Genomic DNA, 72,089 nt, shown 5'->3' with positions numbered 1-72,089 from the left:
GGAAGGGAAAGAAGAACGGCAATGGCAAGGGCCCTCAGCATAACCCGGCAAACCAGGGAGGTAACAAGCATAAGGCTGATGGCAGTATGGAGTTTGTGGCCAACGCCAATTCACAGGGTAACAACCACCGACGTAAGGGGAGACCACCTCCCCGAGCCGGCGGGTCAGGCCCGACGCTTGAGCAGTTGTTGAATGAGCCTTGTCCAAGGCATGGCTCTAGGGAGAAGCCGGCCACTCATCTATGGAAGGACTGCGCAATCATGAAGGCCTTCAAAAATTCCAATGCTTTTAATGGCAACAATGGCCCGGGCAGCGGCTCAGGCGCCGGCGGTTTTCATGGCCCGGGCGGCGGCTCAAATCCCAATTCTCAGAATTTCCAAGGGGGTTTTAATCAGCAATCTGGCCAGGGTAATCAGCAGCAGCAGCAGGGGGGTACCAGACCAATCCAAAGCAGCTCAATGGTGGACAGTATCATGTGTTCACTACCAGCCTGTGCAAGCGAGATCAGAAGCTTCATAAGAGGGCTGTAAATGCTGTTGAGCCGGCGATTCCCCGCTATTTAAGATGGTCTGAGCAGCCTATCATATGGAGTAGGGAAGATCACCCTCCCCGGATCGATAATCCGGGTCACCTGGCCTTGGTGGTGGCCCCTCAGGTTGGGGGATATAAATTCACTAAGGTGCTCATGGACGGAGGCAGCAGCATCAACATCCTCTATTATGAGACCTTCCGTCGTATGGGATTAACTGATAAGAACCTCAGCCAGTCCAATACTGTTTTCCATGGGGTGGTGCCCGGTAAATCGGCGTATCCAGTCGGTAAGATTGAGCTGGAACTAGCCTTTGGAGATGAGTACAACTACAGGGCGGAAAAACTAACCTTTGAGGTGGTTAAGATAAGAAGTCCGTACCATGCTTTATTTGGGCGGCCGGCTTACGCCAAGTTCATGGCACAGCCGTGTTACGTGTATTTGCAGCTCAAGATGCCGGGTCACAATGGGACCATTACGGTTCATAGCAGCCGAAAGATAGCCTTGGAGTGTGAGGAAGGTGACGCGGCTTACGCTGAATCTGTTTGTGCAACAGAGGAGTTGAAGTTTTACAAGGACAATGTTGACCCGGCAGATATGACGTCTTTGAAAAAGCCAACCACGGAGTATGAGCCGGTAATGAAATTTAAGTCAGCTGATGAGACTAAACTTGTTGACTTTGTTCCAGGTGACTCATCTCAGCAGTTCAGCATCAGTGCCAATCTGGATCCGAAATAGGAAGGCGCGCTCATCGAGTTCATCCGTGAGAACAGGGACATCTTTGCATGGAAACCTTCTGACATGCCGGGTGTACCTAGAGAACTCGCTGAGCACACTCTCAATATTGATCCGAAATTTAAACCAGTCAGGCAATTCCTCCGGCGGTTTAATGAGGAGAGGCGGAAAGCCATTGGTGAGGAAGTAGCTCGGCTCTTGGCGGCCAGGTTTATTGTTGAAGTTTTTCATCCAGAATGGTTAGCTAACCCGATGCTCGAGCTCAAGAAGAACGGCACCTGGCGGATGTGTGTGGACTATACGGATTTAAACAAAGCTTGTCCGGCTGATCCTTTTGCTCTCCCCCGTATTGATCAAATTATTGATGCTACGGCGGGTTGTGAGCGTTTAAGCTTTTTGGATGCTTACTCTGGATACCATCAGATCAAAATGGCAGTTAAGGACCAGGAGAAGACAGCGTTCATCACTCCCTTTGGAGCCTTCTGTTATGTGTCTATGCCTTTCGGGCTCAAGAGTGCACAGGCGACTTACCAACGTTGCGTGCAGAATTGTCTTCATAACCAGATTGGGCGCAACGTTCATCCCTATGTGGATGATATCGTGGTTAAATCCAGGGAGGAGACCTTGATAGATAATCTGAGAGAGACCTTTGATAATCTCCGGGTCTACAAGATGATGCTTAACCCGGCCAAGTGTGTTTTTGGTGTTCCCGCAGGCAAGCTCTTGGGTTTTCTGGTTTCTCACAGAGGCATTGAAGCTAACCCGGAAAAGATCAAGGCAATCACCTCTCTGGCTAAGCCGGCGTGCATAAACGACGTCCAGCGTCTGGCGGGTCGCATCACTGCTTTGAGCCGGTTTATAAGCCGGTTGGGTGAAAAGGCCATGCCACTGTACCAGATGATGAAGAAAACAGATGACTTTATCTGGAATGATGCTGCTAATGCTGCTTTTGAGGATTGAAAAGACAGCTAGCTGAGCCAGCAGTCCTTGCTGCTCCTGTTGACAAGGAGCCTTTATTGCTGTATGTAGCCGCTAACACACGTTCCGTCAGTGTGGCTGTGGTGGTGGAGCATAAGGAAGCGGGTAAGGAGTATCCGGTTCAGCGGCCGGTTTACTACGTCAGCGAAGTACTCATTGAGTCCAAACAACGGTATCCACATTGGCAGAAGCTTGTTTATGGGGTATTCATGGCAAGCCGGAAGCTTAAGCATTATTTTCAGGGTCACCCTATCACTGTGGTTAGTTCTGCTCCCCTAGGAGATATCATCCAAAACAGAGAAGCCACAGGAAGGGTTGCTAAGTGGGCTATAGAACTTGGGCCTCATGGTCTAAAATACGTGCCGCGCACTGCTATCAAATCTCAAGCATTGGTGGATTTCATCAACGATTGGACAGAGCTGCAGGTGCCTGAAGAGAAGCCGGATAATACATACTGGACTATTCACTTCGACGGGTCCAGGCAATTGGAGGGCTCGGGGGCTGGAGTTGTATTAGCTTCCCCTCGAGGTGACAAGTTTTGCTATGTGCTACGGTTGATGTTTCCCTGTACTAACAATGCGGCTGAGTACGAGGCCTTGCTCCATGGTCTTTGGATGGCTAAGGAGATGAGCTTAAGCCGGGTAAGGTGCTTTGGCGACTCAGATTTAGTAGCCCAACAAGTGTCTGGCAAGTGGGATTCCAAGGACCCCCTCATGGCGGCTTATCGCCGCGAAGTTGATGCCATTGCTGGACATTTTCAGGGTTACCGAGTAGAGCACATCGATCGCAGGAAGAACGAGGCGGCTGATGCATTAAGCCGGCTGGGCTCTCAGCGAAAGCCGGTGCCGCCTAATACTTTCTTGGACATTTTGCATAACCCTTCTGTTAAGTTGCCTACAGAGGAAGACTTGGCTGTTCCTGACCCGGAAGCACAGTTGGTGGCGGCTCTCCACATTATCCCAGATTGGACAGTACCATACTTGGCTTACATGACCCGGGGAGAATTGCCTGAGGATGAAACTTTGGCCAGACAAATAACCCGGCGGTCTAAGTCAATGATAATTATCAATGGCGAGCTGCATCGTCGCAGTGTCACTGGAACTTTCCAGCGTTGTGTTTCCCCTGAGGAAGGTCAAGAAATTTTACATGAGATTCACGAGGGGGATTGTGGCCATCATGCCGGCTCAAAATCCCTTGTGGCCAAGGCTTTTCGTCATGGTTTTTATTGGCTGACGGCTCATGCTGATGCAGAGGACTTGGTCAGTAAATGTGACGGTTGTCAGAGGTTCTCACGACGGGCTCATGTGCCGGCTCAAGAGTTGAGGATGATTCCAATCACTTGGCCATTTGCGGTCTGGGGGCTTGATATGGTTGGGCCTTTTAAAAGGTCCAAGGATAAGAAGACCCACCTCTTGGTGGCGGTCGACAAGTTCACAAAGTGGGTTGAGGCAGAGCCAGTTAGTAAGTGTGACGCAGCCACAGCGGTTCAGTTCATGAAAAGGGTGATATTTCGCTTTGGTTTTCCACACAACATTATAACTGACAATGGCACCAATCTGTCTAAAGGCGCCATGGAGGAATTTTGTCAGCGAGAGCATATTCGGCTCGATGTTTCATCAGTGGCTCACCCTCAATCCAATGGTCAGGCTGAGAGAGCCAATCAGGAGATCTTGAAGGGCATCAAGCCCCGGCTTTTGGTCCCTTTGCAACGGACGCCTGGTTGTTGGGTAGAGGAGTTACCTTCCGTGTTATGGAGCATCAATACTACTCCTAACAGGTCTACGGGTTACACACCTTTCTTAATGGTTTACGGGTCCTCCCTAGCGACGTCCGTCATGACTCGCCTCGAGTGGCGGCTTATGTCGAGGCAGATAATGAGCAGGCGCGTCAATAAGCTCTTGACTTGTTGGATGAACAACGTGACGTAGCAGCAGCTCGCTCGGCGATTTACCAACAAGACCTGCGCCGCTATCACAGCCGCCGGGTTAAGTCCCGGGTCTTTCAGGAAGGTGATTTGGTGCTCCGGCTCATCCAGGATCAAACAGATGCGCACAAGTTATCCCCACCTTGGGAAGGGCCCTTTTGTTGGAAATATGCCCTAGAGGCAATAATAAAATGGTTATTATTGTATTTCCTTGTTCATGATAATTGTCTGTTGTTCATGCTATAATTGTATTAACTGGAAACCGTAATACATGTGTGAATACATAGACCACAACATGTCCCTAGTAAGCCTCTAGTTGACTAGCTCGTTGATCAATAGATGGTTATGGTTTCCTGACCATGGACATTGGATGTCATTGATAATGGGATCACATCATTAGGAGAATGATGTGATGGACAAGACCCAATCCTAAGCATAGCACAAGATCGTGTAGTTCGTTTGCTAGAGCTTTTCTAATGTCAAGTATCATTTCCTTAGACCATGAGATTGTGCAACTCCCGGATACCGTAGGAATGCTTTGGGTGTACCAAACGTCACAACGTAACTGGGTGGCTATAAAGGTGCACTACAGGTATCTCCGAAAGTGTCTGTTGGGTTGGCACGAATCGAGACTGGGATTTGTCACTCTGTATGACGGAGAGGTATCTCTGGGCCCACTCGGTAATGCATCATCATAATGAGCTCAATGTGACTAAGGAGTTAGCCACAGGATCATGCGTTACAGTACGAGTAAAGTGACTTGCCGGTAACGAGATTGAACAAGGTATTGGGATACCGACGATCGAATCTCGGGCAAGTAACGTACCGATTGACAAAGGGAATTGTATACGGGATTGATTGAATCCTCGACATCGTGGTTCATCCGATGAGATCATCGTGGAACATGTGGGAGCCAACATGGGTATCCAGATACCGCTGTTGGTTATTGACCGGAGAGTCGTCTTGGTCATGTCTGCATGTCTCCCGAACCCGTAGGGTCTACACACTTAAGGTTCGGTGACGCTAGAGTTGTAGAGATATTAGTATGCGGTTCACCGAAAGTTGTTCGGAGTCCCGGATGAGATCCCGGACATCACGAGGAGTTCCGGAATGGTCCGGAGGTAAAGATTTATATATGGGAAGTCCTATTTTGGCCACCGAAAAATGTTCGGGATTTTTCGGTATTGTACCGGGAAGGTTCTAGAAGGTTCCGAAGTGGGGCCCACCTGCATGGGGGACCCACATGAACGTGGGTAGTGGGGGCAAGGCCCCACACCCCTGGTCAAGGCGCACCAAGATCCCACCTTAGAAGGAATAAGATCATATCCCGAAGGGATAAGATCAAGATCCCTAAAAAAGGGGATAACAATCGGTGGGGAAGGGAAATGATGGGATTTCTTTCCCCCACCTATGCCAACGCCCCAATGGACTTGGAGGGCAAGAAACCAGCCCCCTCCACCCCTATATATAGTGGGGAGGCGCACGGGAGCAGCACCCCAAGCCCTGGCGCCTCCCTCCCTCCCGTGACACCTCTTCCTCCCCGCTTGCGCTTGGCGAAGCCCTGCCGGGATCCCGCTACTTCCACCACCACGCCGTCGTGCTGCTGGATCTCCATCAACTTCTCCTCCCCCTTGCTGGATCAAGAAGGAGGAGACGTCCCCGCTCCGTACGTGTGTTGAACGCGGATGTGCCGTCCGTTCGGCGCTAGGATCATCGGTGATTTGGATCACGACGAGTACGACTCCATCAACCCCGTTCTCTTGAACGCTTCCGCGCGCGATCTACAAGGGTATGTAGATGCACTCCCCTCTCTCTCGTTGCTAGATGACTCCATAGATTGATTTTGGTGATACGTAGAAAATTTTAAATTTCTGCTACGTTCCCCAACAGTGGCATCATGAGCCAGGTTTATGCGTAGTTTCTATGCACGAGTAGAACACAAAGTAGTTGTGGGCGACGATTTGTTCAATTTTCTTACCGTTACTAGTCTTATCTTGATTCGGCGGCATTGTGGGATGAAGCGGCCCAGACCGACCTTACACGTACTCTTACGTGAGACAGGTTCCACCGACTGACATGCACTTGATGCATAAGGTGGCTAGCGGGTGTCTGTCTCTCCCACTTTAGTCGGATCGGATTCGATGAAAAGGGTCCTTATGAAGGGTAAATAGCAATTGGCATATCACCGTTGTGGCTTTTGCGTAGGTAAGAAACGTTCTTGCTAGAAACCCATAGCAGCCACGTAAAACATGCAACAACAATTAGAGGACGTCTAACTTGTTTTTGCAGGGTATGCTATGTGATGTGATATGGCCAAAAGGATGTGATGTATGAGATTGATCATGTTCTTGTAATAGGAATCACAACTTGCATGTCGATGAGTATGACAACCGGCAGGAGCCATAGGAGTTGTCTTAATTTATTGTATGACCTGCGTGTCAATGAAAAACGCCATGTAATTACTTTACTTTATTGCTAACCGTTAGCCATAGTAGTAGAAGTAGTAGTTGGCGAGACAACTTCATGAAGACACGATGATGGAGATCATGGTGTCATGCCGGTGACGAAGGTGATCATGCCGCGCCTCGAGGATGGAGATCAAAAGGCGCAAGATGATATTGGCCATATCATGTCACTTTATGATTTGCATGTGATGTTTGTCATGTTTACATCTTATTTGCTTAGAACGACGGTAGCATAAATAAGATGATCCCTCACTAAAATTTCAAGAGATGTGTTCCCCCTAACTGTGCACCGTTGCGAAGGTTCGTTGTTTCGAAGCACCACGTGATGATCGGGTGTGATAGATTCTAACGTTCGCATACAACGGGTGTTGACGAGCCTAGCATGTACAGACATGGCCTCGGAACACAAGCAAAACACTTAGGTTGACTTGACGAGCCTAGCATGTACAGACATGGCCTCGGAACACAAGAGACCGAAAGGTCGAACATGAGTCGTATAGTAGATACGATCAACATGGAGATGTTCACCGATGATGACTAGTCTGTCTCACGTGATGACCGGACACGGCCTAGTCGATTCGGATCATGTATCACTTAGATGACTAGAGGGATGTCTATCTAAGTGGGAGTTCATTAAATAATCAGATGAACTTAATTATCATGAACATAGTCAAAAGGTCTTTGCAAATAATGTCGTAGCTTACGCTTTAGTTCTACTAAGATATGTTCCTAGAGAAAATTTAGTTGAAAGTTGATAGTAGCAATTATGCGGACTGGGTCCGTAAACTGAGGATTGTCCTCATTGCTGCACAGAAGGCTTATGTCCTTAATGCACCGCTCGGTGTGCTGAACCTCGAGCGTTGTCTGTAGATGTTACGAAACATCTGACATACACGTTTTGATGACTACGTGATAGTTCAGTGTGTGATGCTAACGGTTTAAAATTGTGGCACCAAAGACGGTTTTGAAACGTCGCAGAACATATGAGATGTTCCAAAGACTGAAATTGGGATTTCAGACTAATGCACACGTCAAGAGGTATGAGACCTCTGACAAGTTTCTTAGGCCTGCAAACTAAGGGAGAAAAGCTCAATCGTTGAGCATGTGCTCAAATTGTCTGAGTACTACAATCACTTGAATCGAGTGGGAGTTAATCTTCCAGATGAGATAGTGATGGTTCTCCATAGTCACTGCCACCAAGCTATTAGAGCTTCATGATGAACTATAACATATCAGGGATAGACATGATGATCCTTGAGCAACTCGCGATGTTTGACACCGCGGAAGTAGAAATCAAGAAGGAGCATCAATTGTTGATGGTTAGTAAAACCACTAGTTTCTAGAAGGGCAAGGGCAAGAAGGGATACTTCATGAAACGGCAAATCAGTTGCTGCTCTAGTGAAGAAACCCAAGGTTGAACCCAAACCCGAGACTAAGTGCTTCTGAAATGAGGGGAACGGTCACAGAAGCAAAACTACCCTAGATACTTCGTAGATGAGAAGGCTGTAGGGGAACGCAGCAGAAAACAAAAAAAATCCGACCTACGCACCAGCCCAGGACCACTATGGAGACTGCATACATGGTTTGATCTTTTTCGTTACCGACTCGTAGCGCAGCGGGAAGTAGAGTCGATGACGATCGGCGGTGCAGATCCCCGCAGCTAGGATTTACAACCTCCCAACCACGAGGATGTATACCCTCATCTGCTCCTTAGACAGCCCTCCGGGAGGCGGTCGAACAGCCCCCCGGACGGTGTCGCGGACAGCCCTTCGGGAGGACCTTCGAAACTCGAACGGTCACTCGGACAGCCCTTCGAGAGGACCTTCGAAACTCGACGGTCACACGGACAGCCCTTCGGGAGGCACTCATGAACTAAGACCGAAACTACGACCTCTCTACAGAGTTGCACGCATACGGTGTCATCTATCCGGCAGGGCTTCGCCGTCCAGAACTAGTTCCTGCCGGAACCCAGACAGCCTTACGGCTCTACGAAACTCTTTTCGTGGGAGGGAGAGAAGAAGCCAGATAATGCATGGCATGTGTATGAGAGCAAGGGATGAGTGTGGAGGGCTGCCCCTCCACCTCTATTTATAGGAAATCCCAAGGGGGTAGGGTAGTTTCACAAAAAACCCAAAATGCACATGAATGAAGTCCTTCCACAAGGACCTAGGAGTGAAACCAAGGAACAAGAGGGTCCCCAAGGGGGGATACCCCATGTGGCCGGCCACACCCCCATGAGGGGCCCAAAAAATGGCACCTATCCATCCATGTCATCCCCAAGAACTTTTGGAGCAAAGCCCCAAAAGGTGGCTTTCCATAAAGTAACCATAAAGCTGATTTTCACTATTCACGACGACATTTTTCAGCGTCTGATCGAACTGAAAATATTTATGTGGGCTAAGAACATTTCCAGTACCCACTAAAATGATTTTCAACGCGTTCCGAAACAATTCCGGTTTTAGTGATTTTCATCTGCGAAACGCATCTGAAGTGGCTCCGGCAGCTCCGGAACATTTCCGATTTTTATCTCAGAAAATTCCAAAAAGCTTCCAGAATGATTCTGGCATCCTCCAAGAATTATCAGGCATGTGCCGAAACCAATTTGACTTAATGGTGTATCCCGAAACAACTTTTCGGTATCATCGAAACTTATCCGATGACCTCTCTCTGCGGTACGATTCCGCTGTCCGAAACTTTTCGGTGTCCGAAACTTTTTCGGTGATTTTCTCTCAGACTCCCTGTCTAGTATTCAGCAAATAGATGACCCTTAAGCGTGTGACCCTATAGGTTCGGTGAAGTATAGACATGACCCGGAACCCCTTCCGATCAATGATCAACATCGGAGCCGTGGACACCCATATTGACCCCTATACCCACACGAATAAATATTCGAGTGAACCTCCAGTTGCCGTGTGCTATTCCTGTTGCTTCGCGATATGTTACAAATACCCGAGGTGAGACATGTTGGCATTCCCGTGGATCAACAACTTGTCCACTATGCTAGTTACCTCGTTACTGGTATTGTTCTCTTTTCTCGTTATCATGTTCCGGCATCCCCGTGATCAAATCACAAAGTGTCTGGCCAGACGATGATGGATACCGTAACACCGAGAGGGCCCAGAGATATCTCTCCATCGTCGGAGGAGCAAATCCCAATCTTGAGCTATCAAGTTACTTGACACACTTTTCCATGAACCCGTAAGCCGCCGTAATAGCCACCCATTTACGGATGACGTTTAACAAACCCCAAAGTTCATGAAGCAAGCATGAAGAAACTCGATACTCTCATGGTCTAAGGAATCATGCAAATGTTAACCATCTCTGTGTTATGTACCAATAAACTTGTGACGAATGAATCTCATAGCATAACATCAATCCGGGTCGATTCAACACAAATGTTCTCTTAACATTGTGCCCTCAAAGTTGCTGGCATAGACATGCCCATGACCAGGAAAACAGAATCATCATGCAACACTTGAGCTAGTCTTAGAGGCCAGACTAGGTATACTTCTTACCGTTTATTATTCCACACGTGCATATGAGTCTTCCTCCGAGCCTCGTGGATATTGCAGACTCGAGAATCATTGCAGTTATAGCATGGAACATAAACATAATTATGAACTCGGAGATAAATAATATCATTTATTATTGCCTCTAGGGCATATCTCCTACAGACTCCCACTTGCACTAGAGTCAATAATCTAGCTTATGCTAATGCACTTCACACCTGTGGCACACCGGTGTAAATATGCTTCACTTGTGGTATAGCCTGATGTCCAACGGATCTGAAGACTTCAGTTCCGTGTGTATCTTTGAATGTCCTCGCGTTTTCACGTTTTCACAAAACTCATATTTTGTGTGGACTTGGCTTTGTATGTATGTGAATCACAGGTCGAACCTGGATTCCTCAGACTGAGTTATGGAGCAACTACCTGCAGTAGTGTCCCATTGTCAAAAGCCATCTTGGAACTATACTAAGTTCATGAATGAACTATATGATTCAACATCTTCTTTGTCGCTTCTAAAGCGTCAACATACTTAGCCCTTGTTATAGAATTCGCCACAATAACTAGTTTGAACAAATTCCAACTAACTGTGCCACCACATTGTGTGTTACACAAAACCCTTAATTTAAATCGAAAATCGCATGGAGAAAAGATGAAGACTCTATCGATGTAACATTTTACAACGAACTCTTCATGATCTCTGCTTGCGAGAAAACCATGTCATCAGTACTTACTCTAGTACTCTGTGACATCTTTCACTGTTGTCCCATGATTAGTAATTTGATCACTTTGGTATCCATACTCGCAACACCTTGGGAGTATCGGACATATCTGGTTGTTTTACATACCATGGAATACATGATTAATCCAAACACAAAAGTGTGTGGAATCATGTATTTTACTCATCAGTGTTTTGGGACACCGAGTCTTGCAAAAACTCTTTCCATGTGACTTTGGCAAGAATCACTCCTTGGCGTTTTAAATGCTAAAAGGTTTTAGCATCTTGTCAATATGTATTCATTGCTTAGCCCCATTAGGTAAATCTATCTCCATAGATCATCATGCCTAATATTGAGGCTATTTAGCCTAAGCACTTCATCGAAAAACTATTTTCAAATGAAGTCCTAATTTGCGTCAAGAAATTTATTTCCAATTACCAATGTGCCAAGCACATAAGGTTTTTAGAAATATTATTACGCTCCCACTTACTTTCTTGAATTACAAGCATCTTCGTTACCCATTGATGAAGTCAAAACCCCTTTGACCATTTCATCAAAACACGAAGATTCCAACTCCATTTTGCTCTCTTCTGTCCATTGCTGGAACTCTGAAGTTTGCATACCTACTAGCATCCTCTGGATCGACAAATTACTTTGGACTGTATCATATACAAGTCCTAGCTTTCATTTCCATCAGATGGAAATCCTTTTATCATCCATGTTTCATATCTCATGATTGAAATATGTATTAATTGCTAGTTCAACCCGAACCGACTTTAAGCATCGCTACAATGAAAACAACCTTGTCGTAGTCAACTCTTGAACTTGTTATTTCAACAAGTCGAGCTTTATGGATAAAACATTTTATCCGTGTCAGTTTTAAGTTCCATAAATATTCGTTAGACTCTAAGTCTTCCGAAAGGTGTATCAAGGTTTTAATCTTGAATCACTTATATGGAAACTAACTCGGGTTGTATTGGCATTTAGCCAATTCCGGAGTCAGGGCCCATCAACGCTTCCTTGTGTATCGTAGGTATAATGTTGTCTAACAACAATATCTCGTTTGCGCACCTGAGAGGTTTGCACGAGCCTTGCCTACGTGGTTCAGCTGCAAGTTCGACCGAAGTTCATACATTTTATTGTAGAGACTTCTGTATCAGTCGCAGTAGGAAACTCTGGAATTTCTTCCAAGGTCTCTTTCCTTTGATCTGATGAAGATACTATTTATCTCGTCGAGTTGCACTATTCTCCCACTCACCTTTTATAAAGAACCATTCTCTTTAAAAGCACACCGTTTCGCGGCAAAACTATTTGCCTCGGTATAGTGAGGGAGGAATGCCCAACATTTTGGTATAACCTACAAAGTAGCACTTGTCTGATTTGGAATAGGTTTGTAACCTTTTACACAAGCCCCATATTCCAAATGTTAAGAAAAGATATAACATGGTTGGGCGTACCATACCATGGCTTCATTTCAACAGATCCGATGTAGCTCTTTTCAGTGTAAAAGCCGCAGTCTCTAAAGCATCACTTTAAAAGGGATAATGGCAAATTTATTTATGTCATCTTTGACCTTACCATGTCATAAATGGTTTGATTACATCTCCACGGACTTTCCACTTGCAGTGGTGTTCTGGGAGGTGCAAGTTTATGAAACCCCTTTCACAACTCATCAGACATTCGCTAAACATGTAACTCAAATATTCCTTTGTGCAATCAAATTGCAGAAACATAATTTTCTTGTTACAATAACTTCTACTTCATTTTTGAGAACCTTTCGAATGATTTCAAAAGATCCAGACTTACGTCTCATCAAATAAATATCCATATATCTACTTGAGTCATTTCTGAAGATAAATAAATCCACCACTAACAACACTTATCGGACTACACACATCAAATGTATGATCACTAATAAGTTTGTTGTTCGTTCCTTATGGCCTGTGAACGGTATTTTAGTCACTTCACTTTTCGGAGGAAAGTTGCAAGTGTCAGATGATTCAAAATCAAAAAGACTTCAAAATCCATCATAATGGAATTTTCCATGCGGGTTTCTCCAATGTGACCAAATGTAGTGCCACACTTGTGTGGTATTCTTTTAGTCTTGCGACATTTAGCGTCAGTGTTATGGATGTATCATATTACCCTCAATATTCATAACATACGTCCCATCGATGATGGAAGTATGGCCCTTATGTTATTCATAATACTTAACAACAATTGTTGTTTTTATGAACAACTCTTTTGCAACAAACATTGTGCAATGGGCTAGAGTGTATGAAACTCTAAAATGAATTATGAAAAGTAAACCTAGAGGTATTGTATTATTATCAATATTCATAACATACATCTCATTCATAATGAAAGTATGGCCCTTGTGTTATTCATAACATCGAACATAAAAAGTTCTCTTATGAACAACCTTCTTGCAAGATGCCTTATGCAATGGGATAGAGTTTGTAAAACTCTAAATGAATTATGAAAATAAATACAGACGGCAATACACCGATGGAAGGTATAGTAACATTTACTATGTTCCCTGTGTATACCTTAACCTCATTTCTAGCTAGTCTTTCAGGCCATAGTAGTTCTTACATCGAGTTGCAACAGAATGCAATCGAGCGGGCATTTTTGTGATGAACTCACAATACCCAAGAATTAGTGATTAACATGTTTAACCATAATTCGCAAGAACTATATCTTTGACCAGCCTTCTATACATAAAAAACTTGTATGACATTCATACATGAGCTGGATATTCCAGTCTTCTTTCCTTTTGCCTTTATACTTCTAGCAGTTTAACTTTTAGTATTTCTCCTACTCTCAGAAGAAGCACCCAACTTAAGAGTGGCATTAGCCCCGGACTTCCTAGGCGTGTAAGTCATACTAACACCCTTTGGACACTTCCTTTCTCTTTAAGTTGTTGTTTTATTCACCTTTCATTATATGACAGGCGTTCTTCTGGATCCCTTTCCCAACAGTCAAATGCATAGTAAACACTTTTACTAATACTTGCAAACAAACATTGCTTTGTTTGTATCTGAAAATAATTTTCAGTTCCATGAATATCATATAACTATCCCAACTTTCGAAGTTTGGGTTTCATGGAAGCAAACATATTCCACTTGACCGTAACAGAATTCTAGCTTTTGGATCAAAGGACGAGAGTCACATGATCCATAGCATTAGCGGGAGGATACGGAAAGCATGCGATAAGACAAAGTCCTTCTCGGCACTTTTGAGGAAAATCCTCATATTACGTTACCAATCGTAAAGTTTTAACCAGATATTTAACAGCTATTCAATTTTAACAGGGAAAGTGGAATCGCGAGCCATTATTCTACAACTATTATGCAAGAAACACTTAGACAGTGTTCATAATTAATTGCACTGAGAATTAAACATGTTAATTCAACAGTGCGCTCCCACTCAAATCAATATCTCTCATAATTGATTTAGAGTGATTCAAGATCCATATTTCTATTCGATGCCATTGACGGGTTCATCACTGATGACACGAATTTCTCGGTAGGCCAACTTGCCGATCACATCTCTATGTGATTCTTGTTCATCTTTCGATGGGCGTGTTCCGAGCTCAGGACTCTCCTGCCTGAACGTCAAAGACAACCAAGTGATCTTGCTGCGAGGTCTGACCTCACCCGCCTCATTCCTCTCGATTCGTTCGTGCTCATGTGTACATGGCGCACCCCGAAAAGATACGAATTTCAGACGGTGCTACACTTGGGTGAACACTAACTACTTTGATATTTTAAGTGAGAGATCACCCTAATAAAAAGCGACTACCGCGCAATCAAGAAGGGTGCATCATAAGGGATAAACATCTCAGGCAATTCATAATAGCATGATATGGTATAGCCCTTTCTGACGGAGAAGTATTTCATTTCTTCGTCTTCGGCATTCGCGTCGGTGTTCACCTTCGCGAAGATTGCCACCACCTTGTCGATGCACCAGATAATATTGCTATCTCTATAGCTAAAAAAATAATGCATTACAACAAGGTTGACACGCAGGTCATTAAAGTGCAATCATATGGCTCCAGCCATCATGCCGAATCATGACACGCAGGTCATGATAATCAAATTACATCATATAGTCATCTCATACATAATCGAATTAGTATGAGCACTGCTATACCACATCACATGCACATCCTGCAAAACCAAGTTAGACGCCTCTAATCGGTTTATGCAAAATTTATTTTACGTGGCTTCTAAGGTTTTGACTTAAACCGCAGCTACCAACATTTTATCATCAAGTATGATTATTCAGGTTGCTAGATTAACATCTCGGGGTGTATGAAACACGGGATAATTAAATCTCGAGCCCCATACTAAACTTCGTCATACACATGACCCCCGTGCAGATCATATCTGCAATGCCCTTTCATCTGCGAATTTCATCTTTCTTTTGACTACGGCAGAACCCAAAGAACTGATAGCACTTCCATGATCAATCAGGATCACGGATTGCCAGAACTTTGTCAAATTCCACCATGCTGTCTCGAGATTGAGCAAATGCAAATTCTATGGAAGCAACAAGAACCTCGGGTAACAGATTTCATCTGTCAACCGCATAAATAATTTTCAGCAATAGATCTCATCTACTACCTAATTATATTATGCAATACCCATACATCTCCATGTATTCTAGATCAAAACCTGCATCTACGCATAGCCGGCTCTTGAAGCCACTGTAGGGGAACGCAACAGAAAACAAAAAATTTCCGACCTACGCACCAGCCCAGGACCACTATGGAGACTGCATACATGGTTTGATCTTTTTCGTTACCGACTCGTAGCGCAGTGGGAAGTAGAGTCGATGACGATCGGCGGTGCAGATCCCCGCAGCTAGGATTTACAACCTCCCAACCGCGAGGATGTATACCCTCATCTGCTCCTCAGACAGCCCTCCGGGAGGCGGTCGAACAGCCCCCCGGACGGTGTCGCGGACAGCCCTTCGGGAGGACCTTCGAAACTCGAACGGTCACTCGGACAGCCCTTCGGGAGGACCTTCGAAACTCGGACGGTCACAAGGACAACCCTTCGGGAGGCACTCACGAACTAAGACCGAAACTACGATCTCTCTACAGAGTTGCACACATACGGTGTCATCTATCCGGCAGGGCTTCGCCGTCCAGAACTAGTTCCTGCCGGAACCCAGACAGCCTTACGGCTCTACGAAACTCTTTTCGTGGGAGGGAGAGAAGAAGCCAGATAATGCATGGCATGTGTATGAGAGCAAGGGATGAGTGTGGAGGGCTGCCCCTCCACCTCTATTTATAGGAAATCCCAAGGGGGTAGGGTAGTTTCACAAAAAACCCAAAATGCACATGAATGAAGTCCTTCCACAAGGACCTAGGAGTGAAACCAAGGAACAAGAGGGTCCCCAAGGGGGGATAACCCATGTGGCCGGCCACACCCCCATGAGGGGCCCAAAAAATGGCTCCTATCCATCCATGTCATCCCCAAGAACTTTTGGAGCAAAGCCCCAAAAGGTGGCTTTCCATAAAGTAACCATAAAGCTGATTTTCACTATTCACGACGACATTTTTCAGCGTCTGATCAAACTGAAAATATTTATGTGGGCTAAGAACATTTCCAGTACCCACTAAAATGATTTTCAACGCGTTCCGAAACAATTCCGGTTTTAGTGATTTTCATCTGCGAAACGCATCTGAAGTGGCTCCGGCAGCTCCGGAACATTTCCGATTTTTATCTCAGAAAATTCCAAAAAGCTTCCAGAATGATTCTGGCATCCTCCAAGAATTATCAGGCATGTGCCAAAACCAATTTGACTTAATGGTGTATCCCGAAACAACTTTTCGGTATCATCGAAACTTATCCGATGACCTCTCTCTGCGGTACGATTCCGCTGTCCGAAACTTTTCGGTGTCCGAAACTTTTTCGGTGATTTTCTCTCAGACTCCCTGTCTAGTATTCAGCAGATAGATGACCCTTAAGCGTGTGACCCTATAGGTTCGGTGAAGTATAGACATGACCCGGAACCCCTTCCGATCAATGATCAACATCGGAGCCGTGGACACCCATATTGACCCCTATACCCACACGAATAAATATTCGAGTGAACCTCCAGTTGCCGTGTGCTATTCCTGTTGCTTCGCGATATGTTACAAATACCCGAGGTGAGACATGTTGGCATTCCCGTGGATCAACAACTTGTCCACTATGCTAGTTACCTCGTTACTGGTATTGTTCTCTTTTCTCGTTATCGTGTTCCGGCATCCCCGTGATCAAATCACAAAGTGTCTGGCCAGACGATGATGGATACCGTAACACCGAGAGGGCCCAGAGATATCTCTCCATCGTCGGAGGAGCAAATCCCAATCTTGAGCTATCAAGTTACTTGACACACTTTTCCATGAACCCGTAAGCCGCCGTAATAGCCACCCATTTACGGATGATGTTTAACAAACCCCAAAGTTCATGAAGCAAGCATGAAGAAACTCGATACTCTCATGGTCTAAGGAATCATGCAAACGTTAACCATCTCCGTGTTATGTACCAATAAACTTGTGACGAATGAATCTCATAGCATAACATCAATCCGGGTCGATTCAACACAAATGTTCTCTTAATATTGTGCCCTCAAAGTTGCTGGCATAGACATGCCCATGACCAGGAAAACAGAATCATCATGCAACACTTGAGCTAGTCTTAGAGGCCAGACTAGGAATACTTCTTACCGTTTATTATTCCACACGTGCATATGAGTCTTCCTCCGAGCCTCATGGATATTGCAGACTCGAGAATCATTGCAGTTATAGCATGGAACATAAACATAATTATGAACTCGGAGATAAATAATATCATTTATTATTGCCTCTAGGGCATATCTCCTACAAAGGCTGGCAAGGTCGACAGAAGTATATTGGATATACATTATATTAATGTGTACTTTACTAGTACTCCTAGTAGCATCAGGGTATTAGATACCGGTTCGGTTGCTAAGTGTTAGTGACTCGAAATAAAAGCTGCGGAATAAACGGAGACTGGCTAAAGGTGAGATGACGATATGTGTTGGAAGTCTTTCCAAGGTTGATGTGATCAAGCATCGCATGCTCCCTCTACCATCGAGATTGGGGTTAAACCTGAATAGTTATTATTTGGTGTTTGCATTGAGCATAGACATGATTGGATTATGTTTATCGCAATACGGTTATTCATTAAAGGAGAATAATGGTTACTCTGTCTATTTGAATAATACCTTCAATGGTCTTGCACCTAAAATGAATGGTTTATTGAATCTCGATCGTAGTGATACACATGTTCATGCCAAAAGATATAAGATAGTAATGATAGTACCACATACTTGTGGCACTGCCACTTGAGTCATATTGGTATAAAACGCATGAAGAAGCTCCATGTTGATGGATCTTTGGACTCACTCGTTTTTGAAAAGATTGAGACATGCGAACCATGTCTATTAGTATATATGCATGAAGAAAGTCCATACAGATGGATCATTTGGACTCACTTGATTTTGAATCACTTGAGACATGCAAATCATACCACATGGGCAAGATGACTGAAAGGCCTCGTTTTCAGTAAGATGGAACAAGAGAGCAACTTGTTGGAAGTAATACATTTGATGTGTGCAGTCCAATGAGTGCTGACGCACGCAGTGGATATCGTTATGTTCTTACTTCACAGATGATTTGAGTAGATGCTGAGAATATTTACTTGATGAAACACAAGTCTAAATTATTGAAAGGTTCAAGTAATTTCAGAGTGAAGTTGAAGATCGTCGTGACAAGAGGATAAAATGTCTGTGATATGATCATAGAGATGAATATCTGAGTTACGAGTTTGGCACACAATTAAGAAATTGTGGAAATTGTTTCACGACTAATACCGCCTGGAACACCATATTGTGATGGTGTGTCCGAACATCATAACTGCACCCTATTGGATATGGTGCATACCATGATGTCTCTTATCGAATTACAACTATCGTTTATGAGTTAGGCATTAGAGACAACCGCATTCACTTTAAATAGGGCACCACGCAATTCCGTTGAGACGACACCATATGAACTATGGTTTAGAGAAACCTAAGCTGTCGTTTCTTAAAAGTTTGGGGCCGCGACGCTTATGTGAAAAAGTTTCAGGCTGATAAGCTCGAACCCAAAGCGGATAAATGCATCTTCATAGAATACCCAAAACAGTTGGGTATACCTCCTATTTCAGATCTGGAAGCAAAAGTGATTGTTTCTAGAAACGGGTCCTTTCTCGAGGAAAAGTTTCTCTCGAAAGAATTGAGTGGGAGGATGGTGGAGACTTGATGAGGTCATTGAACCGTCACTTCAACTAATGTGTAGCAGGGCACAGGAAGTTGTTCCTGTGGCACCTACACCAATTGAAGTGGAAGCTTATGATAGTGATCATGAAACTTCAGGTCAAGTCACTACCAAACCTCATAGGACGACAAGGATGCGTACTACTTCAGAGTGGTACGTAATCCTGTCTTGGAAGTCATGTTGCTAGACAACAATGAACCTACGAGCTATGGAGAAGCGATGGTGGGCCCGGATTCCGATGAATGGCTCGAGGCCATAAAATCCGAGAGGATCCATGTATGAAAACAAAGTATAGACTTTGAAAGAACTACTTGATGGTCGTAAAGCTGTTGGGTACAGATGGATTTTAAAGGGAAGACAGACAATGATGGTAAGTGTCACCATTAAGAAAGATCGACTTGTCGTTAAGATGTTTTCCGGCAAGTTCAAGGAGTTGACTGCGATGAGACTTTCTCACTTGTAGCGATGCTAAGAGTCTGTTAGAATTATATTAGCAGTTACTGCATTATTTATGAAATCTTGCAGATAGGATGTCAAAACATTGTTTCCTCGACGATTTTCTTGAGGAAAGGTTGTATGTGATACAACCAGAAGGTTTTGTCAATCCTAAAAGATGCTAACAAGTATGCAAAGCTCCAGCAATCCTTCTAAGGATTGGAGTAAGCATCTCGGAGTTGGAATGAACGCTTTGATGAGATGATCAAAGATTTTGGGTTTATACAAAGTTCATGAAAAATTTGTATTTCCAAAGAAGTGAGTAGGAGCACTATAGAATTTTTGATGAGTATATGTTGTTAACATATTGTTGATCAGAAATGATGTAGAATTTCTGGAAAGCATCCAGGGTTATTTGAAAAGTGTTTTTAATGGAAAACCTGGATTAAGCTACTTGAACATTGAGCATCAAGATCTATAAGGATAGATCAAAAACGCTTAATAGTACTTTCAAATGAATACATACCGTGACAAGATTTTGAAGGAGTTCAAAATAGATCAGCAAAGAAGGAGTTCTTGGCTGTGTTACAAGGTGTGAGTATTGAGTAAGACTCAAGACCTGACCACGGCAGAAGAAAGAGAAAGGACGAAGGTCGTCCCCTATGCTTTAGACGTAGGCTCTACAATATGCTATGATGTGTACCGCACCTGAAGTGTGCCTTGCCATGAGTTAGTCAAGGGGTACAATAGTGATCCAGGAAGGGATCACATGACAGCGGTCGAACTCATCCTTAGTATCTAGTGGACTAAGGAATTTTCTCGATTATGGAGGTGGAAAGGGGGTTCGTCGTAAAGGGTTACGTCGATGCAAACTTTGACACTAATTCGGATGACTCTGAGTAGTGAACCGGATTCGTATAGTAGAGTAGTTATTTGGAATAGCTCCAAGTAGCGCGTGGTAGCTGCATCTACAAGATGACATAGAGATTTGTAAAGCACACACGGATCTGAATGTTGCAGACCCGTTGACTAAAACCTCTCTCGTAAGCATAACATGATCAAACCCTAGAACTCATTGAGTGTTAATCACATGGTGATGTGAACTAGATTATTGACTCTAGTAAACTCTTGGGTATTAGTCACATGGCGATGTGAACTTTGAGTGTTAATCACATGGTGATGTGAACTAGATTATTGACTCTAGTGCAAGTGGGAGACTGTTGGAAATATGCCCTAGAAGCAATAATAAAATGATTATTATTGTATTTCCTTGTTCATGATAATTGTCTGTTGTTCATGCTATAATTGTATTAACTGGAAACCGTAATACATGTGTGAATACATAGACCACAACATGTCCCTAGTAAGCCTCTAGTTGACTAGCTCGTTGATCAATAGATGGTTATGGTTTCCTGACCATGGACATTGGATGTCATTGATAATGGGATCACATCATTAGGAGAATGATGTGATGGACAAGACCCAATCCTAAGCATAGCACAAGATCGTGTAGTTCGTTTGCTAGAGCTTTTCTAATGTCAAGTATCATTTCCTTAGACCATGAGATTGTGCAACTCCCGGATACCGTAGGAATGCTTTGGGTGTACCAAACGTCACAACGTAACTGGGTGGCTATAAAGGTGCACTACAGGTATCTCCGAAAGTGTCTGTTGGGTTGGCACGAATCGAGACTGGGATTTGTCACTCCGTATGACGGAGAGGTATCTCTGGGCCCACTCGGTAATGCATCATCATAATGAGCTCAATGTGACTAAGGAGTTAGCCACAGGATCATGCGTTACGGTACGAGTAAAGTGACTTGCCGGTAACGAGATTGAACAAGGTATTGGGATACCGACGATCGAATCTCGGGCAAGTAACGTACCGATTGACAAAGGGAATTGTATACAGGATTGATTGAATCCTCGACATCGTGGTTCATCCGATGAGATCATCGTGGAACATGTGGGAGCCAACATGGGTATCCAGATACCGCTGTTGGTTATTGACCGGAGAGTCGTCTTGGTCATGTCTGCATGTCTCCCGAACCCGTAGGGTCTACACACTTAAGGTTCGGTGACGCTAGAGTTGTAGAGATATTAGTATGCGGTTCACCGAAAGTTGTTCGGAGTCCCGGATGAGATTCCGGACATCACGAGGAGTTCCGGAATGGTCCAGAGGTAAAGATTTATATATGGGAAGTCCTATTTTGGCCACCGAAAAATGTTCGGGATTTTTCGGTATTGTACCGGGAAGGTTCTAGAAGGTTCCGAAGTGGGGCCCACCTGCATGGGGGGACCCACATGAACGTGGGTAGTGGGGGCAAGGCCCCACACCCCTGGTCAAGGCGCACCAAGATCCCACCTTAGAAGGAATAAGATCATATCCCGAAGGGATAAGATCAAGATCCCTAAAAAAGGGGATAACAATCGGTGGGGAAGGGAAATGATGGGATTTCTTTCCCCCACCTATGCCAACGCCCCAATGGACTTGGAGGGCAAGAAACCAGCCCCCTCCACCCCTATATATAGTGGGGAGGCGCATGGGAGCAGCACCCCAAGCCCTGGCGCCTCCCTCCCTCCCGTGACACCTCTTCCTCCCCGCTTGCGCTTGGCGAAGCCCTGCCGGGATCCCGCTACTTCCACCACCATGCCGTCGTGCTGCTGGATCTCCATCAACTTCTCCTCCCCCTTGCTGGATCAAGAAGGAGGAGACGTCCCCGCTCCGTACGTGTGTTGAACGCGGAGGTGCCGTCCGTTCGGCGCTAGGATCATCGGTGATTTGGATCACGACGAGTACGACTCCATCAACCCCGTTCTCTTGAACGCTTCCGCGCGCGATCTACAAGGGTATGTAGATGAACTCCCCTCTCTCTCATTGCTAGATGACTCCATAGATTGATCTTGGTGATACGTAGAAAGTTTTAAATTTCTGCTACGTTCCCCAACACCTTTGTGGTCAGCAAGAACTTGCACAACGGGTCATACTACCTTATTGATGTTCGGGAGCACAAAGATTCACGTAAGTAGGAGGAGGAGACCCGCCGGCCGTGGAACATAGCTCAGCTTCGGCCTTATTACACTTGAGCCACCGGCTCTCATAATGTACATATTTCTATAGCCATGTATATATTGTATAAATAATAAAGCAGGACCTCTGTCCTTTTTTCCTCCAAAAGGTAAATGTATTATTGTTATTTCCATTACAACTTTACATGGTCACTTGGAGGTTGATCCGGCTTATGATCGTATTCGAATCTAGCCGTTAATAATATGATCACTTGGGGGCTTCCTGTTCAAACATAGGTCATATTCGAACCAAAGAGAACATAGCTGTCGATACCCACTTGATTGGCATATTGCCGAGCTCATTGGGGAGTTTTTCTTGATCATATTTGAATCATAGCTCAACCCCCTTTGGGAACCAACGTGGATCGTATTCGAATCAGCGTCGTTAAACAACTCTCAAGGTCATTTGGGGGCTTCCTGTTCAAACATAGGTCGTATTCGAACCAAATAGAACATAGCTGTCGGTACCCTCTTGATCGGCAACGCCAAAGCCACTGGGGGCTATATGATCGTATTCGAATCTTAGCTTAACCCCTTTGGGACGGTTCTCTGGTCGTATTCGAATCAGAAGCCTCCAAATTTTTGACATCTTTTTGTTGCAAACAAGTTCTTTTGATCATATCGGAAGTATTCAAGGGTGGTTATACTTCCACCGGCTTAACCTTGATTAATAATGTTAATGGCATATAATCAGCATTATAAGTGCTGGTGAGCCGGAGTTCTCCACCTTATTATTCGGGTTATATAAACCGGAGGTATATTTGAAGGCTCGCAAGTATGCTATTATGGTATCTCGGAGATATAATTGAGAGCCGGTTTATTATGACTTTGATTCATATTCCGGGTCATATGACTCTCCGTGCGGTAGGCCTCCTAGAGACTTGTGACTTGTTTTCCATGCAGGACAATTAAAGACAGCTCTTTAAGCTTAAGGAAAGAAAATGATCAAACATAACCCGGAGGAATATAAAAGAGCAGCCTAAACAGAGTTGAGCGCTGCACACGTGCACGATGGCACAACAAAAATAAGTGTTTGTCCTACTCTATTACAGGACTCCCCGAGTCCAAAAGGTGAGGCATTGTTTTTAAGGCATAACCATGAGCCGCCTACGAAATTAAAGTGCTTGTTGGGTTGAAGCTTCCGGCTCATCCCTCTCCGCTCCTCCGGTTGTTTCCATGACCTGGAAGGTTGATGATTTCCAGTCAATGCCGCTCAAAGCTTCAAATTGAGCCTCATCATCAATTAACCTGGCCGGGTCAACTTCAGGGGTGAAGGTATGCTTACGAGTTGGCGGAATCAGGCTGACTGCCTCATAGCGTGGTGTTGGGATTCTCTGATTCTCCGCGTCATAGCCCGGCTAATATTTGGTAAGATATGTGTCATTGCCAATCAAAGTGGCCACAGGGCGTACGCTCTTCACACAGGCGGCGAAGTCCTTCTGGTCAAAGGGGGTGCCGTCTTCCTTCAAGTTGGGATACCCAAGGGCGATGTCGGCCGGGTCTAGCTCCGGTAGAAACGCCTTGGCCCAGCTCAGAGCGGCTATGGCTCCGGCTCTTGCAGAAGCCCGTCTCAGCTCTTGGAAGCGCTGAGGAAGTACGGCAAGCCGCCTGAGTACACATCTGCCAGGTGAGTAGGAACTTCATTGGACAGAGCCACAACGGCTAAAGCACGTTGTGACCCGGTGTAAAGTTGCTCCACCAAGGTGTAAACCGCCTTCAGCTTAGTCAGCACGCTCTGGTTGAGATTGGAACTCCTGGGACCTGCATTACAAAGTCAAGTGAGCTGTTGGCAATTGAGATGTTTATGGGAACTAAACGATGTAAACTGATTAGAAATTTACCAAAGATTGCGGAGACCATCTGAGAGACATGGCGTCTTAAGCCGGATAGCTCGGCGGTTCTTTCAGTAAGAGTGGCCTCCATTTGTTCGGCCCGGCTGAGCAAAGCGGCTTTTTCATCTGCCCAGGCTTTCCTTTCTGCTTCAAACTTTTTCTTCAGTTTCTCTTGTGCGGATACACTGAGTTCAAATTTGGAGTTAGCTTTTTGGGTTTCACTTTCCTGGGTCTTCAGGCGGCTCTTCAGATCAGAGATTTCTGATTCAAATTTCTTACAGGCGGCCTGTACAAATTCCGGGTTACAGTTAAGATGATTATAATGCAATATTAAGTCCCAAGCACTTTACAGGCAAAGGTACTCGGCACTTGGGGGCTAATGTGTAAAGTTGCTCAACTACTTGATTAACATAAGGTAAAGACCGGTTCAATTATGTTGTTTAATCCGGCCCGTGAGTGTTACCAGGTAAGCCGGTTTTCTTGCAGTAATTATTAAGCCGGTATTAAGTCTACAACGTATTCCGTCATAAGTAATAGACTTGGGGGCTGGCATGGTAAGGATGACTATGGAGTAAGCAAGGGAGTCGTACCTCAGATTTTTGCTGTATTTGCTTCACCATGTCAATCTCCAGGTCCCGGCTGTTGTGCACTTGACCAATATAGCCAGCGACAATATCTCCAATGCTCAGATTGGCATAGTTAGTAATGTCCAGCCTGGCTCTGTGGCGTTCCAGAAGTTCCTCCTTGGCAGAGCACCTAGCCAGCACGGTGGGTCTTCCCGGTTCAACGAATTCGGTCCGGGTAATCACCACGGCCGGGTCATCTGGATGAGCCGGGCTGGGGATCTCCGGGTTATCAGAACCCTCCGTAACTTGCTCATCAGATGGGGCAGTGGTGGTTTCCGGAGCTGGTGCAGACGGCGGCTCAGGGGCAGAGGCATCAGGTTCAGTCAAGACCGGCTCTTCGGCCGGCTTACTTTTCTTCGCCCTCTTGCTGGGCTTTACTTGTACACTGAAAGTCAAAGAGTTAGTGCAAAACCATGAGTAAGGTAAGCACAAAGTAAGCTGATCATCATTACCCGGGGGCGGTCTTGAAGGCCGGCAAGCTAGACTGCATTGAGTCGCCGGAGGAAGGTGAAGTTCCCTGGTAGTTTGAGTCAGAAGAATTGAGTGGTTGACGAGTGACGCCCGCCAAAGGATGAAAAGGATATAAGTCGGAGATAACCTCGGTCCGGCGCTTCCTTGATGCTTCGGGTAAGCCGGAGGAGAGGTCTGCGTCCTTGCTAGTCCGAGTCTGCCTCCGACTCTCATGAATCTGTCGCTTCAAAAGAAATTGAGGATCTTGATAAGCTAAAGGATGTGAAAATCTTACTTTCCGGGTTACTCTTCGGACTTTCAGTCTTGGCAAGGGCTCCGAGTCGGAGGAAAGTATAGTTACCTCTTCAATCACCGGGTTACTCGCTCCGGTATCCTCCTGCTGATAATCAGTGTCAATAAGACGGTTAAAAAAGGAGCCTAAAGAATCAAGGGCTACCTCTGACTCGGAGGTGTCTTCCAGGTGAAGCAGGTCCGAGGCGCTAGGCTTACTCCCCTTCTTGCGGGGAGCGGCTCTCCTGGCGGCTTTTTTAACCTTCCTGGCTTTCTTAGCAGCTTCATGGTCATACCTGACCTTCCAGAATTTATCATTAGCCTGTAAAATACAACAAAGATTAGTAAGCTAAGACAAAATCGTTAAAATGAAAGGAGAAGCATTCAGGTCAATGGTTTACCGCAGGAGCCGGGTTAGTCTTGCAGAAAGGGCTTAAGCCCACTCTCCCGCAATCTGCCAGGCTCTCGTTCAGAAGCGACTTGGTTGTATCGTCAATAACGTCCTCAGGTAAGTCGTCTGGACTGTGTCGTAGAGGATCATCTTTCCGGCATGTGTACTCACACATCAAGCCGGGGCGGCGGCTTAAAGGAATCACCCGCCAAGCAATCCAGACCCGGACCAGATCAACGCCGTTTAGGCCGTTTCCCAGAAGAGCTTTGATTTTGTTGATGGTGGGAATAAGCGGTTGACGCTCAGCTTGAGATAATTTGTCTGGCAGGGGGTGATTTGACTCCAGACGCAGGGCGCGAAAGCCGGGCAGAGGGTTCTCATCAGCCGGCGAAGTATCTTGGCAGTAGAACCATGTCTGGTTCCAGTCCTTCGGGTGGCTTGGCGGCTCAGCATAAGGAAAGAGACAATCTCTCCGTCGTTGGATTGAGATTCCACCAAGTTCCAAGCTAGGCCCGTTAGCACATTCGTTCTGGCGGTTCAGGTAAAATAACTCCCTAAAGAGTAGCAGGCTGGGTTCTTCTCCAAGGTATACCTCACAGAACACTTGAAGGTTACAAATGTTCGACACGGAGTTGGGTCCAATGTCTTGAGGTCGCAGATCGAAAAAGTGCAGAACATCTCTGAAGAATTTTGAGCCAGGAGGAGCAAAGCCCCGGCTCATGTGGTCAGCAAATATGACAACCTCTTCGTCCTTTGGTTGAGGTCTCTCTTCGGACGGGTCATGAGCTCGGTAGGACATGACCTCCTTCTTAGGCAGGTAACCCGTCTTTACGAAGTCATCTAAGGTGCTATCAGTAACGTTGGATCTCACCCAGTTGCACGTAATGGGCGCTTTGGGAGCCTTGGGCGGCATTGTGGAAAATGGAAGCCTATGACAAAAGAGAATTCCCGGTTCAAATTTAAGCCGGAGGAAGATTTCAGTTCAGTATTCAAGATGGCAGTTTATGAAGGGGCCTAATGATATATGATTAACGGTGTCAGGTTATCTAAGCCGCCGTGGATATCTTAAGCAATTTAAGTTATTTAACTCTATTGTGAGTGAGCCGTAAATTTCACAAAGCAGGGTCTCTTTTAAGCCGGCGATATGAGCCGCCATGGCTAACAGATGCAGTTTTTTGTCTAAGTGTTGCACAAACAAGTTTCACAGATTGCATGGATTACTTTGGATCAAACGATCGTCCAGAAAGGAAAAATTTCTAGACCTAAAAAACTGATACAGAGGAGTTCATAAGCTCTAAATGAGGTCTTTTTGGGCAAAAGGGATCTACTAGTATAAAAATGGGTGAGAAACTACTACCGCATGGAGTCTGTACCGTTTTCGGATCAAAAGGAGCCTCGGTGGAGGAACTGTGAAGAAATCGAGATGAAACTACGAAGAACAAGGAAGAAGCATGGAGCCCTAATGCGAATCTACTGTACGGAGTAGCAAGGACTTACTGGTGCCGATGAGCAGCGGAGGTCGCCGCCGTTTCTCTGGACCGGTTCAGGATGATGCAGCGGCCGAGGCTGAGGAAGACGAGGGGCGCGGCGGCGGCGGCGGAGCTCGAGCTCTGGGGCGTCAGAGGAGGAAGACGATGGATCGAGAAGAGTGACGAAAGGCTTATGGGCTGGGCCTATTTATAAGGGACGGCTGGTAAATGGGCGCGAGAAACGAGGAGGCTGAAGACATGATTATCTTGCCGCAGAAATGCCTCGATTCTCGGGATGGTCATTAAGATAAGATCCGTTGGGATGTGACAGAATAAAAAATGAATTTAATGGAAGATGACGTCATGGCGGGTTACCAAGAATCCAGAAGATGACGTCACGGTGGGTTATAACCTTCGCACGAGAAGAAGCCGGAAGATTTTCTCTTAAAGGTATTGAAGATTGACATGAACCGGTTCAAATCAATCTGGGGCCTAATGTTGAGGATATAACCATTAGAGTCACCCGCCCAGGAGGGGACGGGTTATGTCATAATGATCATCACGTGAAGCCCAGTACCAAGCTTGAGGATGGCGGTTCAGTAATGGGCTTAAGACCCGGAAGCGGCTTAAGGCCCGTAGTGATAAACCGCCGTTATGGCAAGACTTGTAGTGTAAGGCAAGAATAGTTAAGAGTCCGAGCCGGACACTGTTATAAGCCGGCTGGGACTCTGAGAGCCGCTGGGCGTCAACCTCTCTATATAAAGGGACGACCCGGCGGCGGTTCAGGACAAGTAAGATCAAATCGATAGCCAAGCAGAGCGGTTTAGCTCCTGGTCATCAAAACCCTAAGTAATACCACCTCAACTGGACGTAGGCTTTTACCTTCAACGTAAGGGGCCGAACCAGTATAATCTCCGTGTCCTTTGTCCCGTTTAATCCCTTTAAGCTTCCTAGCGGCGATGGCTCCACGACTAAGTCCTTGCACGAGGACATCTGCCGTGACAATTCCACGACACCACCGATGTAGCATCTATGGAAGCAGCCGCGGTTCTCGAGGGGCTGCGTCTTGGGGATGAGCTAGGATCTCAACCCTGTCTGTATAATATGATTCACAAGAAATTGTCCAAGCTATTCTGGATCCATCAAATTACGGTGCTTCGGGGGCTGTAGTGACAGATGGCTGCCAGCAGATTATGACTCTTCGGCAGGGCAACCATAGAGCATTGTGACCGGAAAGGCAATGGCGCAAGTGAACGCGCTAGCTTGAGCAAGTTTTTTTTAGAAAAGGAGGATGACCCCCGGCCTCTGCATCTGGGCGATGCATACGGCCACTTTATTAATTATTCTCACAAGACCTTACAAAGCCATACAACAACAAGACTAAAGCCACCGTCTAAGCAACAACTGTCTTACACCTATTCAATTGATGAAGGGGCGCAGATAGTCTGGGCCTAATACCAAACAGACATCGCAGCCAAACCTAAACATTTAAGACCTGAGGTCCAAACCAGGACAACTTGTCCTTAATGTCGATGCTTCATTCACAGAGGGCGATTATGCAGGGTCTTGTGGTGCTGTCATCCGTGATCACCGGGGATCTTTCATGTCGGCGTCCACGGCGAGATTAGAACATGTAGCTGATGTGTTCACGGCAGAAGCGGCAGCTCTGCTTGAAGGACTGAAGCTAGCAAGAGATACAGGATGCAGTAACTTGGTGGTGAGATCGGATAATATCACGGTGGTGGATGCACTTAAATTCAATGAAGGTTACTCTATGGTGGCAGCGCCGGTTCTTGATGAATGTCGTAGTTATCTAGTAGATTTCGGGAGGTTTACTATTGAGCATTGTATTAGAGAGTCAAATTATGTAGCTCATGAGCTGGCTAGATGGGGACGTGCTAATAATCCATCTCGTTGGATTGATGCCCCGCCCGATTTCATTGTGAGTCTACTAGCACACGATATATCCGTCCTTTGATTAATAAAGTAAGCTTTCCCGTAAAAAAAAGTCCCAACCCGGACGCCTGCCGGGTATGGGGCACCTACCAGTCCGGCGCACTTCTCAACCAGGACGCCTGCCGGGTATGAGGTCGCCGCAGCCACCTACCACCAATCCATCTTCAGAGCTGTATTGTTGCATGTACCGTGCCAGGTCTCTCTGCCATCGACGCCACCACGACGCCCGACAGCGTCGTCCTCCTGCGTGAGTCCATCCTCCCACAGCGAACTCCGAATCTGCATTGCGCCACGCCGTCAAGATCCATCGCCATCAGTATGTAGGATGAAGCACCGCTCCACCAAAGAATCCGTCCTCTGGTCCCTCGATCACGTGTGTACCTCCAAGAATGACGCCCCCAAGGGAAGAACGACACCAGAGCGCCGCCGTCATCCGATCATCCGATCTAGGGTTTCCCCCGGAGGTAGCAGAGAGTGACCTTGAACTTCTCCACGGCGATGCCTTCAAGAAGGGAACGACGCAGATAGCGCCGCCACCGCCGGCCTTAGCAGAAGCCGAAGGCAAGTTTTCACCCAGATCAGTTCGAAGGGATCCAACTCTCGTGCACGGCCCGCCGCCACCACCAGCACCACCAGGCAGACCCTGGAATACCGGTAGATCAGCGAACCACCGGCACCACCGCATCCAGATCGCCGGCCACGCTGGGCCGCCGCCATCCCCCGCGCCGTCCGGGTCAGAGACGGAGCCGCTGACCGTGCACAGGGACCGCCGCCGCCTGCACACGCCGGAGCGCCGTCGATAGCCCAGCGCCCACCACCGCTTGCCGAAGCCAACCGCCGCCCGAGCACTGGCGCCACCGTGGAGCCATCAGATCAGGGAGGAAGACGTCGCGCGCCGACCACCCTCGTGGACCCCGCCGCACGCCCGAGCGCCGGCGCCACCGCGGCGCCATCAGATCGGGAGGAGGAGGAGCCCGCACCTCGCCGCCCCGCGCAGACCACGCCGCCGCCAGCGCCACCAAGCAGGGGAGCCCCGCCCAGATCCGCCGGCGGCCCGACCTGCTGCCGAGCCGAGCGCCGCCGCGGGGGCCGGCCGTCCCGCGCCGTCCAGGAGCCTCGCGAGGAGGGAGAGAGCCCCGCCGCCGCCGACGCACGCGTGGGCTTTGCCCGGCGGCGTCCCCTGGCGGCGGCGAGGGAGAAGGAAGGCGAGAAAGGGGAGCGGCGGCGGCGATCTAGGGTTCCGTCCGGGCCGCTCGCGGGAGCGGCACGGGGGACGGGGGACGGGTGATCCGATCCCTGGACGTAGTATATCGTACATAAGGAAATCCTCGGATGTGTGGCGAGAGAAACCTCCTGATTTTCTTATTCCTTCACTTGTAATAGATATGATCATCGTTAGTAAAGGTTGCCAAAGTTCCAAAATAAAAAACATGAGCCATTCTATACCTGGTCATCAACACCCTGTGTAGGATTATAGGGCATAATTCGTGTGATGCCAAATATTGGCTAGTGCTTGGTTGGTTACCATGTTTACTTGCCAACCTCACAAGAAGTTGTCAATTTTTGGCAACTTTTGATATTGCCAATTGTTGGCTTGCCAAGTATTGGCAATGCCAAATGTTGGCATCAAACCAATTATCCTCGTATACTACGCTGCCATGCAGCTTGGTCAGCAACACCAGACCCCAGCCACTTCTGGCACATTGGTGCCATGGACATCGATTGAACGCGCCCTCCACTTTGCTAAGTCGCCATCGCCACAGCTTGTCCAGTCGCGGATGTCGGCTCCGGTCACGTACGTCAGACGTCGATCAACTGGGTGCCCACTCTCTGTTCGTCGGTATGCCTCGATTGGAGGCGACGCCGACGGATGATGGAAAGATGTTGGACATCACCCACGCCGGAGATGGCTTTGAGGACAAACAAGTGAATGATTCTCAGATAGAGTTGCATACCGAGCAGCCGGGCAAGTACACCTAGCAGTCTGATCAAGCAGACGGGCCTTGATCCGGACGATTGGCTGGCAGTGCCGACCCAAAGAAGAAGGGGTGGGGAGAAAGTTTCAATTTTAGGGAGGACAAATTGTTGTGTGATGTTTGGTTGGCCACGGGTGTTGAGCCATTTCAAGGCATGGAGCAAAGATGCCCAACCGTTTGGTCCAATGTTCATACTTGGTTCCATGAGCACTAGAACTCCGATACCTACCGCACAGAAGCGATCTGAGATCATACGCCAAAGTGCTCACCTATCGAAGGTACACCATCCAAGAGCTGTGAGCAATTATTGTGGCCATCTCAATATACTCAAAAACCGGTGCCAAGTGGTGCGCAAATTCCGAGCAAGTAAATTGTTCCATGTGTTGGTCATTTGGCCACGTATGCAACTTGTTGACCATGTCCTATTTTGCAGCCCTTCCATGCGGTCACATTGTGCTTGAAGGTGGAAAGAAACTTCATCCTCATGCATTGTTGGTTAAAGTTGAATGGGCAACCAAAGTGACTCATATCCATTGCCCATAGCATCAAGACTACTGCGGGCATCAACAATGAAGATGAAGATGGTGATCCAACCAATCGAACAAAAGGAGAGCCAGGCAAGAAGGTCAAAAGGGGGATCCGAAGGAGGAAGTATGAGAAGGAGAAGCGAGAAGGGACGGCGACCAAGATGATAGAGAAGTGGAGAAGCGAGAAGGGACGGCGACCAAGATGATAGAGAAGTTCAAGGACATCATGGTGAAGGAGGCATGTGTAATCGCTATGACATCAAGGAGGAAAAGAAAGCAGGGAGGTTTGACATCTTCATGGCGGCAACGGAGAAGAAGATTAACCTCGGAAAAGAAGAAGACCGAGCTCGATGTGAAGAAAACCAAGCTTGAAGAGAGGAGGGTTGAGCTTGCGACCGTTTCGAAGAAAACCAAAATGTTGACCATGAAGATGGACGATTTAGATCCTGATGCGGCGAAGATTGTGCTAAGCCATCTATGCAAGGATGTTGAAGCACTCGACGGCAGAGATGCAAGAGGCGGGCGAGTTGCAAACGGCAAAGTGATAAGGAAGGAGGCACGGACAACCAGTCTGGGAATATCCATTGTTTATTAATTGTGAAGATTGCATACATATGCACTTTGATTTCCTCGTCAAATTGCTATTATGATCAACATTTGCACTTTAAATTAATGTATCCGGATGAGGCCGGACGATTTGCACTTTGAATGTATCCGAACGATTTTGGATTTGCACTTCAAATATATCCGGATGAGGCCGGACGTTTTGGGCATGCAGTTGAAGGCCGACTCTTGTATCTGTTCCTGCTGATGGATAATGAGTCCATGTGAAGATAATTGTACTCGTGTGATAAATGTGACAGTGACCACTGGAGGTAAAATGCTATTGATAGTAGTACGAAGATAATTGAATGCTCCAGTTTTGATTGCCATTGATTTTTAAGTGGATTTTGACACAATCCTGCATAAATGCGCTCCCAGGGTGTTCAACATGTTCACTTAAGCATCAAACAGAAAAACGTTCCACAAGTCAACTATGGTAGGATTCACCAAACAGGACTACACAACGAGATAATGAAAACAATATCTTTGTCGAGTATCATCATTAGTTCATATATGCAAATTACCACTACGAGCATATTTAACAGGATAAGTGAGCAACAACCATGGCACTACTGCAGCACAGCTCACAAAAGCATAGCATCACCCAAATGGGCCGCAGTCGAAAAGAGACCAGGCAACCGTGACTTTCATCTTACAGGAGCCGACGTTGAGGATACCATGGCTTCTACTGGCCTTCCTTGGTGTAAAAACTTTTGACATCAGCCAAAGTCTCATCTTCACACTGTGCCTCAGCGGAGACTCTTAGTTCACCAGCAAGCTCGACAGAAGCAACACGGCGTGAAAGTTGAACATTGCCATCAGCGGCAACAGGCAATCCGTCGCCTTCGAAATCGAGCAACGTGACTTTCATGTGATCTATGCTGGCGGTACTGGCAGTAAATAAACTTCGAGAACACTCTGGCCATGATCCACTGATAACCCTCACGCTGATCGTGGCCTCCACAGAGTCGACGATGAAGCCAAGTGTCAACTTGAGTGTGGTGAGCCTGCTAGTCTCAAGCTTCTCAACCAAGCGTGAGTGAGTGGGTCTGGAATAGCAATTGTAGGGAATAGATACACAGCTTAAATATTCATCCTCGGATTCACTAGCGCCCTTCACTTTCAGCTTAACCTCAAAGTCCGCACGATCCGACACCACAACAGCACGTGTAGGGCCTGTGAGTTCTAGATAGGGACTCTGCACGAAACAATTAATTAAATGGGCAACAATGTACAGTTCATGGGTATAAAAACAAGCACATTATATACTTGTAAATCACATAATGGCAAACTGAAGTTAACTAATTATGTTAACATAGTAAACCTATCGGTGGGAGCAGAATGTGTGAAGGCACCCAGCTTAATGAGAAACAAATTACAAAATCCTCTTACTGAACCCAAAGCACATAAATGATGTGTGATATGAGGTGCATTACAAGCACGATGGGAGAATAGTCAGGGTAGCATATTTGTGCCATAAGATCTAGCAAGCTTATAATCTTGAAAATCACATTCTGTTCTTGTGGGTGGGGACTGAAATCCCTGATTAAATCGTATACTATTAATCACATTTAAATCAGCTTAATGGAGGTCTAGTGGTGCTCAGTGAAAGCATAGAAGAACCGAGCCAAATAATTAAAATTTGCCAAGTGGGAGTCCAAACCTCCTCACTGATGGTCTGACAATTGTCCCGTTCACGACTGAAGATAATGTTGCGATTGTGATCCAGCGAGTCGCGCGCAGCAACCATACCGAACACATCCAGCGGCCACTCTAATTTTTGTTGTTCTCTTCCCATGACTTCGATTGAAAAGATCTGGAGAGTATCATCCTCCCAGGCGGAGTTGGGAGGCGCAGGTTTGTCCGTGTAACGCATGGCTGGGATAGACTCTGCACGCATAAACATGAGGGACTTTGATCAACATGTGCATCAATGGCGGTTTTCATCGTTGCCAAGCGAATTTGGCGGAAGGGCTTACTGAAATCATCGAAGGAACCGAACACGCCGGCATATAGACGGTTCCAGTCACGGCGACACCTATCTTCATCAAACTCACACGAGTCTTCGTCATCAGACGATGACGAGTCTTCATAATCAGACGAGTCTTGATAAGAATCCGGTTCCTTCTCCTTCAGCTTATCATAGTACCATTGGATCATCTCGATCGCCTGCTTCTCCGCAATCTCCTGGATCCGCTCGGCCTTATCCTTGTCTAGTACCTCAATCGCCTCACGAATCTCGCAGGGGAGGGTCTCCATCCCCTCCCGAAAATCACAGGGGAGGGTCTCCATCACCGCCGCCGTTCACCGCTCTGCTGCCGCGAGAAAAACTTCCTCTCGACTGGTGTCGGATGATACCGGTTGACGAGCATAAAAAGCCGCAAGAGAGGACAGACTGGGTCAGATGGGTTGGGCTTCCCGGCCCATACACAGGGAGAAGCTAAGGCCGCTACTAGCCCGGCCCATCTCGCGGGAGACCACAGCCTTTTTTTTCTTTTTTTTCACGTTTTTTGTTTTTGTTTCATGTTTTCCTTTATTTATGTTTACTTTTGTTTATACTTCCAAATATTATAAATATAATATTAAAAAACACTCTACATTAAAGATTTAAACAATGTTAATCTAGCATTTGTAAAACGTTAAATGTGTATAGAAAAAAACGCTTCTCATGTATAAAAAATGTATAGAAAAAATTCAATGTGTATCACAAAAGTTGACCATGTATTTATAAGTGTTATTCAAGCATTTGAAAAACGTTAGTCATCTATTTGGAAAATTTTAAATGTGTATAAAAATGATCCTGATGTATACCAAAAATGTCGAATGCGCATTAAACATTGAAAATAAAAATAAAAAATTTAAATAAAAATATTAGATTGTGTATAAAAAATTAATCATATATTTCAAAAATGGTAACCCTGTATAAAACTGTTCCTGATACCAAAAATATACAATATGTACGAAAAAAAGTAGTCATCAAATAAACATAGTTAGCGAATCAACCTGTGGTTGGATGCTTAGGAGGATAGTGGTAACCCCAACTCATCTGGGTTCAAGCCCTAGACTTGGGGCTCGCATTTTTCTGAATTTATTTCAGACTTTTCGGTGATGTGCGTTCAGTGGGAGGAGACATTTCCGTTGACTATAAAGGCGTCTATGGCGACTTCATCACTCTCAGGATAATGTGCTAGGTCAGTCTCTTGAAGGTGCTCATAGAGGGTAAGATGTGCGTGCGTGCATGCGTGTGTTCATAGGGGTGGATGTATGTGCGCATGTATGAGCGTCTGTGTCTGTACTGTGTTAAGAAATCAAATAAAAATAATTAAAAAATCTTAAGCATGTATTTAAAAAATGTTAAACATGTACAAATTAAAATGTTCCTGATGGTTATAAAAAAGTAAGAACGCGTATTTAAACTTTTGAACATAAAACATAAATTTTATAAAATGATGCTCGTGTATAACACATGTTAATCATGTATTTTAAAAACATTAAAAATGTATTAAAATGTATAATATGTATTAAAAAGTTAGTCATCAAACATTTTTTAAAAATTTCAAACATGAATTAAAAAATTGTTCCTGATGTATATGTATAATGTATAATTGTGTATGAAAACTGTGAACATGTGTTGAAAAAGAAGAAAAACAGTGAAAACGGAAGAAACGGAAGGAAGAAGAAAAATAGCAAAAACGGGAGAAACATAAGGAACAAGAAAAAGCACCCAAGGAATACATAAAACCCGAAGGAAAACGGTGCAAACCGAAAAATGATGAGAAAAAAAAAAAGGAAAACATAAAACCCTAAGAAAACCGTGAAAACCCATGAGAAAACGAAGGAAAACAAAAAAACAAAACAAAACTGATGAACACTAAGAAAAACAACAAATAAAAATAAATAAAATAGAATAGAAAAGAAAAAACCAATAAATGATGAAGGGCCACAACGCTCGCTAGCCTCATTCCTGGTCGTGGCCCAATTCTCACTCCGCCCTCTCGGTTGCCCGATTTGCTAGATAAAATTTCGTAAATTTTTACTGTACTGACTCGTACATTGTTCTTATATATAGATTAAAATAATTCATGCAATCAATTTTTTTAATCTTCAATTCAAAACGCAAGACAGTCTTGAAAAAAATCTCGAAAAACCGTTTGGTTGTTCACCATAAAAAAACATCAAACTTATAAAAAGTTCCAAACTTGGGAAAAGTTCAAAAATTTTAAAAATACTTTTAGTTTTTTTAAGAAAGTTTGCAAATTTTGAAAAAAAAACTACATCAAATTTGAAAAAAAATTGTGAATTGAAAAAACTTCATTAAATTGGAGAAAAATCATGGAAGTATAAAAAAATTCATGAAGTTTGGAAAAACTTCAGGAATTTGACAAAACTTCAGAAAATATCAACAAAAAATTGAAGAAATAATTTGGAAACTTGAAAAAAATTCCTTAAAAAATTCTGGTATTTGAAATATTTTAAATTTGAAAAAATTAACATATTTAAAAAATGAAAAATAAAACAAGGAAAAACAAAAAACCTGGACAAAGACCATGTCCAGAAAAGGCAGAAACAAAAAAGAAAAAAAAACCGACGGGGAAGCTTCCAGAAGCTTTTCAAAACCGGGATGAGTTCCTGTTCAGTACCTAAGATGGGTTGGCCCATTATACGAGCGCACGACAACAGTTTACCGAAAAGCCTGTAACTAGCGCCATAGGTGCCCTAGCCTAGATGTTGCTGTTGCAGCCGCCAACGAGTTGTTGTTGATGTCGCCGCCGGCAAGCTGCTAGGCCTAGTAGAGTTGCTGCCTCCACCAAGCTCACCATTTGCTCAATTCGTATACAATTTACAAGGTTCGGAAAATGCCGGGCCGCGGCAGTTACTCCGGCGAGGGAGGCAATTAAATCGTGTCCTGGCCACGGTCAGCATTACTACCCTCGGAGAAACTGCTAGCAAGGGATTTATTATGCTGTGTGATGTTCTTTGCCACATGAGGATTTATTGTGTTGATTTAGCTGTTAGACTCATTATGCCATTCTTTTGTTCCATTGTGATAGTAGGCAGTTTGATGATCCCAATTATGCTTTTATATCAAGATGAGATTGCTCAGTTGGAGAGAGAGAAGATACACATGGAAGAGGTGATAGATGAGGTGAGATTTCAGGTGGATGAAGAGAAGGCCAATTCAGAGGATCCATTCAATCCACAAGAGATGAAAAAACAACAAATCATTACTAGGGTTTTAGCTGTAGAGAGAGAGGATCACTAGAAGGAGGGGTGGAGCGACAACACCACCAGCAGCAGTTCGCCCAAGTTAGTAGCTCGTCGGTGGCGGCAACAACAACAATTGGGCTAGGGTTCACGGCGGCAGCAACCTAAGGGGAAGAGAGGGAGGGAAGAGAGAAGGAACCTGTTGGTGGTGTGGCGGCATCACAAGTCTCCAGTTGTTGATGGTGGAGGTGGTGGGCCGCTAGCAGCGGCGTTCCTTGCGACCTATAGGCGGCAGGATGGACTGGATCAGGGTGTGAGGGTGTGAACAAAACATATAAAGATGGGGGCATAAGGTTGGGATGGATGTGTGCGTGGCATGCCGACTAGGCTGCCCAGTCAGCTTTGACCGGCCAAAACCGGTTGACCAGCCTAAAATTGAGTCAAGGGTTGTTATTTGAACTTTGTGACAACTTGAGGGTTGTACCCGGTAGGTTCCAAAGATCAAGGTGAAAATCAAACCATGTAGTTAGTTGAGGATTGAAATGTGCACTTCTCTCAAAATGTAATGAATGTGCTCCGGTTTAGATGAAAATCATACGATTATATGTAAAAATTATCAAAATTTGAATGAAAGTTGTGTAGTTTATTTAAATTTGCATCAAATATGGTTGGACTCGTTTGTGGCTGGATTTGAAAGGCCGCCTCCCGTATCATTGTTTGGAACACTGTCCAATTGGTCCACAGACAGATATGATGTCTGTTTTAGAGGTTCGCTCTAAGGTGAAACACTTGCTCGTAAAAAAAAGTACCTTAGAGCGGACCGGGGAAGAAACAACCGAAAAGAGGGAAATGCACACAGGAGATTGTGACTTCGACCTCCAAAAATCCATCGGCACCTTCAGCTGTCCCCATCAGGGCTGGTCATCCCTCCAGAAGCATACGGCGCCGTGTACCGGCGGCGTGCCATAGTCGCGCAGCACTTGGCATAGTAGTACGCCTGTTGGCATATTTTTGGCGGAGAAGAGAAAGAGGAATCCACAACACCGTTTCAAATTTGGCTTTGATGAATTGGCAGAAAGAAATTTGTCTCTTGTAGAACCTTCAGCCGGAATTTTCGTCAGAGGGGAACTTTCAGTTGCTGTAGAACGGGCAACAAAAATACAATAACCCAAGTCTCGAGTATGGATCTTTTGCAAGTTTCAAAAATTCTATAATTCCTTTTTTTTGCGGGTTAAATCTATAATTCCCCCAAGGAGTTATGAAATCTGTCCATGCAGAAATCATCTTGTAAATAGATTACATGCAGAAATCTGTGATAATTGCCCCAAGTTTCTGAAATATTTCCAGATTGCGAACAAACATTAGGAGATAGAAGAATCTTTGCAGGAGGCAGAGAGGGAAATTTCCAAAGGTGGCCCAGCGGGTGCGCATGTGGGCGCCCTCAATCACGCACACATGACATGTAGCACCGCACCGCACCGCGTCAAACAAATATCCTCTGGCCGACAAGAGAAGGCCACCACCACCGTCGTCGTCCTTAATTGTTCCTGCGTCTCCCCCCTTCCTTCCAAACAGCGGTGACCTCCACCACCTCCACCACCACCCAAGAGCCGAGCGAGGAGAAGAGAGAAGAGGAGATCGACCATGGCTGCGGACGGCGGGAGGTGGGTGGGCCTGGCGGTGGACTTCTCGGAGGGGAGCCGCGCGGCGCTGCAGTGGGCGGCGGACAACCTGCTCCGCGCCGGCGACAACCTGCTCCTCCTGCACGTCCTCAAGGACCCCGACTACGAGCAGGGCGAGACCCTCCTCTGGGAGGCCTCCGGCTCGCGTACGTACCAACTCAACCCCTCCTCTTCCTCCCTAGTCCTACTGCTCTTGCTACTGTACCGCAACTAGTTGTGTACCTGTCAGCCTGCTGGCTGCTCTTGATCTTAGTTTCTTGTCGCGCCCACCAATCCCCCGATCCGTGCAAGATTCCGATCTGTACGAGCCGCGTCGGCGCAAGGGGTAGCAGTTGCTATGATCCTTATGCGTATGTTCGTGCTGATTACTTTGCCTACTCTTGCTTCTTGGAATTAGTAAGTGGGCTGCCTTTTGCTGTACCGGAGCAGCGCAGCAGCAGCATCCTGCTCTGGTCGTAGAATTTGTTTTGACTATTAGGATAGGGGCTAGCGAAGACAGAGCATGGCTTCTTTGGGGAGCGGTTGGCAACTGATGTTCGCTCATCCTGCTCTGTCCATGGGCTTTCCTAGGCGTCGCTTTAGCTCTGGGAGTGAACAGCCGCGCCGATTTTGGTTTGCCGGATGGTGAACTGACCAGCCGATCCTAACTCTGGATCGAACCATTTCTTATTAAGCTCTGGGTCTAACCTGTTTGTTTTGTTAAACATTAGCCTGGATGAACAATAGTAATTTGTTAGCGCTTGCAAATTCAGTTACTACACATGGATCATAGGATTTGCTACACTTACAATTTAAGCTTCAGAGATCCGTTCTGGCAGCCAATAGGTTCATTTTTAATACTCCCTCCATCCCATAATATCCCGCAGGTAATAAGAAGCTAAAAAAATGAAGCCCATGTCTTTGAAATCCAACGATCTTTGTAAACACGAAATAGTTGATAACATAAGTTAGAAAAAAGAAGTTCCAACTCTTTTCAAGCAGTGTTTGTGTTTCTATTGGGCAGAGCAAGAATTTATTGTAAAAAAAGTGCAAATAAAGTTGACTACATATTTGATCCCTCAGTTAACCAAAATTGTAAAAAAATACAATACGTTTTTTACGCTATACTATAGAATACAGCAGTTATGTTCCCTAGAATCAATATACTGTATTCATCAGCTCATCCATCATCGTAGTTAACTAAACGTTGCATGTGCTGATGTGTATGTGATGCTATGAACAGTGTTAAATATGGACACATCAATTAAATAAATTACTAGTTATTCTTGTTCATAGAGCGAATGAACCATGAATGGCATGTGTGATATTCCTTGTTCATGCAGTTTACATGCTCACACCTTGTTTATCTAAATAAAGTTGTTTTACAACTGTGGCCTACTGCTCAGTGCTCACTGTACTCATTTCTTTTTTCCATTTCAGCTTTGATCCCCCTCTCGGAGTTCTCTCACCCTTCAATTGCAAAGAAGTATGGTGTGAAGCCTGATGCTGAAACGCTGGACATGCTCAACACTATAGCGAAGCAGAAGGAGGTGACCACTCCACACCATAATGTACCACCACCGTGGTCTCCTTGACACATTTGCTGTAACAAGATCCCGCATTTTCATTTTTCGGCAGGTTGCCGTGGTTTCCAAAGTCCTGTTTGGAGATCCCCGCGAGAAGCTGTGCCAAGCCATCCATGACATGCCCATCAGCTCCCTGGTCATTGGGAGCAGGGGCCTTGGCAAGCTCAAGAGGTTGCGACCACCGACCAAACGACCTCCAAACTGCTCTTCAGGCACATTGTTTGTTTCGTCATAGTAGAGTGCTAATCTTTTGCATCTCTGAACTGCAGGGTGCTCTTGGGCAGCGTCAGCGATTACGTCGTGAACAACGCCGCCTGCCCGGTCACCGTTGTCAAGCCAGCGAGTAACCATGCCTGATCTCATGGTCGCAAATGTCTACATGTGTTTTAGTTTGCCGGAGTCCTATATATCCAGTTGGCCGCAACTTATTGAACCATCCAGTGTTATTCGTAATAATAATTGACAATTAGCCTGTGGATGATTCCCAGGTTGTGTAATCTGTGCGTGTCCTGTACATCATGTACATTTGTGTGCTTATCTTCAGCCTAGGTTTTGCCCCATGAGTCGGTCCGTGCTGCTGTTTGTTGCATCCGTGGTGTTCATACAGTTTCTAGAGTCTGAATAAAATGGATTCTGCTGTCCATTGCAGATGCTAGTAATTTTCTTTCAGCATTAAAAGAACAGTCACATTACGGTTGCATCTGATCCCACAGTGGATCATGATGATAATCCTACTAGCGTGTGTATTTGCTTTAAGCAAAGATCAAATGGGAAGCATGCAAGCAAGTACTCGCTTTGTTTCTAAATATAAGTCGTTCTAGAGATTTTAATATTGGCTACATATGGATGTATATAGATAGTCGCGCTATTCGTCATCCTGGGTGAGGAATAGTTATTCTTCACTCCCTCTCTATTTTGACATAAATGCATCGTATTTTTACGTTTCGTAATTTTTGTCTTATTTTATACATAAAAAGAGAATGTAAGAAAATATGCACTCGCCATAAAAAATATTATATGTTACGTAAAATTACGAATGTAAAAACATAGTGTAAAATATACATACTAGTCTTATAACCTATATTTTTGTTTTTTATACCAAATTTTACATATTGAATCAATATGCATGTAACTATAAACGTAATTTATTTAGGAAGCGATCGTAAGATTACCTCGGGTGAAGAATAACTTATTCTGCACCCCGGGTGATGAATAGTAACACTACATAGTTTAGACTATAGATTCACTCATTTTGCTCTGTATGTAGTCCATATTGAAATCTCTAAAAAGTCTTCTATTTAGGAACGGAGGGAGTAGAAGGCCACAAACACATGCATCCAAGTTAAAAGTGATATGTTCAAACGCAGGCTCGTCATAATTCACACTACACTGATGAGTTCAAGACATGGAGTTAAATCCCATTGTCATCACACCCTATAGCCTGCATCACACTACACTGATGAGTTCAAGACACTGCGAAAAGTCACGGCAACCATGTGCCACCGGCCATCACAACAGCAAAGTTCATCCACCACCACCAGGATAACAAAATGTACAGCAGGGGCCAGGTTTAGCATCTCCGGAGCAGCTCACAGCGGCCCGAGGAAATCACCAGCCAGCGACGCAAGGAGCTGGAACTGGCGGTCTGCCTCCATCCAGCGGAACCCCATGACCTTGAAGCGCACAGCGGTGTCCCTCTCCAGCTTCGAGTGGTCATTCATGAACATGGGGTTCTCGCCGCCCATGTACTTGTAGTCGCTCATCGATTTCTCCGACAGGAAGATGCTTTCAATCGGCCCCGATTTGAGGAAGACACCGTGCTTGAGGATCTTCTCCACGGAGCCGACCAAGATCTCCCCCTTCATAGGCCTCTGGGTGATGCAGGTGAATGTGACCGGGAAAAGAACGTCTCCGGTCAGCTCACGAACCTTCCCTTCAGAGATTGTCTTCAGCTCGTTTACAGCAATGTAGTAGCCATGCTCCTTGGAGGCCTTCCTGTTGGTGACGTCCTCCAGAAGACGCACGATGATGGACTTGCGGAGCAGCAGGCCCTTGGGGCTCAGCTGGTCCGGTGAGATCAGCACGTTCCAAGACATCTCTTCCTGAAGGAAAACCATGGTTGACGACCTGCCAAAAGTCAAAATTGTACATGAATATCAGCCTTCAAGTGGTGCAGCAATTCTTCACTGAATATGATAGGGAAACATGCTTAAGGTTTTACAGGGCAGGGAAAATTTAAAGCGCATTTCTTCTGCTATAGAGAACATATTATTGCAAATATACTGTCATAACATTGAAGGGTAACTAGTAAAATCCTAAAGAGGCAACGCCGTTTCCACCTTTTGTATTAAGACCGTTATGTATCTACAACAACTATTAGGCATGCTACACTAAAAGCTCAAAACTATGGCTTTTCACTTCTACGTTATACTTCTCAGAAATTTATAGTTAGTTGCTATAAGTTGTACTCCGCAATTGCAGAATAAGTGTGGTTTTGGTCAATTTATATAAATGCATTAAAAGAGTTGTGCTGCAGCATACTTATATAGAAACTTCGCACAAATCTCAAAACAAACTATAGTTGACAGAGGTAACCTCGGCATTCTTTTCTCATTGCAGAGAGCAGGAACCATTTCACCGCGGGGCACAACAAGGTAATCAAACAACTCTATGTGCATTTGACATGCGCAGACATACCGGTTTTGGGCCCTGTGACGACTAACCGTGTATACAGAAGTTTGTTCCTGCTAGTTCATTTGCCTACTCGCAACTCAAAATCAGAGAGGACATTTCTTCGGCGGTCCGTTAGTGTGCAAAGATTTCAGAAATATATCAGCATTCAAAGGCTCCAACTATTAGTACCACTAGATTTCTACCATAATTGATGCTAACTTTAACAGGGGACATAACATTAAATTAGGAGCAACAGATAAAATCCTAAAGAGGAAATAAATGTGTTTCTACAAGCAACTGGGGCAATGCCGTTTCTACCTTTTGTATTAAGACCGTTATGTATCTACCGGTTTCACCGTGCAACCCATTTCACCGCGCAGCACACCAAAGTAATCAAACAACTCTGCGTGCATTTGACATGCGCAGACATACCGGTTTTGGGGCCTTTAACGACTAACCGTGTATACAGAAGTTTGTTCCTGCTAGTTCATTTGCCTACTTGCAACTCAAAATCAGAGAAGACGTTTCTTGCGGCGGTCCCTTAGTGTGGAAAGATTTCAGAAATTTATCAGCATTCAAATGCTCCAACTATTAGTACTACTAGATTTCTGCCATGATTGATGCTAACTTTAACAGGGGACATAGCCCAATACAATGACCAAAAGGCGGGCACGGATTTACAATGGCTATCAACATACTGACCATCAATACATATGTGCTTCCTGTCGGCACAAAATTCTGTGCAAAGCTTTGTTTTTTAATTTTGAGAATCACCACGGGGGGTGGGGGGGTGGGGGTTCCCCATCTGAATATAAAGTGGCCAACATGGCAAGAGTTTGATCCAGTTTATAAGGAAAACCGGATCAAAAACCGATCATAGCAGCCCAGTTTATAAGGGAAACTAGGCCAAAAAACGCACAAGCGACAAAGCCTCGTCGACCACACGACACAAGGCTACAACCGCACCAAAACACACACCCTCGGATCCGGAGCCGCCGCTCCGACTTCCACTGCATGTAGGTGAGCCGCACCGCTGCAGAAAACTGACGCCTTATAGCCCATGCTACACGAGACGCCCGCCTGCAGACCACAAACGACGCGCCAAAATCCGAGGCCACTGCCTCGATGTGCCAGCCAGACCGACCCCTTGGGTCGCGTCGACCTGGTCAACGAACTCGCTACCCACACAGCACCAGGTCGCCACCCACACAATGCAAAGGCAAGGCCCTGCCCCACAGAGTCATGAATGCATTGCAATCCGAGGCCGCCGCCGAGGCGGTGCAAGGCTTTGTTAGGAGAGCTTGAAAGCATTTCAAACACAATTAAAGAACAAAAGCAGCAGTATATGCAAGAACTAGGTCCGGTGTCGGATAACTAACAAAGGAGACATTACTGAACGAAGCACCCAGATCATCTTTCCTCTGAACCTGCAACATTTCAGACTTGAAACGCCATACAATTTCAAGGCGGAGTTTTGGACATCGGGAAAAAGTTTCCTGACCTGCGCGCAACATGAATAATACTTCTTTGACCCCGTTAATAACCAGGGAATGCATGGATGTCGTCTCCCTCCTCTCCTCGGCAGGTGGACTAGAAGCAACGAGTGGGGTTTTTAGGACTTCAGGTAAACCCCCAAAATTTGGGGGAAAGCAAGTTTCTGCAAGAACAATCGAACCTAGAACGCGACTAGATGGGTCCTTGCAAAGAAAGACTCGGGTTTGGTTGCTCGCATTCAGCAGCGAACGAGAATCGCGCGTTGGTTAGGAAGAAAAGGACAGGAAATCCCCACGATCTCAGATTTTAGGTTAAAAGAGCAGCAATAGGCAAGGGGAGAAGCGGATAAATGTAGGCAGGGGAGAGGCTGTTACCTGAACGCCGCCCCTCGCCGGACCTGTGGTTGCCGCCGCTCGCCGGCTAGGTCGCGCCGCAGGTGGTTGGGCTCTGTTGCGGGTCGCCGCTGTGTCCACAGAGAGAGAAAGGGGGAGAGACGAGAGACTGGTAGCAGGTTACTCCCTATCCGGAAATACTTTATCCTCGAAATCGTTGTATCTAGACTTATTTTAGTTATAAATACATTAATTTTATCCATTTCGAAGATAAGTATTTCTGAATGAAGGGAGTAGCTATTTACACCAAGATGCCATGCCTCATCTTCTCCCCGAAATTACGGCTGCTGCCATCGCACATTTTTTTTAACAAACCAGAGGCGCCCAAGGCGTCAAGTTTCATCAAACTTTGCTGAGGGACAAGTTTGTTTTTTGAGGATTGCTCAGGGACAAGTTACAACATGGATCATCACCCCAAGACAGTTCAGCAAGCAAGAAAAGGACATTAGAGTGACTATGACCAAGTTTTTTTTTGCGAGATGACTATGAGCAAGTTTAAAACAACTAAGGCATGATCTACTTGACTAGTAAGAACTATGTGAGCACAATTGTAGATCAATAACTAAGATAAACGCTGCAAGTTGCTATCTCATCTCCCATCTAGAATGAGAAGAATTGATGCTCTTGAGAGTTGTTGCTTTAGCCAAAGTCAAGTTATCTGTTAAGAAAGTTGCTCCTTGTAGGCCAGGATGCCTTTCAACGACAACATAAGACATAGAGCTCCAACTTCAGCAGATAATGTAAGTAAGACTTAATCCATAGAGGCTTGAATCTCATCCACCACATGAATGGGAACTCCAAAACTTGTTGTCGGAGATTGGCCCCTGCCAGGAATACTTGTGTTCTTTCAAGACGCATTCGGAAAAGATCTTTTTACCTGTAATAAGAAGATCACGAGCTAAATTGTGCCCCTACATAGGCATCACATCAGAAGTAGTATTGTTCATGTTCTGATCCAAATTAGCAAGGACATGCTTGAGGTTCTCCACCAACTCTCTGGAAGAAGATATAGACTTCTCCATGAAGTGCACCTAATAAGGCATAGAGATCTTCCTCTGAAAAAGACAATCATTCCTATTTTTCCAAAGGCACCATAAGAAAGTGAAAATATTATGGAAAGAAGCATAATGTAATTCATAGAAAGAATTTTAGTAATGATGCATTGCAAAGTGTCCGGAGGAGCTACAAAATTGTCCACCTTAAGGCACCATTGATGTCTGAACCAAACTGCATTAGCAAAAGGATATAGAAAGAAAAGGTGAACTTATCGAAAAAGGGTTTCCCCCTGCTTTATATTATAAAGCAACCATCACCGATTACAATCATCGCAAACAACTCAACACCACACCATACCACACCCCCACACAAAACACTCAAGGCCAGATACAACAGGTAAAGGAACAGTCACGAAGATGAGCTTAGCTGAAAGTGCGTTATATCGACTAGAGGGGGGAGGGTGAATAGGCGATTTTTACAAATTCGTCACTGAGGAATTTTGAGGTGAGGAAATTCCTAAGTCACGAACAACTAGCAGCGGAATAAGTACTCAGATGCAAGCATAACAGAGCAGTAGCACAGTCATCATGATGAAATGAAAACAAGCACAAAGTACAAGTAGCGTAAACACATGATAAGCAGGCTGAAGAAAAACTGACTGGAGAAATAGGATTGAGGAAATTGTGAAAGTCTTCAATCAAAGTCTTCAAACAATAACGATCAAGTACTTCAACACAAGAATGAGGAAATGAAAGGGTTGAGGAAATAGAACCAGTAGCTCGATGAAGACAGTGATTTGGTAGACCAGTTCCAACTGCTGTGACAGTCGTACGTCTGGTTGGAGCGGCTAGGTATTTAAACCTGAGGACACACAGTCCTCACCGTATTCTCCTTGAGCTAAGGTCACACAGACCTCGCCCAAACACTCGTGGTAAGTCTTCAGGTGACTTCCAAACCTTCACAGACTTGGTCACTCCGCGATCCACAATTTCCTCTTGGATGCTCTAGACCATGACGCCTAACCGTCTGGAGGATGCACAGTCCTCAAAGGTAACAAGTGTTGGTTCCACACAGGAACAATCTCTTCAGTGATGCTCAATCACTTTGGGTTTGTAGGTGTTTGGGTTTGGGTTTTCCTCACTTGATGATTTTCGCTCAAAGTCCTCGGAGGATGGGATGCTCTCAATGACAAGTGTCAGTTTCTCGCGGAGCAGCCAACCAGCTAGTGGTTGTAGGGCGCGGCTATTTATAGCCTAGGGAGCAGCCCGACATGATAATACATAAATGCCCTTCAATGATATGACCGTTAGGTGGGTAGATATTTTGGGACAGCTGGCGCATAGCACAACAACGGTCGGAAATTTGACTATCAAATTCCTCGGGGCTATCATGTTCCTCACTTGTAGGCAATCCGCACTGACGAATTCCTAACTCCTCAATCTGAACAAATTCCTCAGAGACCGAAAGATCTTCGTCTCTATCACTGAAGAAATTGACTGAACCGTATGAGATTTCCAATGGCTTCACTCAAAAGGATTGGTAGGTGTAGGATTTTGAGATGAGCATCACTTGGAAACTTTTCCTTAGTTTTACCTTGGCCCCCTTTAACAGTACAGTGTTTCCTATGACTCAAGAAAGAGAAAATAAAACTACGAAAACAAAAGTCTTCACGCTTCATAATCCTCGCATGAATAACAAGTCTTCAGGATCACACCAAATTCTTCACTTTCAAAGTCTTCAGAAAGCCAAAGTCTTCAGTTGAAGACATTCATGTTTAGGGGTCGACTTTCTATGTAAATATCAAACTCCTCATAGACTTATAGACCCGTGTACACTCACAAACTCAATAGTCCCTTAACCTATAAGTTTTCAATACACCAAAATCACTAAGGGGCACTAGATGCACTTACAATCTCCCCCTTTTTGGTGATTGATGACAATATAGGTTAAGTTTTCAATGGGTATAAACATATGAAGTGTAAATACTGATATTGAAGAATATGATTGCAAGATATAGAAGAACTCCCCCTGAAGATGTGCATAAGTGAGGAATTTGCTTTGAATAGCAATGCACATTGTAGAGTAGAATCTTGGAGATCTCCCCCTATATCTTGTAAATCATACACGCATTTAACATATGATATGAAGAATTTGAAATGCATGATGAAATATGGTGTCTGACGTAATTCAGCATGCGTGCATTAACATATATGAGGAAATAGCATGCAGAAGAACAGATCAAAAGTATCAGACCACCATCGGACTTAAGTTTACAACTCGATCAACAAAAATCTTCAGAAGAACGAGAGTTGTAACTTAGTAAAAAAACGCCCATATAATAGACCCGCTTGAAGACTAACTCAAATTTCTCCCCCTCTGTCATTGAATGACCAAAAGGGACAAAAAATGAGGACTAACGCCCCTGAAGAAATATCATCATGAAGACGATGGAGGAGCGCCAGCGTTGTTGGGGTCGTCCGTTGAAGTAGGGCCTACCGCAGTGTCGTTCAAATCTTCATGTTCATCAGTCTCGCGCGATGAAGAGTATGAACTGGCCACCAAGTGAGGAACTTTGACCTTCTTGAATTTCTTTGAAGGTGGTTGAGACCAGTCAAAGTCCTGCTTGAAGCCCATTTGCTTGAGATCTTCTTCACCGTAGAGGTGAGACAATACAGCCCAGGTGCGATCAAAAACTTCATGGAGGTCGTAATGGTTCCTCTTCACAGTGTTCTGCGTGATCGTCATGTTCTGAAGAATTGAACCAAACTGACGCTTGACCCATTTGTGGTTGTGATCGACCTTCTGATGAAGACCGAGGAGAAGCTCATGATCAGTCATCACCCTTGGAGCAGTGGCTTGAGGATTTTGCTTTAAAGCATTTGCGGCAGAATCATGTGTGGCAGAGTCATCATTGGTGGAATATGAGGTAGCTTTACGAAACTGTCCATCCAATGGATGAGTGCCTTCATCAATGACAGCAACCTTGCCCTTCTCATCAGCCGAGGAAATAGTCCTTTTGAGGACTTCAATTGGGGGCAAATAGCTGAGATGATTTTGAAAATCAGCCTTGTAGTTGATTGAAGACCTTGATCTGATGAATCTCATGATCCAGGGAGCGTAAGGCTTCAATTCAAACGGTGATAGAGCGACATTGGCCAAAGTCCTCATGAAGAAATCATGGTAATTGATAGGAATACCATGTATGATGTTGAAAAGCAGATTCTTCATGATGCCAACAACCTCTTCATCATCAGAGTTGTGGCCCTTGATCGGACTGAGGGTTTTGGTCAATATTTTGTATACTGTCCTTGGCACATAGAGCAATTTCTTAACGAGGGAATTTGGTCCTTGGAGCTTGGCCTGGCTTCAATGGCTTCATCAGCACTTGCATCAGATGGTTGGAGAGCTCAGGTTCATTATAGAGAAGCACTGCACCTTCTGGAGGAGGACTGACTGTGATGGCATGAAGCAATTCAGAGGCCGGTGCTTTGTAGTGAGTATTTTCTGTCATCCAGTCCAATACCCATGAATTGACATCTTCAACGTTGCCTGTGATGTGCAGTGTGGCATAGAACTGAAGAATGAGTTCTTCATTCCAGTCGTAGATGTCGGTGCAGAAATTGAGAAGCCCAGCGTCATGTAGAACATTGAGGACTGTGGTGAAGCATGGCAGTGACTCCATATCCACATGAGGAATTTGCTCATGGTCAAAGATCTTGTCCTTCTCAAACAGCAGTGAGGAATAGAAGTTCATTTGACTCGTTGTCCAGAAGCGCTTGCGTCTAAGTCTTGCAGAGTCATATGGATTGTAATCAGTGAAGAATTGATGTTCATTGAAGAAGTCTTCAACCTTGAACTTCTCCTTCTTGGAGTGAGGATTCTGTGGCTTGGGCTGAAGATTTGCAGTTGATGTCTTCACAGCCTCTGGAGGTATAGCCACTGGAGCCACATGCTGAGGAATTTCAGGAGCAATGTCATCAGCAGCAACCTGGGTCTCCATTTCTTCAACAACATAATCATCAGCTCCGGTGGCTGGAACTTCTTCAAGAATAGTGAGAAGAGATGCTTGATGTTCTTCAGATCCCATGTGAATTTCTTCTGTTTGAGCAGGGGACTGAGGAATTTGTTGTAGTGGTGTGGTCAGTGGTGAATTGGGGTGATGACTTTCCCAGTAGTCATCATTCAGAATTGGAGTTGTAGACCCAATATCCACATCTTCATCTTCCTCACCAATTTCTTCAACGTCCGCCTCTTCAGCTGTGAACTGAGGCATGGGCGAGGATACCAGTGGTGTTGAAGTGATGTTGTCCACTTCAATTTTTTCATCTATTTGCTCTAATGAAACAGCAGAAGGATTTTCTTCATCGGACTTGCTTGGAATCACATATTCCTCACTAAAGGGAACAATCTCCTTTGATGGCATGCTTGAGATAGGAACAACATCTATTGGGTTTGCATAAGAGCTCGTCAAAGTCTTCACTTTCTTTGGAGCTGAAGACTCTGAGGAAGCAGATGCTTTCCTTTTCTTCACAGCTGCTCGCTCCGCAGCTTTGGTTTTCTTCGCTTCTGATGCAGAAGGAAGGTTGATGCTTGTCTGTGCAGGAGGAGCACAGGAAATTGGTGCAGTTTCTTCAGGCACAACCGGTGCAGTTGCCCTGACTTGATCAGTTTCTTCAGGCATAGTAGCAGATGCTTCAACTGGCCTGGCTTGTTCTTCAGGCGCAACACTAGAGGTTGCGCTGGCAGTTTCTTCAGCGGCTGGAGTTTCTTCATTAGCCCTGGTGCTTTTAGAATCATCAACAGCCTGATTGTCATCAGCCGTGCTGGCATGTTCTTCAGTTGGCTGTGCAGATGCTTCAGCCTGAGGAATTTCACGTTGCATTGGGGCTGCAACATTTGAGGTGAATCCCTTCGCCATTCTGACGAATCTGACTTTGGCTCCTAGCCAATCTGCACGATACGAGTCAAATTCATCACCGAGTGCTTTGATCTCAGTTTGCATGGCTACAAGTTCATCAGGAGTCATAGTGACAACATGCTTCTTCAGAAATCGCTCCTTGTACTGAGCTTTCTTCAGTTGCCTGGCCTTTTCAAACTTCCATTTTTCTTCGCCTATGAAGGCAGTCAGCATATGACTTTGGCCAGGTGTAAGATTGAAGTCAGGCATAGGAGTGTTGGGGTCCTTGTGCTAGAGATCAATGAAGTCAAGGATCAACTTGGGATCCAGCGCCCATTCTACTTCCGTCCCGGAGGAAATGGAAGAGGCACATCACTTCCTTTGGCTCTAGCGGTCCGTTGTTGTCCGTCTCTGATGATTTCTGCTAATTCCTCATCATCAGCTTCATCTTCACTAGACGGCACATGAAAGGCAATCTGCTTCTTGTGTGGACTTGGCCTTGTGCCTCGTCCAGCAGTGGCCTTTGTCTTCAGCATGGTTGGGCCTGTTGATGACTGAGGAGGAGCTGAAGAACTTGCAGATGCTCCTGAAGCAATAGAGATACCAGCTATCCTTTGGCAAGAGGCGAGGCGCACATGTGCCGAGGACTTTGCAGCAGCAGCTGAAGGTTTTGTAACATTGGGGACTGGAGCTGCTTGAGGAATACGTCGTAAGGGCTTTGATGAGCTTGGCCGTGAGGGCATTGCTGAGGAACTGGGCTTGTGCGCAGGCTTCTTGGGCTAGCCTTCTTGGGCTTGCTAGCAGAGACCTCAGCAGCGGCAGTAGCAGAATCTTCATTGAATTTCTTCACTGCATCTTTGGCCATTTTGGCCAGTGCCGTTTAGCCCACTCCTTGGGAAATTCCTCACCTCTTCTGATGCTAGAGGGATCAGCAACTTGGCCTGGTGCCAATGGAGGTCTTGGGCATGGAGGGTGTACTGCGAATTTCTTCATGTACTTGGGAGTCACATATCTGTACTCCCTCCATTCTCTGGACCATCTCCTCTCTATCCTCTGTATGCGCACCTTGCGCTGATTTTTGTTCTCCTTGCCATGTTTGGCTTCATCAGGCCCTTCCCAGTGCTCCAAGGTGTACCGGTGCTAAGGATGCCACATAGGCAAAAAAGTGACATGGCAGAGCAATTAAAGAGGAAAGAGAGTATTATGGTAACCCCGGGAGGAAACAGTGCTAAGCGCGTGGGCCTATGCAAAATGAGTATTAACCAATGCATGAAGGTGTTTTGGTGTTAAAACATTAAATGAGAAAGGCTTAGCTACAAATGTTAAGCACCAATGCATTGGGGACAGTGGTTGCTAAGCTCTTTAATGCCTTTAGCACCCCACCTTAGCACCAATGCATTGGAAGAGGCCTCAGGAGTGCAATATTCCTCATAGATGTCATCTAGGATCTCAAAGGCAGTGTTTGCTTCTGGTCTCTTTCCTCCCTTCCGAGGTCTTTTGTTATCAGCCATTTTCTTCAGTTGAGGATTTTGAACAATAGAATTCTCTGACGAGGTATGCAATTTGTCTTCAAGGAACGCTGCAAATGAGTTAAGTTGATGAGAACCTAGTGATTCAGCAGCGGACATGTGTACCTGTGAACAGAGTATAGGTGCGAAGAATTTGGAGAGGTCATATGCGTTCTCAGAAGTTTTTCAAAAGAACAAGTTTGCGGAATTTGACCAGGAGTGTCTTGAGGATTTCACTAAGCGGTCTTCGACTTAGGTTCCAGAGTTGTATAGATTGAAAATCCACACAATTGAGGAATCTTGAGGAAAAACGTTGCTTAGAGAAATAGATTAAGAACGGATGCATGTGTGGTGTTTATGAGTGTGGAAGTTGAAGAATAAACATCTTTTGAAGATTTTGTGGAAATCATCAGAATAAACAAGGGCAGTAAAAATAAATTTTATTTACTCTTGACGAAGAACACGACGAACTGGGAGTTGTAGATGGGAAGTTCGTCCGTTCAGATCTTCCACGCCCTAACTCGGCGGCGGAAGACAACTACGGCAGCGGCGGAGTGAAGATTTCCGCGGGTGGCGCGAGTACGACGGCGACGAGGTCGAGGCAGTGAAGCTCTTCCTCACCGGCGACGATGGAAGTAGCGGCGGCGCTAGGTCAGAGAGCTCGAGCGAGGGGAGTGAGGTCGAGCAGGGTAAATGAGGTCTGAGGAGGGTGAGGGGTATTTATAACCAAAGTGAAAAACCGCTCGTTCGAGGAAAATGGACGTACGTGCCCCTGACCCTTCTCATCCTAGCGACATGTGTCACCCACGTACAGTGAGGTGGAGATCGTGTGAGATCGTGGGTGAATAGGATAATCATACCGTGGGATGCGGAACGGTTTGAGCGGCAAACGCCGAAAATTTATATAAGATAATTTTAAAGTTTCGTTCGCAATTTCTTCAGCTGACATGGACACAATGAAGATTTTGAACGGGTTTCAAATAGAACGCACATGAAGAATTTGTGAACAGACTGGGTTGAGTTTACCATAGAGGGGGAAGGGTCCGATCACATTCACTTAGCAGAAAAGTCTACTTGAAGAACTAGCAATAAGTGAATGCTGTAGAGGACATAAAAACTGAAATATAAATACCATGTGATTATTTTAACATTACCATGTGATTATTTTATGATTAGAGAATCAAGGAGTAGTGCAAAAGAGTCTATAATAATTTTAGTTTTTTACCATATATATCAAGAGCACTTCATTTTTTCATTCTTGCGATCATTCAAGTGTTTTTTTCCAAGCACATGTAGTAATCCATTACTACATATCGGACTAGTTTACTAGGTTTACCATGCGCCAGGATCAAAGCATCTATAATTCTTTCGTGGGTAATTACTTTTTTCATTAACATCCACTCCATCATTTTTATTACAGCCAATTAGTGAGTGCAGTAATTTGTTACTATATGTCAGCAAGATTTTAACTATGTTTAGGGCTCAAACCAATGATTACTCATTGCCTGGTAAGTATTCTTTGTCCATTACCATCTCTAGTATCCCCGTTACTGTCAATGAATAGTGATCGCAGAATCGGGATACAACGGACCAGGCATGGTAATAAAATTAAATGCGTTACTTTATTTTGCAAGGACCGTTACCCTCAACCAAATTAATGATGAAGAGTAGACATCTCGGCGCGACCCACCCGCCTTATTAGCACCGGCCGGAGCGCACGCTAAGCAATTATGCGCGCTCGCACAGAATAGCGCCAATATATATATATATATATATAGTCAATGAAGAACGAGGTCGGAAAGAGTGAAGACATTGCAAAGTTGAAGAATTTGAACAACCGAGGAATTTCAAAAATGAAGAAAAACTCAAATTGAAGATTTTCAACTTTTGTTGGTGGCCTAACCCACCGTATAAGAATGATGATTTCAGACGCCGCATACAATTGTCGTATGGCTCTGAGAATCGAATTCTTCGTTAATTTCTTCACACTTAGAGGGTTAGTCTTCATCCATAGCAATTGAGCACAACACGAACCAGCAGCAATGTACTCAGCTTCAGCAGTAGAGAGTGATACGCAGTTTTGCTTCTTCGAGGACCAACATACTAAGGATCGTCCGAGGAAATGGCATGTGCCTGATGTTGACTTGCAGTCCACACGATCACCAGCATAGTTAGAGTCTGAATATCCAATGGGATCAAAAACCGAGCCCTTGGGATACCATAATCCAAGTGTTGGAGTGTGAGCTAGATATCGAAGAATATGCTTCACAGCCTTATGGTGTGATTCCTTCGGTGTAGCTTGAAAACGGGCACACATGCAAACACTAAGCATAATATCTGGCCTAGATACACATAGATACAATAAAGTACCAATCATGGAGCGGTATACCTTTTGATCGAAGTCAATACCATTTTCATCAGTGCATAGATGGCCATTTGTGGGCATAGGGATTTTGACGCCTTTGCAATCTTGCATGCCGAATTTCCTCAACACATCCTTGAGGTATTTCTCCTGAGATATGAATATGCCGTTGCGCTGTTGACGAATTTGAAGACCTAAGAAGAATTTCAATTCTCCCATCATAGACATTTGATATTCCTCACTCATCATATAGGCAAATTCGTCAGTGTAACGCTGGTTAGTACAACCAAAGATAATATCATCAACATATATTTGGCACACAAATAATTCATCATCATAGGTTTAGTGAAAAGAGTTGGGTCAAGTGAACTGGGTTTGAAGCCTTTCTTCATGAGGAATTCCTTCAAAGTATCATACCACGCTCGAGGGGCCTGCTTGAGGCCATAGAGGGCCTTATTGAGTCTGAAGACTTTGTGAGGATGCTTTGGATCTTCAAAACCTGGGGGTTGAGCAACATATACTTCTTCCTCAAGCTTACCATTGAGGAATGCACTGTTCACATCCATTTGATATAAGATGATATTATGATGGTTAGCATAAGCAAGCAATATGTGAATAGCCTCAAGTCTAGCAACAGGTGCAAAAGTTTCATCGAAATCAATTCCTTCAACCTGTGTGTAGCCTTGAGCTACTAGTCGTGCCTTATTCCTCACCACAAGGCCATTTTCATATTGCTTGTTGCGGTAGATCCATTTGGTGCCAATGATATTGTACTTGCGAGGGTCCGGTCGCTTGACAAGTTCCCAGACATTGTTGAGCTCGAACTGATGTAATTCCTCTTGCATTGCTTGAATCCACTCAAACTCTAGAAATGCCTCATCTACTCTGGTGGGCTATGTGATAGAGACAAAAGCGAAGTGCCCACAAAAGTTAGACAAATGTGAAGCCTTTGAGCGTGTGAGAGGACCTAGTGCGTTGATGTCGCTGATGATTTTCTCGATCTGCACTTCATTTGAAACGCGAGGATGAGCGGGTTGATGACGTTGAGTCGGCTCAGCATTTTCTTCAGAGCCATTTTCCTCAGGTGCACCAGCATGATGTTCTTCACGTTCTGGAATGACTTCATCAGCAGATTCTTCGGTAGGAATGACATCCTCAGTAGCCTTGAACTTGATGGATTCCTCATGTGTCTTTTCATCTAGCATAGGAGGTAGGTGCTCTCTTTGCGAGCCATTAGTTTCATCGAACCGCACATCTACAGTTTCAACAACCTTGTGGTGAACGGTGTTGAAAACTCTGTAGGTGTGCGAGTCCTTTCCGTAACCAAGCATAAAACCTTCATGTGCTTTCGGTGCAAATTTAGAATTGTGATGAGGATCTCTAATCCAACATTTAGCACCGAAGACTTTGAAATAACTCACATTGGGTTTCTTGTCAGTGAGGAGTTCATATGAGCTCTTTTTGAAGAATTTGTGAAGGTATACCTGCTACCTCTTGAGCATGCGTTGGTTTTCCCCTTGAAGAGGAAAGGGTGATGCAGCAAAGTAGCGTAAGTATTTCCCTCAGTTTTTGAGAACCAGGGTATCAATCCAGTAGGAGACTACACGCAAGTCCCTAGTACCTGCACAAACAATTAAGAACCTTGCAACCAACGCGATAAAGGGGTTGTCAATCCCTTCACGGCCACTTGCCAAAGTGAGATCTGATAGAGATAATAAGATAAATATTTTTGGTATTTTCGTTGTATAGGTTGAAAAGTAAAGATTGCAAAATAAACGGCGACAGAAATAGCTAGTTGACGGGAGATTAATATGATGGAAAATAGACCCGGGGGCCATAGGTTTCACTAGTGGCTTCTCTCAAGATAGCAAATTCTATGGTGGGTGAACAAATTACTGTCGAGCAATTGATAGAAAAGCGCATAGTTATGAGAATATCTAGGCATGATCATGTATATAGGCATCACGTCCGTGTCAAGTAGATCGAAACGATTCTTCATCTACTACTACTACTCCACACATCGACCGCTATCCAGCATGCATCTAGAGTATTAAGTTCATAAGAACAGAGTAACACATTAGGCAAGATGACATGATGTAGAGGGATAAACTCAAGCAATATGATATAAACCCCATCTTTTTATCCTCGATGGCAACAATACAATATGTGTCGTTTCCCCTGCTGTCACTGGGATCGAGCACCGCAAGATTGAACCCAAAGCTAAGCACTTCTCCCATTGCAAGAAAGATCAATCTAGTAGGCCAAACCAAACTGATAATTCGAAGAGACTTGCAAAGATATCAAATCATGCATATAAGAATTCAAAGAAGATTCAAATATTGTTCATATATAAACTTGATCATAAACCCACAATTCATCGGATCTTGACAAACACACCGCAAAAAGTATTACATCGAATAGATCTCCAAGAAGATCGAGGAGAACTTTGTATTGAGATCCAAAGAGAGAGAAGAAGCCATCTAGCTAATAACCATGGACCCGAAGGTCTGTGGTAAACTACTCACACATCATCAGAGAGGCTATGGTGTTGATGTAAAAGCCCTCCATGATCGATTCCCCCTCCGGCAGAGCGCCGGAAAAGGCCCCAAGATGGGATCTCACGGGTACAGAAGGTTGCGGCGGTGGAAATAGGGTTTCGTGGTGCTCCTGGATGTTTTTGGGGTATATGAGTATATATAGGCGAAAGAAGTAGGTCGGTGGAGCCATGAGGGGCACATGAGGGTGGGGGGCGCGCCCTCCTACCTCGTGGTCGCCTCGTTGCTTCCTTGATGTCCACTCCAAGTCTTCTGGATTGCGTTTTTTCCAAAAACGACTCTCCCAAAGGTTTCACTTCGTTTGGATTCCGTTTGATATTCCTTTTCCGCGAAACACTGAAATAGGCAAAAAAACAGCAATTTGCACTGGGCCTTTGGTTAGTAGGTTAGTCCCAAAAATAATAGAAGTGTATAATAAAGCCCATTAAACATCCAAAATAGATAATATAATAGCATGGAACAATAAAAAATTATAGATACGTTGGAGACGTATCAAGCATCCCCAAGCTTAATTCCTGCTCGTCCTCGAGTAGGTAAATGATAAAAACAGAATTTTTGATGTGGAATGCTTCCTAACATAATTTTCTATGTAATTTTCTTTATTGTGGCATGAATGTTCAGATCCGAAAGATTCAAGATAAAAGTTTAATATTGACATAAAAATAATAATACTTCAAGCATACTAACTAAGCAATCATGTCTTCTCAAAATAACATGGCCAACGAATGTTCATCCCTACAAAATCATATAGTTTGTTCATGCTCCATTTTCGTCACACAAGAATGCTCTCATCATGCACAACCCCGATGACAAGCCAAGCAATTGTTTCATACTTTAGTAATCTCAAACCTTTTCAACTTTCACGCAATACATGAGCGTGAGCCATGGATATAGCACTATGGGTGGAATAGAATATAATGATGGGGGTTGTGTGAAGAAGACAAAAAAGGATAAAGTCTCACATTGACGCGGCTAATCAACGGGCTAGGGAGATGCCCATCAATTGATGTCAATGCAAGGAGTAGGGATTGCCATGCAATGGATGCACTAGAGCTATAAATGTATGAAAGCTCAACAAAAGAAACTAAGTGGGTGTGCATCCAACTTGCTTGCTCACGAAGACCTAGGGCATTTGAGGAAGCCCATTGTTGGAATATACAAGCCAAGTTCTATAATGAAAAATTCCCACTAGTATATGAAAGTGACAAAATAAGAGACTCTCTATCATAAAGATCACGGTGCTACTTTGAAGCACAAGTGTGGAAAAGGATAGTAACATTGTCCCTTTTTTTCTTTTTTTTTCTGGGCCTTTTTTGGCCTTTCTTCTTTTTCTTTTTCTTTTTTTTGGGGACAATGCTCTAATAATGATGATCATCACACTTCTATTTATTTACAACTCAAAGATTACAACTCGATACTAGAACAAAATATGACTCTACATGGATGCCTCCGGCGGTGTACCGGGATGGGCAATGAATCAAGAGTGACATGTATGATGAATTATGCATGGTGGCTTTGCCACAAATACGATGTCAACTACATGATCATGCAAGGCAATATGACAATGATGAAGCATGTCATAATAAATGAAACGGTGGAAAGTTGCATGGCAATATATCTCAGAATGGCTATGGAAATGCCATAATAGGTAGGTATGGTGGCTGTTTTGAGGAAGATATAAGGAGGTTTATGTGTGATAGAGCGTATCATATCACGGGGTTTGGATGCACCGGCGAAGTTTGCACCAACTCTGAAGGTGAGAAAGGGCAATGCACGGTACCGAAGAGGCTAGCAATGATGGAAGGGTGAGAGTGCGTATAATCCATGGACTCAACATTAGTCATAAAGAACTCACATACTTATCGCAAAAATCTACAGGTCATTAAAAACCAAGCACTACGCGCATGCTCCTAGGGGGATAGATTGGTAGGAAAAGACCATCGCTCATCCCCGACCGCCACTCATAAGGATGACAATCAAAGAACACCTCATGTTTCAAATTTGTTACACAACGGTTACCATACGTGCATGCTACAGGACTTGCAAACTCTAACACAAATATTTCTCAAATTCACAATTACTCAGCTAGCACAACTTTAATATCACCATCTTCATATCTCAGAACAATCATCAAGTATCAAACTTCTCATAGTATTCAATGCACTCTATATGAAAGTTTTTATTATACCCATCTTGGATGCCTATCATATTAGGACTAATTTTTTAGCCAAAGCAAATTACCATGTTGTTCTAAAGGACTCTCGAAATAATATAAGTGAAGCATGAGAGATCAATAATTTCTATAAAATAAAACCACCACCATGCTCTAAAAAGATATAAGTGAAGCACTAGAGCAAAATTATCTAGCTCAAAAGATATAAGTGAAGCACATAGAGTATTCTAATAAATTCCGATTCATGCGTGTCTCTCCAAAAGGTGTGTACAGCAAGGATGATTGTGGTAAACTAAAAAGCAAAGACTCAAATCATACAAGACGCTCCAAGCAAAACACATATCATGTGGTGAATAAAAAAATAGCCTCAAGTAAAGTTACCGATGGACAAAGACGAAAGAGGGGATGCCTTCCGGGGCATCCCCAAGCTTAGGATTTTGGTTGTCCTTGAATTTTACCTTGGGGTGCCTTGGGCATCCCCAAGCTTAGGCTCTTGCCACTCCTTATTCCAAAATCCATCAAATCTTTACCCAAAACTTGAAAACTTCACAACACAAAACTCAACAGAAAATCTCATAAGCTCCGTTAGTGCATGTAAACAAACCACCACAATAAAGTACTGTAATGAACTCATTATTTATTTATATTGGTGTTAAACCTACTGTAATCCAACTTCTCTATGGTTCATACCCCCCGATACTAGCCATAGATTCATCAAAATAAGCAAACAACACACGAAAAACAGAATCTGTCAAAAACAGAACAGTCTGTAGTAATCTGTAACAAACGCAAACTTCTGTAACTCAGAAAAATCTACCAAAATAGGAAGACCTTGATAATTTTTTTATTGATCTACTGCAATTGGAATCAGTATTTTATAACTTTATGGTGATTTGTAACAATTGTTTTCGTGAGCAGAAAGTTTCTGACTTTTTCAGCAAGATCAAATAATTGTTATCCAAGAAGATCCTATAGGTTTAACTTGGCACAAACACTAATTAAAACATAAAACCAAATCTAACCAGAGGCTAGGTGAATTATTTATTACTAAACAGGAACAAGAAGCAAGGAATAAAAATAAAATTGGGTTGCCTGCCAACAAGCACTATCGTTTAACGCCCTTAGCTAGGCATAAAAACGAGAATAGATCTAGGTATCATCATCTTTGGTATGCAATCCATAAGTGGCTCTCATAATAGATTCATAAGGTAATTTAATTTTCTTCCTATGAAAGTGTTCCATGCCTTTCCTTAATGGAAATTGGAATCTAATATTCCCTTCCTTCATATTAATAATTGCACCAATTGTTCTAAGGAAAGGTCTACCAAGAATAATAGGACATGTAGGATTGCAATCTATATCAAGAACAATGAAATCTATGGGCACATAATTCCTATGTGCAACAATAATAACATCATTAATCCTTCCCATAGGTTTCTTAATGGTGGAATCCGCAAGATGCAAATTTAGAGAACAATCATTAAATTCGCGGAAACCTAATACATCACACAAAGTTTTTGGAATCGTGGAAACACTAGCACCCAAATCACACAAAGCATAGCATTCATGATCTTTAATTTTAATTTTAATAGTAGGTTCCCACTCATCATAAAGTTTTCTAGGGATAGAAACTTCTAATTCAAGCTTTTCTTCATAAGATTGCATTAAAGTATCAAAGATATGTTTAGTAAAAGCTTTATTTTGACTATAAGCATGTGGAGAATTTAGCACGGATTGTAACAAGGAAACACAATCTATCAAAGAGCAATTATCATAATTGAATTCCTTGAAATCCAAAATAGTGGGTTCATTGCTATCTAAAGTTTTGACCTCTTCAATCCCACTTTTACCAATTTTTGCATCAAGATCTAAAAACTCCAAATCATTGGGACGCCTTTTAACTAAAGTTGACTCATCTCCAGTCCCATCATTATCACGATTCATATTGGAAAACAAAGATTTAACAGGAGATACATCAATCACTTTTAGATCTTCATCATTATTATCATGAAAACTTGAAGAACATGCTTTCACAAAGCAATCTTTTTTTGCACGCATCCTAGCGGTTCTTTCTTTTCACTCATCAATGGAAATTCTCATGGCTTTGAGAGACTCATTGATATCATTCTTAGGTGGAATAGATCTAAGTTTCAAAGAATCAACATCAAGAGAAATTCTATCCACGTTCCTAGCCAACTCATCAACCTTAAGCAGTTTTTCTTCAAGCAAAGCATTGAAATTCTTTTGTGAATTCATAAATTCTTTAACACTAGTCTCAAAATCAGAGATCATCTTATTAAAATTTCCATAGGAGTTGTTGTAGGAATTACCATAATTATTAGAGGAATTACTAGGGAACGGCCTAGAAAAGTTTCCTCTATACGCGTTGTTACCAAAATTGTTCCTACCAACAAAATTCACATCCATAGATTCATTATTATTCTCAATAAAAGTAGACAAAGGCATATCATTAGGATCGGAAGAAACACTCTTATTAGCAAACAATTTCATGAGTTCATCCATCTTTCCACTCAAAACATTAATCTCTTCAATTGCATGAACCTTTTTACTAGTAGATCTTTCGGTGTGCCATTGAGAATAATTAACCATAATATTATCTAGGAGTTTAGTAGCTTCTCCTAAAGTGATTTCCATAAAAGTGCCTCCCGCGGCCGAATCTAAAAGATTTCTAGAAGCAAAATTCAATCCAGCATAAATTTTTTGTATAATCATCCATAAATTCAGACCATGTGTAGGGCAATTACGTATCAATAATTTCATCCTCTCCCAAGCTTGTGCAACATGCTCGTGATCAAGTTGCTTAAAATTCATAATATCGTTTCTAAGAGAGATGATCTTATCGGGTGGAAAATACTTAGAGATAAAAGCATCTTTGCACTTATTCCATGAATCAATACTATTTTTAGGCAAAGAAGAGAACCAAGTTTTAGCACGATCTCTAAGCGAAAACGGAAATAGCTTCAATTTAAATCATTATCCACATCTTTCTTATTTTGCATATCACACAAATCAACAAAGTTGTTTTGATGAGTAGCAGCATCTTCACTAGGAAGGCCAGAAAATTGATCTTTCATGACAAGATTCAACAAGGCATCATTAATTTCATAAGATTCAGCATCGGTAATAGGAGCAATCGGAGTGCTAAGAAAATCGTTGTTGTTGGTATTGGAAAAGTCACACAATTTAGTATTGTCTTGAGCCATTGTGACAAGCAAGAAATCCAACACACAAGCAAACAAGAAGCAAGCGAAAAGAGGCGAACAAAAAGGGCGAATAAAACGGCAAGGGTGAAGTGGGGGAGAGGAAAACGAGAGGCAAATGGCAAATAATGTAATGCGAGGGATAAGAGTTTGTGATGGGTACTTGGTATGTCTTGACTTGTGCGTAAATCTCCTCGGTAACGGCGCCAGAAATCCTTCTTGATACCTCTTGAGCATGCGTTGGTTTTCCCTTGAAGAGGAAAGGGTGATGCAGCAAAGTAGCTTAAGTATTTCCCTCAGCTTTTGAGAACCAAGATATCAATCCAGTAGGAGACTACACGCAAGTCCCTAGTACCTGCACAAACAATTAAGAACCTTGCAACCAACGCGATAAAGGGGTTGTCAATCCCTTCACGGCCACTTGCCAAAGTGAGATCTGATAGAGATAATAAGATAAATATTTTTGGTATTTTTGTTGTATAGGTTGAAAAGTAAAGATTGCAAAATAAACGGCGACAGAAATAGCTAGTTGACGGGAGATTAATATGATGGAAAATAGACCCGAGGGCCATAGGTTTCACTAGTGGCTTCTCTCAAGATAGCAAATTCTACGGTGGGTGAACAAATTACTATCGAGCAATTGATAGAAAAGCGCATAGTTATGAGAATATCTAGGCATGATCATGTATATAGGCATCACGTCCGTGTCAAGTAGACCGAAACGATTCTGCATCTACTACTATTACTCCACACATCGACCGCTATCCAGCATGCATCTAGAGTATTAAGTTCATAAGAACAGAGTAACACATTAGGCAAGATGACATGATGTAGAGGGATAAACTCAAGCAGTATGATATAAACCCCATCTTTTTATCCTCGATGGCAACAATACAATACGTGTCGTTTCCCCTGCTGTCACTAGGATCGAGCACCGCAAGATTGAACCCAAAGCTAAGCACTTCTCCCATTGCAAGAAAGATCAATCTAGTAGGCCAAACCAAACTGATAATTCGAAGAGACTTGCAAAGATATCAAATCATGTATATAAGAATTCAGAGAAGATTCAAATATTGTTCATAGACAAACTTGATCATAAACCCACAATTCATCGGATCTCGACAAACACATCGCAAAAAGTATTACATCGAATAGATCTCCAAGAAGATCAAGGAGAACTTTGTATTGAGATCCAAAGAGAGAGAAGAAGCCATCTAGCTAATAACCATGGACCCGAAGGTCTATGGTAAACTACTCACACATCATCAGAGAGGCTATGGTGTTGATGTAGAAGCCCTCCGTGATCGATTCCCCCTCCGGCAGAGCGCCGGAAAAGGCCCCAATATGGGATCTCATGGGTACAGAAGGTTGCGGCGGTGGAAATAGGGTTTCGTGGTGCTCTTGGATGTTTTCAGGGTATATGAGTATATATAGGCGAAAGAAGTAGGTCGGTGGAGCCACGAGTGGCCCACGAGGGTGGGGGGCGCTCCGACCCCCTGGGCTCCCTCCTACCTCGTGGTCGCCTCGTTGCTTCCTTGACGTCCACTCCAAGTCTCCTGGATTTCGTTTGTTCCAAACGACTCTCCCGAAGGTTTCATTCCGTTTGGATTCCGTTTGATATTCATTTTCTGCGAAACACCGAAATAGGCAAAAAACAGCAATTTGCACTGGGCCTTTGGTTAGTAGGTTAGTCCCAAAAATAATATAAAAGTGTATAATAAAGCCCATTAAGCATCCAAAACAGATAATATAATAGCATGGAACAATAAAAAATTATAGATACGTTGGAGACGTATCAATACCATGTTGATGATGTGGCACGCAGTATCAATTGCCTCAGGCCAGAAATGACGAGGCGTCTTGTATTCATCAAGCATAGTGCGGGCCATCTCAACAAGAGTCCTATTCTTGTGCTCCGCGACGCCATTCTGCTGAGGAGTATAAGGAGCAGATAACTCGTGAGTAATACCAAGTTCATCAATATATTCATCAAGACAAGTATTCTTGAACTCGGTCCAGTTGTCACTTCTGATGTGCTTGATCTTCACACCAAAGTTGGTTGAAGCCCTCGAGGAAAATCATTTGAATACTTCCTGCACTTCATATTTGTAAGTGATGATATGCACCCATGTGTAACGAGAAAAGTCATCAACAATAACAAAGCCATATAAAGATGCAACATTGGTGAATGTGGCATAATGAGTAGGGCCAAAGAGATCCATGTGAAGCAATTAAAATGGACGAGTGGTAGTCATGATAGTCTTTGAGGGATGCTTGGCCTTGGTCATCTTCCCAGCTTCACAAGCTCCACACAGGTGATACTTAAGGAATTTGGCATCCTCGATGCCAATGACATGCTTCTTCTTCGCGAGCGTGTGCAAGTTCCTCATGCCAGCATGACCAAGTCGTCGATGCCATAGCCAGCCTTCTGAAGCTTTTACAAGTAGACATGTAGCAGGTTGAGCACCTGTAGAGAAATTAACAATATACAAGTCTCCTCTCCTAAAGCCTTCGAAGACTTTGGAATTGTCAGCTTCCATGATCACAACACAACGATACTTGCCAAAGACAACAACCATATCAAGATCACAAAGCATTGAGACAGACATGAGGTTGAATCCTAAGGACTCGACAAGCATGACTTTGTCCATGTGTCGATCCTTTGAGATTGCAACCTTACCTAGACCCAATACCTTGCTTTTGCCTTTGTCAGCGTAGGTGATATGCTTCAGATGCGATGGAGATAAAGCAGTGCCCGTCAATAAGTTCCTGTCACCAGTCATGTGATTTGTACATCCACTATCGAGGACCCACTCAGTGGCTTTGGGTTGATCATCCTACAAATGAATTAGTGCATCTTACGAACTCATATACTTCATCAATGAAGAATATGACATCAAATTCATCAGATCAATTTCATCAAGCAATAGAACAGATATAGCAGTATGAGGACGTGAGAAATGAAAACTCATTTCTTCATGATTAGCTTGCGTCCTTTCAAGCATATTCAGGTCTCCAGCAAATTCTTCAGACGATTAAGTTCGTCTGGAGACCTGACCCTGTATAAGAGATTAGTTCTTTTTCTTCACCACCCACATCTGGAGGGGTGGCAAAGAGTTCATCATTCTGCGAGCTCCATAAGAGAAAGGTGGCATAGAAGCCTATCCACTTCGTTTCACAGAAGAGGGGTTAGGGTAAGCATAGGAATAAGCAGAGAAATTCTTCGAGGACTTATGAACATAATGATTTGAAGAATAATGCACATATTCATAACCCTTCGATCTTCCCTGCGAAACAAAAGTGTTAGCACGATGATGTTCATATGAGGATTTTGATCCATGTGAGGAATTTGATCCGTATGAGGACTTGGATCCATATGAAGACTTTGGTCCACATGAAGAATTTGATCCGGGGTTCCTATTTTTTCACAGGTGGTGTCATGATGACATTCACCTGAATACTTTCAACGCACCTTTTGGGAACCCAGATTTTCTTCATAGGGGGACCGTTCCTACAGTTAGTGCTTGCATATCTAGCAAATACTTCACCATTCTGATTTTTGAACAGTTTATAGTTGGAGTCAAATGACTCATCAGAAGAATATGAAGATTCACATGTAAAGCCAGATAAAGTGGATGAATCTACGGGAGGTCCCTTTGCAGCAACCCATGAGGTTTTGGGATACTGCTCAGGTTTCCAGTAGGTCCCATCAGCATTGAGTTTCCTCTCAAAGGCAATACCCTCTTTCCTAGGGTTCCTGTTGAGGATCTTCTTTTTAAGCACACCACAAAGAGCCTGATGCCCTTTGAGGCTTTTGTACATGCCTGTCACATACAATTCCTTCAGCCCTGCATTGTCAGTGATACTAGTAGCATCCTCAGATGAGGAATTTGTGATAGCAGAGACAGTTGAAGAATTTGCAGCAATAGAAGCATTTGAACTTTCAGGTGAAGAATTAGCAGATTCACGTTCAATGCATTTCAAACATGGTGGAGTGAATTCATCCTGAGCGGCACTGATGTGTTGAGCAAGCAATGAATCACGCTCCTTCTGAAGATCTTCATAACTCACCCTTAGCTTTTCAAGATCTTGCTTTCTTTGAAGAAATTCAAAAGAAAGCTTCTCATGATCAGATAAGAGAGTGTTATGATGACTTTGAAGGTTGTCAAACTTGGACTGAAGTCTTTGAAGATTATCAGTCAAGGTTTGAGTGTGATCCATTTCTTCACCCAACATATCATCGCTTTTGTCTAGCATATTTTGAACCTTTTCAAAAGTCTTTTGTTGTTTCACAACAATCTTAGCAAGTTTAGAATAGCTAGGCTTGAGGTTTTCATCAGATTCATCCTCACTTGATTCAGAGGAGGGGTATTTGAGTACCTTGGCACCCTTTGCCATGAAGCAATAGGTGGGACCATAGTCATCATCGCCGTCGTCAGCAGCGTTGGGGAAGTCATTTTCCTCAGAGTTGAAGATGGACTTGCTGACGAAAGGAGTAGCGAGGGCTAGGCTCGCCACACCAGATTCTGACTCCTCATATGCCTCCTCTTCCTCATTTTCCTCAGATTCAGCTTCAGAGTCCATTTCCTTGCCAATGAATGCCCGAGCCTTTTTGGAGCTGCTCTTCTTGTGAGATGAAGACTTGGAGGATTTTGACGATGAGGACTTTGAAGATTTCTTCTTTGTCAGGACCCCGATCCTAAGTCACACCGATCAAGCATGTAACACATCATATCACTCTGCGGCCTCACGCACGGTATTCCCACGGGTGCCACCTTACCTGGCCCGGGACCGTTTGCGCCTTTTGGCTCACGTGTATGATAGTGTCGCTAGCATCCATATGACAGAGAACCCGGGCCGACATGACTAGCCGTAAACCCAAGGTGGCACTAACTTACAGGGACAGGCATACATGACCCAGCAACGAACGTGTCGGTCATCAACGTATGAACCCAAGTCGTAGCAAGCTACAAGGACTTAAAGGAATAACGCGTGACATTTCCCCGAAGGGACAGACACATGAACGAAGAAGGACACATGCCGGCCAGCCTAAGTGTTCCGGAGCAGTAGCAAGCTACCATGGCTCAGTGGAAGCACTAGGAGACATTTCCCCATAAGATAGGCTACCAAGAATAAACAACTAGGTTGTCGGATCCCACACAGACCAAGCATTTCAATAACATAGACACAATATGCTCGATATGTGCAAATACAACATGGCATCACAACAAAACTCTATGACTCAAAATATTTATTCAATAGGCTCCGAGGAGCCAGATATTACAAACATGGGTCTGATGACCCAACATTCAAGTCATACAAGCAACAAGCACAGGCGGAAGCATAAACATGTCTGAGTAAAGACATCTGAAAAGAGAGAAGGCTAGTAAGCCTATCTATCTACAAGACCCTCCAAAGGGTACAAGATCGTAGCTGAGGTAACAAGCTAAACGTCGAAGTCCACGCGGAACTACTAGTGAGACTGAAGTCTCTCTGCCAAAACATAAATTAAGCAAACGTGAGTACAAATGTACCCAGCAAGACTTACATCAGAACTAGCTACATATGCATCAGTATCAACAAAGGGGGTGGTGGAGTTTAACTGCAGCAAGCCAGCTTTGACTCAGTGGCTATACTGAACTACGTCTGCAAGTAACTCTTTTGGGGTGGCACACACGAGTCCACATATTCACTAAATCAATACACCACTATGGATCTGCTCCCGTCTCCCTACGAGAACGCCATCCATAGCACTCACGCTTATCTTGCGCATTTTAGAGTATCCACTTTCACTTGTCTATGAACTGCATAAGCAACCAAGTAGTCCATTACCGCGGATGCGGCTATTCAAATAGTTTGATAACCCTGCAGGGGTGTACTTCTTCACACACGCTCTTGCCACTTACCGCCATGTACACGTCATGTATCTTGGCAACCTTCAAGCGGAAGCCTGGCGAGGGTGTCGGCCACGACCTGACTAACCACACAAGTCCCTAGTCCAGGTTTATCGCCTATTCAGGTTCCATCCGCAGGGAGTCCGGCCGAGGTTTCCACTACGGCCCCGAACGATGTGTGCATGGTTCCCGGGTCACCAAACGGGCAACTCGATACACCAGGCCACGTGCCTACCGCATCACAGCCCACCCCTTGGGTCAGCGCTACGCACGGCCTCCAGCATACTACAAACACCAGAAACTACTTGCAACTCCCAGACAGAGGACAGGGGCGATTAATAAGTTGAGAGAGTCAATTAAGGATTCCAATGTGTGGTAGTAGCTGATCTTAAATCACACATACAGATCTCAGTTCCTAAGGACGGTTCTAATGAAACAACTCACCATGTACTCCTACATGGCCTCTCATCGATACCTTTACCAAATCGTGTTCACACACTTAGCTCTCAACAGTAGGACATGTTCACACACCTCCAATTCGTCCCCGATGAATCAGACTTGACTCAACTCTAAGCAGTAGCAGGCATGACAAACAAGCATGTATGAGTAGGCACATCAGGGCTCAAATAACTCCTACTCATGCTAGTGAGTTTCATCTATTTACTGTGGCAATGACAGGTCATGCAGAGGAAAGGGGTTCAACTACCGCAGCATGTAACAGATGAATCGGTGTTGTCCTAATGCAGTAAAAAAGAGCAGGAGCGAGAGAGTGGGATTGTATCGGAATGAGCAAGGGGGGTTTTGCTTGCCTGGCACTTCTGAAGATAGTAATAGCTCTTCATCGGTGTCAACGATCACATCGCCGGAACAACGTCTACTGAGAGGGAACAAACACCGGCAAACAAGAGGGAACATAATCAATGCAATGCAACAATATGATGCATGATCATGACATGGCAAGAATGTTATGATTTGCACAATGCATCTAGCAACAATTTAAATGAAGTCCATATGAACCAAGGGTTCATATGCAAACTCCATATGAACCAAGGGTTCATATGCAAACTCCATATTAAGCATTTAAAATGCCATTATCATGTTTTCACATATACAGCAGGTTTAGGTTCCTTTGTCATGCATGAAACTGGTACAGATGGATAGATTGAATTTTTCTGATAATTTTTCATATATAAATTATTTCATTTGGGGTTACGGTTGATTTTATATGAATTTTCGAAGTTTAAACTAATTTATGGAATTTCTTGGATTATTTTTAATCCAGAAAATTGTTAACTGCATCAGCATTGTGTAAGCATTACGTCAGCAGGTCAAAGGCGCCAGCCCAGGTCAACCTGACCAGTGGGGCCCACTGGTCGGTCTCACAGTGCAGGTGGGGTCACAGACATGTGGGTCCGGTCAACGGCCACTCAGTACAGTCAACTCTGACGCGTGGTTCCCGCTAGGTCATAAAGTAATTAAACATAAATAGAACCGGGTTAATTATGGAATGGGGCCCACTACTCAGTGGCTCTAGGGGTGATTAGTGGGGTGATTAGCCCCTAACTAAGTGGCCACGTCGGCCCGCCGGAGTTTGGCCGGCGGCAACTGATGACCCACAAGTATAGGGGATCTATCATAGTCCTTTCTATAAATAAGAGTGTTGAAACCAACGAGGAGCAGAAGGAAATGACAAGCGGCTTTTAGTAAGGTATTCTCTGCAAGCACTGAAATTATCGGTAACAGATAGTTTTGTGATAAGGTAATTTGCAACGGGTAACAAGTAACAAGAGTAAATAAAGTGCAGCAAGGTGGCCCAATCCTTTTTGTAGCAAAGGACAAGCCTGGACAAATTTTTATATAAAGGAAAACGCTCCCGAGGACACATGGGAATTATCGTCAAGCTAGTTTTCATCACGCTCATATGATTCGCGTTCGTTACTTTGATAGTTTGACATGTGGGTGGACCGGTGCTTGGGTGCTGCCCTTCCTTGGAAAAGCATCCCACTTATGATTAACCCCTATTGCAAGCATCCGCAACTACAAAAGAAGTATTAAGGTAAACCTAACCATAGCATGAAACAAATGGATCCAAATCAGCCCCTTACGAAGCAACGCATAAACTAGGGTTTAAGCTTCTGTCACTCTAGCAACCCATCATCTACTTATTACTTCCCAATGCCTTCCTCTAGGCCCAAACAATGGTGAAGTGTCATGTAGTCGATATTCACATAACACCACTAGAGGAAAGACAACATACATCCCATCAAAATATCGAACGAATACCAAATTCACATGACTACTTATAGCAAGACCTGTCCCATGTCCTCAGGAACAAACATAACTACTCACAAATCATATTCATGTTCATAATCAGAGGGGTATTAATATGCATAAAGGATCTGAACATATGATCTTCCACCAAATAAACCAACTAGCATCAACTACACGGAGTAATCAACACTACTAGCAACCCACAGGTACCAATCTGAGGTTTTGAGACAAAGATTGGATACAAGAGATGAACTAGGGTTTGAGAGGAGATGGTGCTGGTGAAGATGTTGATGGAGATTAACCCCCTCCCGATGAGAGGATCGATGGTGATGATGATGGTGACGATTTCCCCCTCTTGGAGGGATGTTTCCCCGGCAGAACAG

General features: G+C 44.3%; 3 protein-coding genes across 3 annotated transcripts; 1 reads left to right on the top strand and 2 right to left on the bottom strand.

Annotated features, from left to right (window-relative positions):
• Positions 1–33,290: 33,290 nt before the first annotated feature.
• LOC123166328 (uncharacterized) lies at positions 33,291–35,146 on the bottom strand. The gene is made up of 3 exons (XM_044584116.1): positions 34,798–35,146; positions 34,482–34,708; positions 33,291–34,016 (listed from the first exon to the last, which is right to left on the bottom strand). Exons 1-3 carry the CDS (start codon positions 35,108–35,110, stop codon positions 33,504–33,506), a joined length of 1,053 nt encoding a protein of 350 aa, XP_044440051.1. The 5' UTR covers positions 35,111–35,146; the 3' UTR covers positions 33,291–33,503.
• Positions 35,147–39,507: 4,361 nt separating this feature from the next.
• LOC123180589 (universal stress protein PHOS34) lies at positions 39,508–41,939 on the top strand. The gene is made up of 4 exons (XM_044592664.1): positions 39,508–39,851; positions 41,125–41,234; positions 41,323–41,441; positions 41,540–41,939. The coding sequence occupies exons 1-4, from the start codon at positions 39,668–39,670 to the stop codon at positions 41,625–41,627; spliced, it is 501 nt and encodes a 166-aa protein (XP_044448599.1). The 5' UTR covers positions 39,508–39,667; the 3' UTR covers positions 41,628–41,939.
• Positions 41,940–42,584: 645 nt separating this feature from the next.
• Positions 42,585–45,967, bottom strand: LOC123180588 (DNA-directed RNA polymerase V subunit 7). The gene is made up of 2 exons (XM_044592663.1): positions 45,812–45,967; positions 42,585–43,397 (listed from the first exon to the last, which is right to left on the bottom strand). Exon 2 carries the CDS (start codon positions 43,385–43,387, stop codon positions 42,860–42,862), a length of 528 nt encoding a protein of 175 aa, XP_044448598.1. The 5' UTR covers positions 43,388–43,397; positions 45,812–45,967; the 3' UTR covers positions 42,585–42,859.
• Positions 45,968–72,089: the final 26,122 nt, after the last annotated feature.

The sequence above is a fragment of the Triticum aestivum genome, chromosome 1D (assembly GCF_018294505.1).
Source record: "Triticum aestivum cultivar Chinese Spring chromosome 1D, IWGSC CS RefSeq v2.1, whole genome shotgun sequence".
Taxonomy (NCBI): Eukaryota; Viridiplantae; Streptophyta; class Magnoliopsida; order Poales; family Poaceae; genus Triticum; species Triticum aestivum.
This window is presented reverse-complemented; position numbering and strand designations above follow the sequence as displayed.

What these genes read in the sequence shown, in the direction of transcription:
- LOC123166328 (XM_044584116.1), bottom strand. Translation starts at nt 35,110, where the DNA reads ATGGAGACCCTCCCCTGTGATTTTCGGGAGGGGATGGAGACCCTCCCC. An exon ending in CGGTTCCTTCGATGATTTCA is followed by an intron (nt 34,709 to 34,797) that starts GTAAGCCCTTCC and finishes TTATGCGTGCAG; the next exon opens with AGTCTATCCCAGCCATGCGT. An exon ending in GTCAGACCATCAGTGAGGAG is followed by an intron (nt 34,017 to 34,481) that starts GTTTGGACTCCC and finishes TGTTTCGTGCAG; the next exon opens with AGTCCCTATCTAGAACTCAC.
- LOC123180589 (XM_044592664.1), top strand. Translation starts at nt 39,668, where the DNA reads ATGGCTGCGGACGGCGGGAGGTGGGTGGGCCTGGCGGTGGACTTCTCG. An exon ending in CTGGGAGGCCTCCGGCTCGC is followed by an intron (nt 39,852 to 41,124) that starts GTACGTACCAAC and finishes TTTCCATTTCAG; the next exon opens with CTTTGATCCCCCTCTCGGAG. An exon ending in CTATAGCGAAGCAGAAGGAG is followed by an intron (nt 41,235 to 41,322) that starts GTGACCACTCCA and finishes ATTTTTCGGCAG; the next exon opens with GTTGCCGTGGTTTCCAAAGT.
- LOC123180588 (XM_044592663.1), bottom strand. Translation starts at nt 43,387, where the DNA reads ATGGTTTTCCTTCAGGAAGAGATGTCTTGGAACGTGCTGATCTCACCG.